Raw genomic sequence first — 71,541 nt, 5'->3', positions numbered from 1 at the left:
ATTGTATTGCTGAGAATAGCAAAGTCATTTATAGCTGATCATCTTATAATATTGCTGTTACTTTGTACACAGTACATTTCACTTTGCATGAGCTCGTGGAAGTTTTCCCAGGTTTTTCTGAGAGCATCCTGTCATCATTTCTTATAGCATAATAGCATTCCATCATAATTATACCACAATTTATTCAGTCATTCCTCAGTTGATGGGCTTCCCTTCAATTTCCAATTCTCTGCCCTAAGTAAAGAGTTGCTGTAAGTAAATTTATGCATAAATCCTTTTCCTTTAAAAAAAAATCTCTTTTGGGATACATGACTAATAGTGATATTATTAGATCAAAGATTACACTTGGTTTTATAGCTTTTTGGGTATAGTTCCAAATTCCTCTAGAGAATGTTTGAATCAGTTCACAGTTCTACCAACAATGCATTATTTGTCTCATTTTCCCCATATTCCCTCCAACATTTGTCATTTTCCTTTTCTGTTCTATTAGCCAATCTAATAAGTATGAGGTAGTACCTCAATTGTTTTAATCAATAGCAAGTTAGAGTATTTTTCTATTTAGTTATAAGTAGCTTGATTACTTCATCTGAAAACTGTTTGTATCTTTTTGATCATTTATTAATTAGAGAATGGCTCTTTTTTATATATAAATTTGATTTAGTTTCCAGATATTTGGGAAATGAGGCTTTTACCAGAGAAATTTGCTTCAAAAATTTTTTCATGTAACTGTATTTCCTTCGTTTATTCTATTCTCTCTCTCTCTCTCTCTCTCTCTCTCTCTCTCTCTCTCTCTCTCTCTCTCTCTCTCCTTTCACTCTATCCCTCCTCAAAGGTGTTTTGCTTGGATGATTTTAGAAAGGCCTGGAGATACTTACATGAACTAATGCTAAGTGAAGTGAATAAAACCAAGAGAACATTGTACACAGCAACAAGATTATATGATGATCAATTCTGATGGACATGACTCTCAACAGTGAAGTGATTCAGGACAGTTCCCATGGTCTTTTAATGAGAGAGCTATCTATACCCAGAGACAGAACTGTGGAGGCCTGAGTCTGAATCACAATATAGTATTCTCCCTTTTTTGTTGTTGTTATTTGTTTGCATTTTGTTTTCTTTCTGTTTTTTTCCCTTTTTGATCAGATTTTTCTTGTGCAGCATAATTATAATTGTGGAAATATGTGTAGAAGAATTGCTGATTTTCTTTACAGTGTTGTCCTTATATAAATTATTCTTTTGGTTTTGCTCATTTCACTAAATATTAGTTCATACTGGGATTCTCTGAAAGGAACTATCAAATTCTTATGGCACAATTATATTCGATGACATCTCTATATCACAATTTATTCAATTATTCCCCATTTGATGGGTACCCTTTTTGTTTTCAAATCTTCTGTCCCTTTCTCCCCCCACCCCTAGCCATTTAATCCCTCCTATTTTCTCCCTGCTATCATCTTTCTTAACTCCCTCTCTTGCTATCTCTCAATTTGTTTCCTTTTTTAGTCTGATATATTTCTTCTTTAAAATTTTATTTTTAACATTCTTTTTTTAAATAATTATAACTTTTTATTGACAGAACCCATGCCTGGGTAATTTTTTTACAACACTATCCCTTGCACTCACTTCTGTGTTCTTTCTTTGAGTATAGCTGCTTCTGTCCATCATTGATCAATTGAAACTGATTAACAGTTTTTTTTTTAATTTTGAGTTCAAAATTCTCCTCTTCTCTCTTATCCCCTCTTATACCCACTAAGGATACAAGTAATATATCTATCATACATGTGAAATTATGCAAAACATATTTTCATATTAGCCATATTTTTTTTTTAAAAAGCAAGAAAAACAAATTCTTTGTTATCACAAAAAGAGCTACTATAAATATTTTGTACAAATAGGTCTGTGGCCTTCTTTAATGAAGTAGATGGACCTCATCTTCCTTAAAGTCTTATAGTGTTTGCCATCCAGATATTCATAAGAGCAAAGTAAAACATATAGTTTATTGGCTGATAGACCTATATCTTAATCTTGCAGGAGAATCTTCAGCTCATGCTTGTGATAGTATTATCTAGCAGAGGATTTCCAAATACGGGCAGAGCTAATGGTCTTTCATTGGTCCCATATTGAGCAATATTTTGGAGAACAGATCCACAGGCATTGCCTATAATGTGATAATAGCCATTGCATTGGTAAAGTATTCATAGGAGTACTTTTGTTTTAGTGCCATAAGGCTGTTTCCTAGCAAAAGGATAACAAGGATGGAGGTACAATTAAAAAGTAGCTGGGGAGTTTTTCATATCATTAAGTCCTCCACCACTCTGGGCTTGGTCCTTTACTTATCAGGGAATAGCAAGTTAAGTTAAGTGGGTTAAGCAAGTAGGTTCATTAGATTGACTAATTGTATATCAATGGACATGTACAATAGTAATAATCACTGCCCTTGTGGAATCAAATTCAACTGACTAATACTGAATAGAAGTCTAAGTCATTTCCCACACACAAATTCATGATTTTTATATATGATTTTTTGAAGTTTTATAAAATACTTTTTTTTTTGGTAATTTGATTGGTATGGCATTGAATAAGTATAACTTAGGTAGAACTGTCATTTTTATTATATTGGCTCACTAACCTATGAGCAATTAATATTTCTCCAACTTTTAGATCTGATTTCATTTAGGCGAAAAGTATTTCATAATTTCATAAAAGTGTTTCTGAGTTTGTCTTGGCAGGTAGACTCCCAAGTATTTCATGTTGTCTGCAATTATTTTAAATAGAATTTCTTTTTCTATCCCTTTCTCCTGGATTTTATTGACAATTTATAGAAATGATGACAATTTGTGTGAATTTATCTTATATCCTTTAACCTTACTAAAGTTGTTAATTATTTCAATTAGTTTTTCAATTTCAGTTTGGTTCTTTAAATATGTCATTAAATTATTTGGAAAGAATTGTTGTTTTTTTTCCTCATTACATATTTTAATTTCTTTAATTCCTTTTTCCCATCTTATTTCTATAGCCAGCATTTCTATAACAATTTTGAATAATAGTGATGTTAATAAACATCCTTGTTTCACTCCTGATCATATTGGAAAGGCATTCTAACTTATCCTCATTTCAGATCATGCTTGCTCATAGGTTTAGATAGATGCTACTTATCATTTTAAGGAAAGCTTTATTTATTTCTATGCTTTCTAGTGTTATTAATAGGAATGGATATTTTGTTTTTTCAAAAAAAACTTTTTCTGTATCTATTGAAATAATAATTAGATTTTTTTTTGGTTTTGTTATTGATACAGTCAATTATGCTGAGAGTCAGTTTTTCTAATGCTGAACCAGCCTTCATAAATCCCACCTGGTCATTGTTTATGATCTTTGTGATATATTGCTGTAATCTTTTTAATAGCATTTTATTTGAAATGTTTACATTAATATTCATTTGGGAACTTATTCTATAGTTTTTTTTCTCTGTTTTTGCATTTTTTGGTTTAGGTATCAGCACCAGATTTGTATTATAAAAGGAATTTGGTTGGAATTATTTTTTGTCTATTTTTTCAAATAATTTATATAGTATTAGAATTAATTGTTCTTCAAATGTTTGGTAAAACACCTCTCAGATTGGCTAAGATGACAGGAAATGATAATGATAAATGTTGGAGAGAATGTGGGAAAACTGGAGCAAGAATACATTGTGGGGGAATTGTGAACTGATTCAACCATTCTGGAGAGCAACTTGGAACTATGCCTAAAGGGCTATCAAATTGTGCATACCCTTTGATCCAGCAGTGTTTCTACTGGGCTTATATCCCAAAGAGATCATAAAAAAGGGAAAGGGACCCACATGTGCAAAAATGTTTATAGCATTCCTTTTTGTAGTGACAAGCAATTGGAAACTGAGTGGATGCCCAGCAGTGGAGAATGACTGTATATGAATGTTATGGACTATTGTTGTTCTATAAGAAATGATTAGTAGGGTGATTTCAGAAAGACCTAATATGAATTGATGCTAAGTGAAGTGAGTAGAACCAAGAAAACATTATGCACAGCAACAACAAAATTATACAAAGATCAATTCTGATGGACGTGGCTTTTTTCAACAGTGAGGTGATTCAGGCCAGTTTCAATGGATTTATGATAGAGGGAGCCATCTGCTTATAGAGAGAGAACTATGGGGACTGAGTTTGCATCACAACATAGTATTTTCACCTTTTTATTGTTTTTCATTTTCTTTCTCCTTTTTTTCTTTTTGATCTGATTTTTCTTGTGTAGCATGATAATTATGGAATTATGTATAGAAGAATTGCACATGCTTAACATAGATTATTTGCTTTTTAAGGGAGGGACGAGAGGAAGAGAGGGAGAAAAAAATTGAAATACAAGATTTTGCAATGGTGAATGTTGAAAACGGTCTATGGATATATTTTGAAAATAAAAAACTTAAAAAATAAATGTTTGGTAGAATTCTCTCGTGAATCCATCTGGTCTTCTTTTCTTTTCTTTTTCTTTTTGTTTTTTTTTCTTTCCAAATTTATTTTATTTGAAGAAACAGAATAAACAAAATGATACAAACCCAAATGAAACAAAACAATGAACATTATCATGTGCCCAGCAGAATATCAGGAAGGATTCAAAATATATAATAACAAATACCAATTTAAGAAAGTATATATATATATATATTTGTAGAAGAAATTATATTCACAAGTGTCCATCTTTTCTTTATTTCTTTGTAAAATGTTCTTTTGTTCTCTGCTGCACACCTTATTTACTTTATTCTTTTCCCCTTTTCATTCCCCTCCCACTTCCAAGCAGTTAAGAAAGGATATATTTATATATACATACGATAACCACTTGCTGGAGATGAGATCACAATGTATGGAATATTCTTCTGTATACACACACACACACACACACACACACACACATACCCCACATACACATCTTTCCCATCCTTGTGGACTCTTTTATTAAATTCTGTCCCATAACTTGGTTTACTATTACTTAACTTCTCCCCATCCAGAGATCCTTCCTTTGTCTCTCCCTTGTCTTCTTTCCTCACCCTTTGCTTTCCCATCCAATTATTCCTCCTCCTTATTTCTTTATAAATTTTGGAGGATGCTATATCCTTTATGATATATGTGTAGTGTTGTCTATTGAACCTATTCCTGATATGAGTATATTTTCAGAGCTACAAACTCCCCTCCTCCCCTCTAATGCCTCTGTGTCTATTCTTCCTCTGCATCTCATTTGTATAATGTGATTACTATTTTTACCTTTACTCTGCCAGTCTTTCTTTTGAGTTTATTGTTGTTGTAAATATTAAACACAAAGTATATATTTCCTATGTAAAAAGAAACATAAACAAATTATTCATGTTTAAATAGTTTGTCAGTGTTGAATTCCTAAAATATTGTTCTTTGATATTGGTTCTTATATGTTAAAATTCTTGCTAAGTTTGGGTGTAGTTGATAGAAAGTCCTGAAAATCTGCAAGTTTCTCTTTGATCTCAAAGTTTTGAAATTTGTCAATAATATTCCTAGTGTTTTCCACAAAGGATATCTTTGAGGTGGTGATCGGTCAATTTTTTCAATTTCTACTTTCTCCTCATGTTTTTATCACTTTAGGACAATTTTCTAGAATTATTTCCTGCATTATTGTGTCAAGGTTCTCTTTTTGATCACAACTTTCTAGCAGTCCAATTATTTTTATATTTTCTCTTTTTGATCTGTTTTCCAGATCTATTGTTTTTCTTATGAGATGTTTCATATTTGGTTCTAGTTTCTTATTCTTTATAATCTGCTTTGTTATTTCTTGGTCTCTCATAGCTTCACTGACTTCCCCTTGTCTATTCTCTGAATCTAATTTTCTTTTCTTTTTTTTTAATTTAATTTTATTTTTTTAAATAACTTAAATGACAGAACCCATGCCAGGGTAATTTTTTTTACAACATTATCCCTTGCACTCACTTCTGTTCCGATTTTTCCCGTCCCTCCCCCAGATGGCAAGCAGTCCTTTACATGTTGAATAGGTTACAGTATATCCTAGATACAATATATGTGTGCAGAACCGAACAGTTCTCTTGTTGCACAGGGAGAATTGGATTCAGAAGGTATAAATAACCCGGGAAGAAAAACAAAAATGTAAGCAGTTTATATTCATTTCCCAATGTTATTTCTTTGGGTGTAGCTACTTCTGTCCATCCTTGATCAATTGAAACTGAATTAGCTCTCTTTACCAAAGAGATCCACTTCCATCAAAATACATCCTCATATAGTATCGTTGTTGAGGTATATAATGATCTCCTGGTTCTGCTCATTTCACTTAGCATCAGTTCATGTAAGTCTCGCCAGACCTCTCTGTATTCATCCTGCTGGTCATTTCTCAATAATATTCCATAACGTTCATTTACCACAATTTACTCTTAGTCTAATTTTCAAAGTTATTTTCATCTTTGAGACTTTGTACCTTCTTTCGTAATTGGTTAAATTTTTTCATAATCTTTTTGTTTTTCTTGGATGGTTTTAATTTTTTTCTTTAGTTTTCCCTCAGTGTCTCTCATCTGATTTTTAAAATTCTTTTTTAAATTCTATAAATTCTCTCTGGGTAGGGAGCCATTTCACATTACTCCCTGGGATAGAAGCTTTTTTTTTTTTTTTCTTTTTCTAAAATGTTCTCCTCTGAAGATGAATCACAGTCTTCCCTGTTCGCATGGTATGTTTCAATGGTAGGGTTCTTTCTTCTTTGCTGATGCATTTTTTTTTAATAAGAGGTATTAGAGAAAGCACCTTTAATCATGGGTTGGAGGAGATGGTGCCTCAAGCTTCCCTTCAGCTCTCCACTCTAACCAGGAACCCCAAACCAAGAGCTCCACCTTCTTGCAAGTGCCCATAGCCAGCAGTGCCCCTGCCTTACTGCTTTTGTACTCACCAGGTGCTATTCCTTCTTGCTCTGGGCTATGGCTCAACAGCCTAGCATTCCCAATAAGCAGAGGTTCACTCTGTTTTCCTGGACTCAAACCCCCACTTGATAAGCAGTCCAGTAAGTAAAAGTTTCTCTGGTTCCTGCCGAGGGATCAGCTACAACCAGCCAGCCCAAGTGATGCCCATTTTGTGTTTCTGCAGTGCTAGCTGGGAGGTGATTGCACTTCAGACAGATTAATTCTGACATGGGGTCTTTCTTCAGATTTTGTTGAGTTGTATTAGGTAGTCCCTTGTTATGCCTCAAATCTTCTTGATTTTTCACCAGTCTTAAGTTCTCCCTGAGGGGAAATTTTTTTCTATTTGTGGAGGAAATTGGGAGAGCTTGAAATTTATCAACCTACTATGCCATCTTCTCAGAATCCTACAGTATTTTATCTTAGGAAGTTCATTTTTGCCTTTTCAATTTCTTTTTTCTAATATAGGGATATTTAAGTATTCTATTTCTTCCATCAATCTGAGTAACTTATTTGTCCATTTCACTTATATTGTCATATTTATTGGCATATAATTGGGCAAAATAGCTTCTAATAATTGCTTTAATTTCATCTCCATTGGTGGCAAATTCACCCTTTTCATTTTTGATACTGGCAATTTGGTTTTCTTCTTTCTTTTATTAAAATCAAATTAGACAATGATTTATCCATTTTATTTTTTCCTCAGTTTTACTTATTAGCTCAGTAATTTATTTTCAGTTTTATTAATCTCTTTGAATTTCAAAATTTCTAATTTAATGTTTGAGGGTTTTAAATTTTTCTAGGTTGCTTTTTTTTTAAAGACCTAATTCATTAAGCTCTTCTTTCTCTATTTTATTGGTACAAGTCTTTAGAGATATAAAATTTCCTTTAAGAACTGCTTTGGCTGTATCCAATAAATTTTGGTATGTTGTCTCATTGTTGTCATTCTCTAATGAAATTATTTACTATTTCTATAATTTATTTTTTGATCCACTCTTTCTTTAGGATTAGGTAATTTAGTTTCCAATTAATTTTTGATCTATGTTTCTGTTGTCCTTTAATGAATATATTTTGTTGAATTGTGATCTGAAAACTATGTATTCAATATTTTGGCTTTATTGCATTTAGTTATAAGGTTTTTAATGCATTAATACATAGTAAATTTTTGTGTAGGTACTATGTTTAGTTGAAAAAAAAAGTCTCATACTCCTTTCTATTCAATTTTCTCCAGAGGGCTATTATATTTAACTGTTCTGAAAATCTATTCATCTCCTTATTATATTCCTATAGTGTGGTTAAATTTATCTGAGAGGAGAAAGTTGAGGTTTCCCATTGGTATAGTTTTACTATTTAATTTAATTTAGTTCATATAGATTCCTATTTCACCCTGTAACGTATTTAAGTTTTCCTTTAAGAATTTGGATGCAATGCCTTTTGATACACATATGTTTAGTAATGATATTACGTCTTTGTCTATGGTATCTTTTAGCAAAATATAGTTTCCCTGGTTATTTCACTTAATCAGATCTATGTTTGCTTTTGCTTTGTTTGAGACCAAGATTGCTACCTCTGCTTTTTATCTTAACCTTAGCTGAAATATATTTGATTCTACTCCAGCCCCTTATTTTTACTTTGTTTGTATCTCTCTGTTTCAACAGTATTTCTTTTAGACACTATACTGTTTGATTCTATTTTTTAATCCATTCTGATATCTGCTTCAGTTTTATTGGTGAATTTATCCCATTCACATTCATAGTTATGATTTTTTTCTATTTTCCCCTTGTTATATTCTTCTCGTTCTATCTCCTCCCCTCAAAAATTTGTTGTGCTTCTAATCACTATATCCCTTAATATACCCTTCATTCTATTAGCCTTCCTCCCCTTTATTTAGTTCCTCCTCCTATTTCCCTGTAGGATTAAATATTTCTATATCTAATTTAGTGTGTATGGTATTTCCTCTTGGAGCCAAATCCAATAAGTATTCAGCTCCCCTCCTATTTTCCCTTTTATTGTAAAAGTTCTTCCTTTTTAATGTGAGAAAATTTCCCCATTCTACTTTTTCCTTCTCCCAATACATCCCTCTTTCTCATCCCATAACTTTTTTTTGAGATGATATGAAAATATGGACTCATGTCTGTGTCTTCTGTTAGCATAAACTCCTTTTAACTGTCCTAATAATGCTAAAATTCTTAAAAGTTACATATATCATCATCCCAAATAGGAATATAAACAGTTTATTGAGTTCCTTATGATTCTTTCATGTTTACCTTTTTATGCTTCTTTCCCTTCCTCCCTCTCGACTTTTCTTCCTCCCTCCTTTCCTTCCTCCTTCTCTCTCTCCTCCATCCTCTCTCTGTGTCTCTGTCTCTGTCTCTGTCTCTGTCTCTGTCTCTTTGTCTCTGTTTCTCTGTCTCTATCTCTGTCTGTCTGTCTATATCTATCTCTGTCTTTGTCTCTGTCTCTCTCTCTATAGCAATGGGATTAACTGAGTTGGCCAAAAAGCTAATAAATGTCTGAAGCTGGAACTGAATTTTATGTTTCTCTTGAATCTTCTGTTTGAATATCAGTTTTTCTATTTAGCTTTGGTCTTTTCTTTAGGAATGCTTGAAAATCTGTTATTTCATCAAATACCCATTTTTCTCCTGAAGGATTACATCCAGTTTTGCTAGATAGGTAATTCTTGATTGTAACCCCAGATACTTTGCCTTCTACATTATCTTATTCCAAGCTCTCTACTTCTTCAATATGGAAGCTACTAAATCTATGGCTCTACGATATTTGAATTGTTTCTTTTTGGATGCTTGAAGTATTTTCTCTTTGACATGGGTACTCTGGAATTTGGTTATAATATTCTTAGGAATTTTCATTTTGGGATTTTCTGTTAGGAGGTGGTTGATAGACTCTTTCTACATCTAATTTATCTTTTGGATTTAAGATAAAACCACATATTTAAGCCTTTTCTTTTTTCATAGATTTCAGGTAATGCAATAAATAATCTCTTTTCAATTTGTTTTCCAGGTCAGTTGTTTTTCTTATGAAATATTTCACATTTTCTTTTATTGTTTCATTCTTTTGACTTGTTTCAGTGTTTCTTGATGTTCTGTGGAGTCATTAGCTCCCAGTTGCCACATGTACCCATTGTCAGAAAAGTGTTCCATGTAATTTCTTTCTGACCAGTTGTCTGACTCCCTGACCATATTTGTCCTAAAAACTTCTAAAACTGCTGCTGCTACAATTGTTGTTGCTATGACTGGGAATGGGGGTGGGAAGACTTTTTGAACAGGCCTCTACCCTGGTGTCATAGACTTTTCCTACCAAACTCTTAAGTTTTCTTAGGCTAGAAAAGTATCTTCTTGCCCTACTCTTTCATTGGCTCTTATACTCCACAATTTGATATGAGTCATAAATTTAAAGTTGTTTAGAAAGGTATGTTGGGAGATTCTAGCTGAGTGGTGGCCCTTAATCTTTGATCTTGACTCTTCCTTGTTTGATATATTTCTATATTACCTTTGTGTGTGTGTGTGTGTGTGTGTGTGTGCGTGTGTCTGTATGTGGGGAGGAGTGTTGCATCTATGTTTGTGTCCATGAAGTAGTGTATCATTTTCACCCTCTCTTATCTTTCACTTTTCAAAATGCTCAGAACATAACTAATTTGCCTTTGTTTTTTTTCTTTAGTTCCCTCAAAATCTTTGAAGATAGATTCCAGAGTTATACTATTTTTATTTTCCTCTTAGAATATTAGGATTACAATTTTATGTAGCTGCTTCTAATTTCTCAAATAAATGTATCTTTCTGGGTTTCTCTTGACACTTGTATTTGCATTTCAAAATTATAATCTAATTCTACTCTTTTCATCAGGAATGCTTTGAAAGTACTTTATTAAAGATTTGTTCTCTCCACCTCCAGTCCCCTCACCCCCATATAATTATGTTCAGCTTTTGGGGGTTATTTTTGATTGAAAGCCCATATCATTTGCCTTTCAGAGTATTATATTCTAATATCTACTTTCAATTATAGTAGAAGTGGCCAGACCTTGTGTATTGCTGACTGTAGTTTTTTGGTAATTCAATCTTTCTTTGGGTTGTTAGTTCTTTCTGCTTTCTATTCTCCTTGATATGGAAGCTCTGGACTTGAGAGTTCTTTGGAATTTTACTTTTGTTGCTTTCAGAAGATGATTGTTGGATTCTTCCTAGCTTCACTATGCCCTTTGGTTCTAAGAGATCTGGAAAGTTTCCATTTATCATTTCTTCAAATACGGTGCCAGGTTTTTTTTTTTTTTTAAAAAAACTGTTTTTGAGAACTACAATAATTCTTACATTATCTCTTCTTGACCTTTTTTTCTAGATGAATGGTTTTAATGCAAGGTATCTTATATTTTTCTCTATTTTTTCCAGTCTTAAGATTTTGTTCTAATATTTTTTACTCTCTTATGGAGCCATTGCTTTCTATTCAACTTAATTCTAATTTTCATAGAGTCCATTGTCTGGAACAGAAAGAGTCAATGACTCATTGAGTATTTAAAAGTTAATGACCCTATCCATATCCGTGGAACAAACACTTCACTTTGTTGGTTTTCCTCTTTTCCTAGAAATGAATCATTGCCAGAAGCAACTGTTACTGGGCACCTGGCACCAACTTAGTACACCAAGAAGTCTTGGACTCATAAGATATCTGTCAAGGTTAATCACAGAGGGGGAAAAAATATACAGGTAGAATAAGGTATCCAGGGATTCAGACATGAGTTTTGAGGACATGAATCTAAAGGACACATCTGATATAGCAACTCCTGATGGTACTTTGATCCCCATAATTGTGGTGATGTCAAATATGACTAGCAACTGAGTCAGAAAAAAACAGTCACTTAGTAGGTTGTAAGAAAATCTGTTTAGAGATTCCATACTCTTGTAAACATGTCACTTTGGGACTCTTCTCACTCCCCTTAGACTTCAAGCAAGGGAGAAAAGAAATTTTTTTCTTTTTCTTCTTATGGCGATCACAGTAGCCCATATTTTGAGCTCATGGCAGTGGGAGCATGTCCTTGTTTATAAATGAAGTTAAATCCCTGGCTGTCTTGTTCTGCCTTTGTATACTTCCCCTCCTCTTACTATCCTCGACAGCTACCTCATAAGTTCAAGAGTTTTTGGGTTCTCCAATTGGTATCATGTGCCCAGTAACAACTGTGTTCTGCAACATTTCATTTCTAGGAAGAGAAAATAACCAACAAAGTAACTAAAGAGTCATGCTTAGCTAGTCTGAAGATTTTTACCTTGTGATCTGCTCACACACTGTAGGTTTCAGGTAAAGTAAAATATCTCTTCAACAAATCCATAGAATCCATTTACTTTTGGAAAAATAATGTTGATGGTGATAGGTTATGACTTTGTGTTTAAAAATATTTATTAATGCATGTTAAATAATCTTTTATGTTTTAAACATTTCTTTTGGTGAATAGGAAATAAATAATTGTTCTATGACTATGATCTCTTTATTATATAATGACTCCTTTTTTAAAGAAGAGATCCTGGTAGAGATGCAGGGCAGGTTCAATATTAGGAAAACTATTAGCATAATTGACCATATCAATAATCAAGCTAACAAAAATCATATGATTATCTCAATAAATGCAGAAAAAGCATCGGATAAAATCCAACACCCATTCCTATTAAAAACACTAGAGAGCATAGGAAAAAATGGAGTCTTCCTTAAAATGATCAGTAGCATTTATTTAAAACCATCGGCAAGCATCATATGTAATGGGGACAAACTTGAACCATTCTCAATAAGATCAGGAGTGAAACAAGGTTGCCCATTATCACCATTAATATTCAATATTGTATTAGAAATGTTAGCTTTGGCAATAAGAGAAGGAAAAGAGATTAAAGGAATTAGAGTAGGTAATGCGGAAACCAAATTATCACTCTTTGCAGATGATATGATAGTATATTTAGAAAATCAACAAAAAAACTACTAGAAATGACTCACAACTTTAGTGAAGTTGCAGGATACACAATAAATCCACATAAATCATCAGCATTTTTATATGTTACCAATGAAATCCAGCAGCAAGAGATACAAAGAGAAATTTCATTTAAAATAACTGTAGATAATATAAAACATTTGGGAGTCTACCTGCCAAGGCAAAAGTCAGGAACTATATGAACACTGGTAAAGACCACATCTAACATTCTTAGAATGTGGGATGAGTATGTCTGGTACACCTGGCCTATGATCTTTGTACACCTATACTCTTAAGAATCTCTTGACAAGTTTGGTTACCATATTTATTTGTGGCATTAGGCATATTCTTTCATTCTGAACCTGATGTTCCAGGTAAACAAAATTCCAAAATAAATTGTAATGGTCATATCAAAATATTAATTTAGTTTCATTGAACATCTTCTCCTCCTACTCCCCTCTGGACCAATTTGTGATAACATTTTATACATAGATACTATGTAGCAACCCTTAGGATTTGCCAAGGAAATATGAACTTTGGAGATGGATTCTTGCTGATCATGAAATAAGCCACCTGATTCTATTTCAGCTTTTCCACTCTTCCAGGACAGGTCATAATCTTTTGATTGCCTGATGCCAGAATTTGGAAATCAAAACTACTATGTCTTTTATAATCTTCTCTATCATTTATTTGATCATTTCTAGTCATGGTTGTGAAAGGTCTCTGATTTCATTCTATTCTAATTGCTTTTAATTGTGTGGCCTTTTGTACTTGGAAAAAAGTATTCATTTTTAATTTATTATGGTATATAACATGTTGAGCTAAAACCTAATTTCTACAAAATTGTTTTCTAATTTTCTCAGTAGTCCTTTGAAAATTTTCTTGGATTTCTTATCCAAGTAAATTATTTTCTTAGATTTGTGAAAGTCTAGGTAAAAACAAAGAAAAGAAAATAACATTATTTTTGTAATACTAACTTTGATTATTCATGATTCTTGCTAATTTAGTCTGTTCTACTTCTCATTAAATAAATAGTATCAAATAATTTTTGATGAGTATTGCTTTATAACATGATTTTAGATCTTCATGCATTATTCTTTCAGTTCTACCTTTTTCTCCAGTAATTTCACTTTAAATACTCAATCTTTAATTCCTCTAAATTGATTTTACTGTTTTTTCTAGCTCTTTAAGATATTCTATTCATAGTTTGATTGGTTTAATACTAAATTTGTACACTGATTAAAATACTATAACTTTTTTTTATCATGTTAGTGTAACACAACCTTGAGTAATGAGTGTCCCTCTAATTATGTCATTATTTCTTTAAAGAGTTATTTTATAATTATATTTTTATGTCTTGGTAGATTGACTCTATAAGTTTATGAATTATTTTGATTGCGATTTCTCTTTTTATTATTTCCTTTTGGATTTTATTATTGCCACATAGAAGTGACAACAATTTTTGTTGATTTATTTTATGTTCTGAAACTATTATCATAATTCATTTCTTTGTTAATTCTAAGATATTTTAAAAAATAAGGCAAACCATCATATTATCTGGAAAAAAAGGACCATGTCTAAGTGTGAAACCCAGAAAGCCTGTAAAAGGTTAAAGGGGACTGTACCATTAAGGGGCTGGTTGGTTTTCCAAAAGCCCCCATAGCTGTGAATCATAACACACTTGAGGGAATTGTAAATCAGCCTTTACTGATGCAGATATTGCTTGTGAATTGGGAATGAAATAAATTGGAGCAAGAGGGAAGAGGAGAGAGGTTAAAGAATGCAACTGCCTCTCAGTCTCCTTATATTGTTATCATCCTCTCACATGAAGGGATCTATTCTGTTGATCAGAATTAAATGCCCAGAAGCCACTAGCAGGTGGCTCCCATAACATGATCCAACCATTCTGGAGAGCAATTTGGAACTATGCCCAAAGGGCTAACCTGTGCATACCTGTTATGGACCAGAACTCTGTATTTGAAACAAGGATTCTTACAAGGTGTTAAGTCAGTGGAACTGATAAGCTACTATACTGATTATCTAGTTTATCATGGTGATTAATAGTTCTCTAGTTCAGTATGATTGATTTAATCTTATAACAAATAATGGTTCCCTAGTGATATAATGACTGGTTTATACTCAGTATACTGTAAATGAACTAATTATAATAGAGCATATAAACGGGGACAAACTCAGCCAGAATGGGACTGAGAGACAGATTCAATCACTTCATCTCACACCACTGTGGTGGCTGGCCTCCTACCCTTCCCCTACTGAGACCAAGTCTGGTCTGAAAGGCTCTTAAGAAAGCTGCCCAGCTCCAGGAAGGAGATAATAAAGGATTTGGACTTGAACACCTGACTATCCTTGTGGTGATTACTCTGCTGAAAGGAAGACTGCTTCCATGACCTCTAGAAAATCAAACAGAACATTATACATACCCTTTGATCCAGCAGTATTTCTAGTGGGCTTATATCCCAAAGAGATCATAAAGGAGGGAAAAGGACCCACATGTGCAAAAATGTTTGTGGCAGCCCTTTTTGTAGTGGCAAGAAACTGGAAATTGAGTGGCTGCCCACCAATTGGAGAATGGCTGAATAAGTTATGGAATATTATTGCTCTACAAGAAAAGATCAGCAGGATGATTTCAGAGAGGCCTGGAGAGACTTACATGAACTGATGCTAGGTGAAATAAACAGAACCAGGAGATCACTGTATATGACAACAACAAAATTATACAAAGATCAATTCTGATGGACTTGGCTCTTTTCAACAATGAGATGATTGAAGCCAGTTCCAATGATCTTGTGATGAAGAGAGCCATCTACCCTGAGAGAGAGGACTGTGGGAACTGAGTGTGGATTACTGTTATCTAGCAGAGGGGGTGGGAAGAAAAGGGAGAAAATTTGGAACACAGGATTTTGCAAAAGTCAATGTTGAAAAATTATCCATGCATATGTATTGAAAATAAAAAGCTTTAAAAAATGTTAGGGAAGGCAAAAAAAAAAAAAAAAGAGAGAGAAAAATTACACATGTTTAACCTATATTGGATTACTTGCTGTTTAGGGGAGGGGAAAGGGGACAGGGAGGAAGAAAAATATGGAACACAAGGTTTTGCAATGGTGAATGTTGAAAACTATCTTTGTATGTATTTTGAAAAATAAAAAGCTATTATTAACAACCACAAAAAAGAAGAGATTCTGGTGACCCTTCCTGGGGATACCCTTAGGTATGAGCCATTTTGAGCCTTTGTCTAATGGATTTTTTCTGAAGTCCTATTCCAAGTCTGAAAGAAGACAAAAATTTGATTTCCTTCTTTACAAAGTCAGGCTGTCACTCTCAGAATTGAACTCAGTTTTTTTTTTAATTAGTCCAGATTTAGAGCTCTGTGAAAGCAACATCTTCTATCCCAGGCTTCAGGTGATATAAAAAAAGTCAGTAAGAAAAAAAAAACCAAGTGAAACATAGGATAATGACTTGTAAATGATTATTTAGTTAGTGAAAACAACTCATGAACATACTCTTATTATGCTTGTTTAAAAAATTCTCCTTGACATATATATGTATTTGTTGCAGAATTATAATTTTTCCTCATTAACAATTAGCTAGAAAGCTACTTTTTTCTGGGGCATGTGTAATTTAATTGAGAGACAGAACATTTCTGTTCTACTCTATGGGATAGAAAGAGATGGATGAACCACAATGAGAAATTCTAGAAGAGCAACAGTGAAGTACAGAGATGCTATCTCAGAGAAGGAGTATGCTGTCCTGCCTTCCCTATTCTACCTCCAAAGTGAGTGCTCTAGGTCAAAAAGGTTAGAACATTACATAAATCTATAGCACATTACTAATGTATCTGTTATAATACAGTTCAGTCATCATTGGATTATATTTGGTTTTTAGTATATTTACCAATTTGATAGGCATAGGGTGAAATCTCAGCATTATTTAAATTTGTATTTCTTTGAGCGTTTCAACCTTTTTTTCTTCATGTGATTCTTGAAAATCTGTGGAGAGTAGTGAGATTTGTTTTGGCAAAAATGCAGCTTAAAAGTCGGAGATTTCTTGGCTAGCAAGAATGCGTAATACAATCATGAATATAGAAGAGGCCGACAGCCCTACCAGTTTCCATTAGCCCTTTTGTTCTTGCCCTTTGCTTCATCTGTATGCCAATCAGGCAGTTTCTTCACCCCAGCCTCCATACAGCTCCTTAGGGGTTTTGTTGTAATCTTTAGAACAGGTTTTTGAGATCCTGGTCGAAAAAGCAGATTTAACAAGATTTTTAAAGGGTTTTCTTTTTCTTTTCTTTTTTTTTAAAGAACATTTTATTGATTTTTTTCTCTACATCAACTATATTTTTTAATGTATAATAGGGAACTGCCAACGAAGGGCTTAGTCCTGGAATAATAGGTTTTACCTGCTACCAACGGATGTAAGGAGGTGGTGCTGGGGAGCCTGCTTCTGGAAGTATGTGATGACAAGTGATGAAGGGGCTATGCTCTCTCTTTCAGAGCATTAACAGCAATCCTGTGACTGTTTTTTAGCTTCATGTCTGCTTACTGAGTTCTGAAGCCTTTTTGATTGGCTGTTGAACTGGAACTGAGAATGCTCCCAAAAGGCACTAATCATCCAACTGATGCTATGTACCTTGAGCACATGATATTCTGGGTTCTTTCTCATGATTGTGTTTTAATCTTTCCTACTCCCATATAAATGAATGTAGGAGATTCTGCTATGACTTCTGAAAAATTAGAAGAGCTAATGGAAGAAGTGGAATCTGTACTATAGTTTGCTGGTTGCCTGGTGAAGAGTAATGTGTCAGTGACTATTGTGATCCAGCCTAGCAATGGATTGACTAAACAGGCAGCTGAGATGCAAATCCTTGCAAGGGAACAATTTGTTCATTGATTATATCACATTTGGAAAAGAATTTAATGGGACAAAGTTTAGTAGCAATCATGTTAAGTTTGAGTCTGCTTTCCCTAGCCACTGAGGTGATAGAACAGTGTGTCTCTAGGGAAAGTGGATTCAAACTCAACATGATTGCTACTACCATATTGGATAGTGGGAGTGGGAAAGAGATATGTTTGTGTTTATATTTCTTACTTCTAAGTAAAAAATAACTTTACAAAAACTAATTGATATTAATTACCTATTGGTGATAGGAGATACCAATGTATCAAATTATATTGGGGTATTCATCACTGATGAATGATATTGGGAAGAGAACATTAGAATGGGGACTTAAGCTATTAGCATTGGAGAAAACCTCAATGACTCTCTGAGATATCATTAGAACCCTACGGGGGAGATGTAACCGATTATGCGTTAAGGACCTGCTAGTATATATGTGGATTAGAAGAGTAAGTTTAGAATTTTGATACATGTTGTATCTTCACTTCCAGAGAGCCATCCCTCATAATAGAGAATAAAAAAAGGAGGAAAATTTTCAGAAAAACTAACCAACACATTTTAAGTTTGATATTGCCTAGGTAATGTGTTCTATATCCATAGTCCCTTACATAGTCCACCTCTATAAAGAAGCAGGGGAAAAACCTAGTCTTATTTCTTTTTTGGAGCCAAGTTCAGTCTTCATATTGCAGCAGTTTCTTAATAAATTCTTTTAATTAATATCTTTTGCATTTATACAATTCATATTTGCAAATTTAGTTTTCTGTACACCCTTTCAAAGAACCATACCTTATAATAAAGAACAAAAACAAAAAGTAAGCAAAAATAATTTAATAAAATGAAACTATATATATAAAAGTCTGATATTAAATGTTGTGTGGAACATGGTCCCTACCCTTGAAAGAAACAAGGAAACAAGGACTCTTCTTTGGAATCAAGTTCAATTGTTATAATTGCCCAGCATTCAGTTTCAATTTCCATTTTCACATTGTAGTTATTGGATGTGTGTGTATGTGGTTTTTCTGGGTTCTGCTAACTTCACTTTGAATTATTTTATATTGTTTTCCCATGCTTCTCTACAGTTATATTTATTGTATCTTGCAGAAAATCAATATTCTATTCCATTTGTGTGCCCCAATTTGTTTAACAATACATTGAGGATTATGCATTTTGTTTCCAGTTCTTTGCCTCCTCTAAAAGTGCAACCATACATGATTTGGATCATCTGAATCCTTCTTTTTCCTTTTTTAAAATCATTAATCTCTATAAATAAATTAGAAGAACATAAGATAGTTTACCTCTCAGACCTGTGGAGGAGGAAGGAATTTGTGACCAAAGAAGAACTAGAAATCATTATTGATCACAAATAGAAAATTTTGATTGTATCAAATTAAAAAGCTTTTGTACAAACAAAACTAATGCAGACAAGATTAGAAGGGGAGCAATAAACTGGGAAAACATTTTCACAGTCAAAGGTTCTGATGAAGGTATCATTTCCAAAATATATAGAGAATTGACTCTATAAGAAATCAAGCCACTCTCCAATTGATAAATGGTCAAAGGGTATGAACAGATAATTTTCAGATGAAGAAATTGAAACTACTTCTAGCCATATGAAAAGATGCTCCAAGTCATTATTAATCAGAGAAATGCAAATTAAGACAACTCTGAGATACCCCTACACACCTGTCAGATTGGCTAAGATGACAGGAAAAGATAATGCTGAATGTTGGACGGGATGTGGGAAAACTGGAACACTGATACATTGTTGGTGGAATTGTGAACATATCCAGCCATTCTGGAGAGCGATTTGGAACTATGCTCAAAAATCAAACTGTGTATATCCTTTGATCCAGCAGTATTTTTATTGGGCTTATACCCCAAAGAGATACTAAAGAAAGGAAAGGGACCCTGTATGTGCCAAAATGTTTGTGGCAGCCCTGTTTGTAGTGGCTAGAAACTGGAAAATGAATGGTGCCCATCAATTGGAGAATGGTTGAATAAGTATATGAATGTTATGGAATATTATTGTTCTGTAAGAAATGACAAGCAGAAGGATTTCAGAAAGGCCTGAAGAGACTTATATGAACTGAGGCTGAGTGAAATGAGCAGAATCAGGAGATCATTATACACTTCAACAACAATACTATATGAGGATCCATTCTGATGGAAGTGGCTCTCTTCAACAATAAGATGAACCAAATCATTTCCATTTGTTCAATAATGAAGAAAAGTAGCTACACCCAGGAAAAGAATTCTGGGAAACGAGTGTGAACCACAACATGGCATTTTCACTCCTTCTGTTTTGTTTCTAGGCTTGTTAGTTATTGTGCTTATTGTTTTCTTGGCCCTCTTTATTTCATTCTGAATCAGTTCATGTAACTTTTCATGCTTCCCTATATTCATGATATTAGTTATCCCACTAACATTATTACATTCATGCAAGGAACTATACTTTAACAGATGGTAGTAAAAAGTGCATTTTTGATTTCCTTCTCAGGTTATTTTTACCTTATTTCTAAGTCCAGTTTTTCTTGTGCAGCAAAATAACTGTATGGATATGTATACATATAACATATTTAACATATACTTTAACATATTTAACATGTATTAGTTTACCTACCATCTGGGGAAGGAGGTGAGGGGAAGAAGGGGAAAAGTTGGAACAGAAGGTTTTGCAAGGTTCAATGCTGAAAAATTATCCATGCATATATCTTGAAAATAAAAAGCTATAATAAAAAAATCATTAATCTTCTTGGGGCATATGCTTAATAATGGAATCTCTGCGTCAAATAGTATGGACAGTTCAATGACTTTATTTGCCAAATTTCAAATAGTTTTCTAGAATGATACATCTCTACCAATAATGGGAAATTAGTGTGCCCTTTTTTCACAGCCTTCCAACATGGACTATTCCTATCTTTTATCACTTTTGTCATTTTGCTAGATGTGAGGTAGAGACTTCCTATAATTTTGCTATGCATTTTTATTATCATTAATGATTTGATGAATTTTTTCATATAGTTGTTAATAGTTTGCAATTCCTCTTTTGAGAACTATTCGTCTATATCCTTTGACCTTATATCTTTGGGGGAATGGGTTTTGATTTTACATATTTCTATTAGTTGCTCGTGCAAATACACATACATTATATATATACACATCTAATCTATGTTATCTTTTGTATTTGCTTCTCTCCTTTGTTTGACTAGGAATCTGCCTCCTAGTCATAACAGTGAAAAGTATCTGACCTGGTTTTCTCCTACTTGTTTTTTGAATGGTACAACCACTGATATTCAGGGTAAAATGATTAGGTTCAGACTGACATCTTACACCACATTCCACAATAAATTTAAAATGATCATGTGAGTTAAATATAAAACATTATAACATTAAAAAATTAGAGGAGAAATAGATCATATGTCTTTTATAGATGAATTAACCAAAGGCAATTACAAAAGATAAAATAATTTTGATTATTTTCAAATTCAAATTTGAAAAGCTCTTAAATGAATGGAATTAATCTAGGAAAAAATGGGGTAAGTAGTTGTTTGGGGAAAATTCTTGTATCAAAAATGTATGATGATGGTTTGATATCAAACATACAAGCAACTAATAAAAATATATATGATTAAAAGTCAATCTCTAATATACAAATGGTCAAAGAATATGAACAAACAACTTCCAATGAAGAATTTAAAGTATTATAAACCACATAAAATAATGCTACAAATAAATAATTATAAAATAAATTTAAACAAAACAAGTCTGTGGCTTCAATTCACATCAAGCAAATTTCCAAGATTAGAAAAGATGGAATAATTATAGTTAGAGATGATGTAGACAGATATATGTACAATGCTGGTGAATTGTTGGAGAAGCTGTGAAATTGATACTACTAGTCAATTTGGAATTATGCAAATAAAAATGATTGAAATGCCCATGACTATCTGCCCCAGAGATTTCATTATTAAGCACATACCTCAACACAATCAATAATAAAAAAAAGAAAAACCCTACATGCACCAAAATATTTATGGCAAACTTTTAGAGAAGGCAAAGAATTAGGGGGAAAAAAAACAAACAAAACCAGATGCCCCTTAATAGTCAACAGGTAAATAGCCAAACAAATTGTGGTACATCAATGTAATGAAATATTATTGTCCTATAAGAAACAACAAATACGGTGAACACAGCAATGAAGCAATGAAAGATGTACTGAAATGGAGCAAAATGAAGCAAGCGAAGCTAGGAAAACAACACACACAAAGACCTCAACAATATAAATGGAAAAAACAACCAAACCAATAAAAATTGCTAGGAAAAATAAAGAATAAGCTTTGTCCCAAAGAAGACATATAAAAAGAGTTTCCCAACTCCTTTGAAGGGGTGGGATCCACAAGAGTGGAATATTGCATATATCAAAATTTTCTAATATGTTGCTTGATTTTGCTGAATTTTTTCTTTTGTTCAACCTTGGTTCTTTGTTGGGGTAGAGAGAAATGTGGATGATACAGAATGAAGAATAGCAATAAAAATCTATTTTAAAAAGTATTCAGGTAAAATAAAATATCTAGCCTTAAATTAGATAATTTCTGGAATCCATGACTTGGATTTAACACCAGGAGAAAACTGATCAAAAGAATAGACTAAATTTTGACCTAGAGGCATATGCTAGCTTTTGCTGGTTGCTTTATAATGGCTCACCACCCTTTACTATTTAAATGTGTCAGTTTGCCCTTGGCAAATAGGCTCCTACTAGCCACTAGACGTTAACAGATGGCAGTAGAAAGTAGCAGATGGCCCTTAAGATGCTAAGTAGCTAAATTCTGGCAGATAGTAAATAGCTGACACCCAGTGGCTAGTAGCAGAGTGCAGCTCTGAAACCCCTATGCCAGCCGAGAGGCACGGCACTAATAACAGAAAAGAAAAAACAAAACATGACTATTGATGCCCACTAGAGAGCAGAAAAGAGCAACTTAAATAATATTTATATAGGCAGTGTTTCTCATACTCTAGGGTCTCAGGACCTTTTACACTCTTAAAAAATTATTGAGTTCCCCCTCACAATAACTTTTACTCATGTGAGTTATGCATATCTCTATTTATTTCATTAAATATCTAAAAGCTCTAAGGATTATAGAAATAATTTTGATCTTGTAGACCCTCTTGAAAGTGTCTCTGAACCACACTGAGAATCAGTGATATAGTGAATCTATAGCTGACAAACATGAGACAGATGTGAATTGTTCTGACTATTCATGCATCCTGGGCACAAACCACATGCATGCGCTTTCATAATGTACTTTACACGTGTGTTCCATTTATGTTTGCTTCTTGATCACATGTGCTTTGTACCTGAGATTATGTGGGCATCGGGAAATTTTGTTCTCTTTATTTGCCATGCTTTTTGATTAAATGTTTGTTGGTGGTAGAGGTGATGGAGATGATGGTGGTGGTGATGGTGGTTTGCATCGAATTAACCAGCCCTCTCGGTGGCAGGTAAAAGCAAACATATTGATGAATATTCTTGAGTTATTATTTTGATACACGCACAGTGATCCAGACTTGTTTAATTATAGTGAGCAGTATCAGATTAGCCATCTTTTTTTCTTTTTCTTTTGAGAATGGGAGAACAGTTTGAGTAACAGTGAATATTATAGCTAACATCTAAATGTATACATATTTATCATATCTAGCCACTTGGGGGAGTGCTTGAGCAAAGCAAGACGTCCCATGATAGCAAAACAAGCTTCCTAACCAACTAGTATATTGAAAGCTCATACATGCACAGTCGCTCTATTTCTTCTTATCAGGCTCAGCAACCACAGAACAGAAATAGCAGCGCAAGGTGTCCTCAGCAAAATAATTGCTTGCTCCCCGCAATAGTGTTTATTCATTGGCTTGTGATCTTTTGGGGTTTCTATGAAGCTCTCGGGACTCATATGCCCCCCGGAAGCTAATTAATTAGAATTTACAGTCTCCAATTAACTCACCCCTATCTTAGCCGGAGGCTAAAGAAAACAATCAAAATCTCCTTTCCTCCTAAGGTTCCTCTCTCTTGTCCCCTCCCCCATCCTTTTTGGTGCCTTCATCCCATAGTCTCAGAGTAGATGGCCATCTAGTTTCTTTAATAACAATTTAAATAACTGGAACTGAAGGTAAAGGAAGGGGACTTCAACATGCAGATTGCTTTAACTACAAAGGCTTATAATCAGTGCCTTTCCTCTCATTTTCTTAACTAGTCTGACTTCCCACCTCAACATTAAACAGAAACTGCTCTTTCCAAAGTTACCAAAGATTTTCTCCCATCACATCACCCCCCAACCCCAGCTCCGAATTTTATTGTTTTTTTTTTGTTTTAAACATTTTTAATGTTTTTAAATAAAATAGTTTTTATTTTTAAATGTTTTATAGATAATTTTTTTATATCACTATCGTGTTGTTCTTTATGTTCCTATTCTTGTAGTTACTGTGCTTTTTGTTTTCTTGGCCCTGCTTATTTCACTCTGAATCAGTTCATGTAGCTCTTTTCATGTTTCCCTATATTCATCACATTAGTTATTTCTAACATCCCACTAATATTATTACATTCGTGCATCACAATTTGTTTAGCCATTCCCTGGACAATTTTTTTGTTTTCTACTCTTTGCTATCACAAAAAGTGTAACTGTAAATATTTATGACCAAATAGGTTGTGAAATGGATTTGGAATCTTGAAGATTTATCTTCATAGTTCAAATCTATCCTCAGAAACATACTTAGCTGTGTGATCCTAAGCAAGTCACTTAACCCCCCTATCTTTGTCAAGAAAACACCAAATTGGATCATTCATCAAGAGTCAGACAACTGAAATGACAAAACAAGACCATAAGTATTTTGTATTATGAGAGTTTCTTCCTTATAAACTATTATGGAATCTTTTCGTCAAAGAATATAGACATTTTAGTCTATTTGCATGATTCCAAATTGTTTTCCAAGGTGGTTGTACTGATTTACAGCTCCATAATGCACCAATATTATGATCTTGCCATAACTCTTCCAACATTGATGATTTCTATCTTTTAAGATTTTTTTTTTTTGCCAATTTTGAGGGAGAGGGTTATTTTGATTTGCATTTCTCCTATTATTAGTGATTTGGAGCAGTTTGCAATTCTTCTTTCAAGAACTGTTTGTTCTATTATTTGATCTATTATTGTGACATATATCTAATCGTCTTTTCTCAGTCCTCATCCTTTGTGACTTCTCTGCAGTCTTTAGCATTGTCAAACTCCCTCTTTTCCTTGATATTCTTTTCATGACACTACATTATTCTGATTTTTTTTTTTTTTACCTATCTAGTTACCCTTTCTTAGTCTCCTTTACTGGATATTTATCCACATCATGTCCACTAATTTGACATCTCCAAAACAAAACTAATTCTCTTTCCCCACAGGCCTCTTCTCTTCCTCTTTCCTTTTTTTGTGGAGAGCACCATCATCATCTCATTCACTCAAACTCAGAGCCCATCCTTCACTCTTTATTTTCTCTTATCCTTCTCCCTATCCATATTCAGTCTGTATTTTTATAACATATATCCCTCCTTCCATCCTTTAATACTGCCATTCTGTTTCAAATCTTTCCCTGTTCCAGGCCATTGAACTCAAGGGCAGATCTGACTATTACACACCCAGTCGCATTCAATAACCAGTGGTTCTCTATTTATTCCAATATCAAAGCTCTTTATAATCCTTCTCCCTCTTGCACTCCAGTCTTCCTATACTTCATCCCTCATTTCTGTATATACTCTTGAATCTAATGACACTGGTCATTGCCGTTTCTACTTGCTGTTTCTAGAACAACACCTTCTCTCCTGACTCTGGGCATTTTCTCTGGCCATCTTTCAGGTATAGAATCACCTGCCTCCTTATCTCCACCACCTGCCTTCCCTGGCTTCCTTCAAATCTTAACTGAAATCCCACTTTCTACAAGAAGTTTTTCCCAATCCCCCTCACTGTTAGTGTATCCTCTCTGTTGGTTATTACCATTTTATCTTCTATATAGATCGTTTGCACAACAATATTTGCATATTGTCTCCCCCATGAAACTATGAGCTACTGGAGAATAAGTGTTGGTTTTGGTTTTTTTATTTTTAATTTTATCTTTCTTTGTATTCTCAGCATTTGGCATAGTACTTAACTGACAACTTTAGCAGGGTCATTTTAAAAAAAGTTCTCTTCCATTCTCTCTCCTTATGAGGGGATAAATAGGAAATAAGTTGGACAGCTGGGAGCTGAAGGGGTCCAGGTTGCCTGGGAAATTTATATTCATTGCCTTACCTTGAAATTGTCTCTAGTTTGCATCTGGACAAAAACTACCCTCACATAATGACATAGTTCTTTCTTTACTACTTTCTTCTTTAACTCAAAACCAGCTTTAAAGCTTAGAGATAGTTTAGATCTTGATCCTGGGTCAGTGCTTCAAGGTAGCTCCTGCAGCATAATTATAATGACTTGTATTTTTGTTTTTATTAATTAATTTTTTTGGGCAAAAGTTGGGGTTTAGTGACTTGCCCAAGGTCACACAGCTAGGAAGTGTGAAGTGTTAAGTATCTGAGATTGCATTTCTTCCAGACTCCAATGAGCCATCTTGAGCAATAAATATCTGTTCCCTCCTTTTTTCTATTACCTTCTTTCTTCCATGGCCACTCTTGCAAGGGTGTGCTGGAGCCAGCTTGAATTGGAGTTGATTATTAAATTTTCAGTTTGAATATCTGTTCCTCAGAAATTGTCAAAGGCTACACATTAGGCCTTGATTTTTTAAAATTTCTGGATTTTCAAAAGTTTTAGTAATTCAGTTTAATCTTTAAATATGCATCCAGAAATAACTGTTTGGACATTTATATTTATATTGTATTTAATTTATACTTTAACGTATTTAACATGTATTGGTCAACCTGCCATTTAGGGGAGGAGATAGGGGGAAGGAGGGGAAATAATGGAACAAAAGGTTTGGCAATTGTCAATGCTGTGAAATTACCCATGCATATAATTTGTAAATAAAAAGCTATAATAAATAAATAAATGTGCATGCAGGCATTTTTTTTTTATATTTGGAGAGATCAGTTAATTAACATTTATCAGCATACTCCTGTATTGCTCTATAAACATAGCTGGAGCTAAGCCGGAATGGAGCAGAAGGCTCGAAAATAAAATTATCATCAGACTAGAGGCCTAATAATGATGATGATAATAATCATCATTATATAGTGCCTTAAGATTGGTAAGAATGTTTTATATCCATTATCTTATTTGAGCCTCACAAATACCCTTGGCTCAAGGTCTATCGAAATAACCATGGCAACTAAGTTAGTATTTAGGTGATGTTGGCCTTGTAGGAGAGAACAGATCTCCATTGTCGTTGTTCATCTTCCCTTTTCCGAAGAGGATCCATGACATCACAACATGGTGAGTGATATCTTGACTTGCTAGTAGACTGGATTTTAGTTGAGAAATGTCGTCAGCCTCACTCTGTCTTCCAGAGTCATCGAAGTCCGATGGCGGAACAAAAATCGAGATGGTTGGCGATGGTCCGGGGTGCAGTTGGTGTCCATTTTGAAGACTTTGGAAAGAAGGGTGCTCCCAGGGTTACAAATTAAATAGGCATTGTTAATTATTAGTACTAGCGTTTAGCTTTGCAAAGCGTTTTATATGTGCTATCTTATTTTCACAACCCCATGAGACAGGTGCTATTATATCTCCGTTTTACAAGTGAGGAAACTGAGGATGAGATAGGTCAAGCGACGTGCCCAGGGTTACCCAGCACTTTGTGGTTAATAGAATAACAATTAGAAATCATTACAGCTATCCCTGCCTAGGTTTCATTCCATCACAGTGCAGGGCAGCCAGAGGTTCGTTTTTATCTTTATTATTCCCAGCACCTAGTAGATGCTTCAAAAATGTTGATTTCCTACCCTTCTTTTAATGAGACATTCAGAATCGGAGAACCGGGCCCTATTCCCTCGGCAGCAGGTGGCCCGCCCAGCGGCGGAGGGGCTGATCTTCCTTGCCCCGCCCAACCGCAGAGGTAAAGTTGCCCGATTAGATTTGACAGCTAGTCGGGTCCAAGAAGATACCTCGGCCTCCGGCGTCCTCCGCTCAGACACGCCCCTACTAGAGGAGAGCTACTGACCTAGCTGCTTATTGGCTGATTCAGCGCTGACTCCAGCCAATCCATTCATGGCAGGTAAGAAGCCTTAGAAATAACAGAACCGAAGCTCACCTCTTTCCATTCCCCCCGCCTCCACAAACACCCCCGCTCTCTTTAGTCAGTCAGCCTGTCTCTTTGCCCCTCCCTCCGTCCATCTTTCTGTCAGTCCTCCCGCCTGTCCGTCATTCCGTCGCTCTCATACATACTGCCTAACATCACATAGACCAATAGGAACCCGAGATGCTATGACAGGCAGAAGGGAGAACCAATGAAATTTGTATGCGTAAGGAGGCGAGGCGAGGTGGCTGCCCGGTTCAGGGCGGAAGCGGCTGCTCTCGGGTTAGGGCCGAGGGACGAAAGATGGCGGCGACGTCGCTGCTCTTTCAGCTGCTATGGCCTCTGTTCCTGGGGTCGCTGTTGTCCGACTTGCCGGCCTGTGTTGTCGGGAGCTTGAACCTGGAGGAGCTGAATGAGATGCGGTATGGCATCGAGATCCTGCCGCGGCCTGTCATCGGGGGTCAGGTGAGCCTCGGGGAAGCAGGAGCAGAAGCGGGAGTGGAGGGGGTGGGGTGGATAGGGCAGGGGCTGGGATGCAGAGATCAGGGAGGGGAAGAAAGGACGCTGAGGACCCCGAGAGCGGAGAGGGAGGGGACAGGGAGGAGGACCCTGGAAGATGTCACTCCATCTCTCTCTTTGGATGTTGAAGACTTCAGACCCTCCATTTTACAGATGGGGAAACTGAGTCCCGAAAGGGGGACTTAAGATTCCTCCCTCCCGGTGTGAGTCGGAGGCAGGAAGTTAGCCTGGCCTCTGCACAAGATGCATGGAGCACACCCCGTGTGCACGCTGTCCTTGCCTTCTCTTCCCTCCCACGGGCAGCTGCAGATCTAGTTAACCATTTTCCTCCTTGACTGCGTTCTCTTCCAGGCTTGGCTAGGCTATTACTGTTGTCGTCATTGATCTCTGTCATCCGCTGTTCCTCTATTCCACCCCCCAAAACCTATGCTTTCCTCTTCCAGAGCCAGTCTTCAGAGGTCGTGATTGTTTCCTCCAAGTACAAACAGCGATACGAATGCAGGTTGCCAGCGGGAGCCATTCACTTCCAGCGGGAACATGAGGAGGAGGCCCCTCCTTATAAAGGGCCCGGAGTCCCCGAGCTGCTGAACCCCATGAGAGATGCGCCCTGCCTAGTGAAAGTGAATGGGGCTGGAGGAGGGAGCAGGAGGGCCCCAGATTAAATAAAATGACTGTTGGAGTGGAGAGCCTGGAGGGTTGGCTGTTGAGGAAGGAGGTTTGAGAGACTAGGGCATAGACTGACTAACCAAGAGTAAATAATGCTCTACTCAGACCTTAAACACAACCTAATAAAGTGTTGGGTTATGAGAAGTTAAGAGTATTAGACTGTGGATGGAGAGTTTGGGAGGAGGAGTTCACCTGGAGGAGATGGAAAGATTTGGGGCTTCGGATAGAATTAAAAGCTTTTTCATGAAAGTCAGAATGATAGGGGAGGGCTAAAATGGCAGCTGGAGGAAGCATTGAAGGAAGACCTCCAGACAAAGGAGGGGTAGTAAGGGATTTCCTTCCAGAGAGAAGGATTTCCTGCTGAGGAAGGTATAAAGGTGGACAAAAGGATCTTAGGAGATGGACAGACCCTTCCCCACTCCCCACAGCCTTACTGACTGTTAACTTTGTCATTGTTAGACCAAGGACTGGTGGACATATGAATTTTGTTATGGACGCCACATACAACAATACCACATGGAAGGTGATTCCTCTAATTCCTTAACTCTCCCACTAAGTTCTCTATAATACTATATGAAGGATAGTTCACCTTATTCTGACCTCTTCTTTCAGAAAGTAACAATTCTATCCTTTGGTATTTCTTGTAGATTCAGAGATCAAAGGTTCTGTTCTCTATCTTGGATATTACCAATCTTCCTTCAACTGGGATGATGAGACTGCCAAGGTAGTGGTGTTTGGCAGATTGTGAGGGAAAGTAAAGACTGGGTGGGAGTCCTGAGAACTCTGGGGAACAGGGAATGGACTTGGGTTAGGCAAACTAGCTTCTTAGGGTTGAATGACCATTCAGACTTAGTTCCTAAGACCTTTTTCAAGTATTATGGCATTCTCAGAGCTGCCCCTCCCACTTTACAGCATTTCCCCCTTCTCTTAGTCTCTCTTGCCTCCTCTGTACATTAGGCCTCCAAGCAACACCGCTTGAAACGCTACCACAGTCAGAATTATGGAAATGGTTCCAAATGTGATCTGAATGGTCGACCCAGGGAGACTGAAGTCCGGGTGAGTTTGGGAAAATGGAAGCTATCTCTCTTTTTGACAAACCATTTGAACCTTGAAGAGAGAGAGCAGAATTGTCTTCTAAGGGCCAGTTCTCCTACATTTAATGATCCTCTGGCTTGTCACTCTAGTTAGTTCTCTGTATAATGAAGGTTTTTATTCCCCTTTTCAAATCTCCCTCTCCTTTTATCCCTCCCTAATAGCAACGATAAACCCCACATTGTCTCATTCCCTATCTTTATCCCTTTTGAATCCCTACTCTCTCCTGGTCAGTTTCTGTGTGATGAAGGTTCAGATGCTTCAGGTGACTACATTGATCGGGTGGACGAGCCTCAATCATGTTCTTATGTGCTGACTATTCGGACCCCCCGACTCTGCTCTCATCCTCTTCTTCGACCTCCTCCAAGTGCTGCCCCCCAGGCTATCCGATGCCACCCTACCTTACAGCCAGAGCAGTATGGAGCATATATCCAGGGACAAGTGTGTAAGTCTCAGGGGGTCTGGGATATAATTAGGGGAGAGGAATGGGGGAAAGAGATATTTTGAATACCTAGTCTCTTAGGCTCTCCAATTAATTTCCTTTTTATTTTTTCCCCAGTAGATGCAAAGCAGAAAATCGAAGAAATTTCTGAGAAGCTTCACAACCCAGACCTTGAAATGTGGAGTGAGACAAAGTTTGGTGTCCTCAATACAAAGGGAACAGGTCATATTTCCTCTCAGTTATCCTGTGAGATGGCTCTTTCCTGCCAGTTATAGAAGCCCCTGGGAAGGGAAGGGGGTGCCACATATCTTGACCCCTTTATTTCACTGATTTAGATCTGTATAGAGGAGGTACTGTCCCTCCACTTCCTTTTTCTCTTCAGACCTTGCCTTATCCCATTCCCCACTCCCAGGTATGACCCCACCCAAAGGTGACCCTGGAGAATCAGATATCTGGAACAAGCCTCTTGAGACTGAAGAACAGAATCCCCAAAAGCAAGAGGCTGAGGTGGAGGTAAGAACCAACTTCTTGGTAGTCCATTCTGAATTAGGGAGTAGTGAGGATCATTTGTGATGTCACCATAATGAGACACCTGAAGTTTACTTGAAGTGGAGGGATATACTTGGATGGGGGCAGGAAATAAAGAGCCATGTACCTTTTCTTCCTAATTAGGAGCAGGACTCCAATCTGGAGAAAGAAGGTCCAGCAGCAGATCCTGTAGATGGTGAGTTAGTTCTATTCACACTGTAAGTGGAAACTGGGGGAAACCAGAAGAGGAAGGTTGTGGACAGCCTTCATGACAAGTTTGGGTTTTTACACAAACTCCCAATTCTATAGGAATGACTTGTGGACAATCATTTAATTCTTTGGTGTAATAAGGAACATAGAACTTTAAAAAACCCAACCTCTACCTCTGAGAACATCCCCTTTAGTCTTCCAAAGTCCAAAACTCTTCCAAAGAGTTTGAGTAGTCTAAGTGGAGGCATAACAGGGCCTTGTAGCTTTGTAGCTGTGGGATACTTTCTACTTCCATTGGTTTGTCTCCCTTTTGGTTTCTCTTTCTCCTTCACCTACACATCCAATCAATTGCTAAATCTTGCATTTTCTACATGTGTCCCTTACAATTGACTGCTCCTTTATGCTCACTTACATCATCACCATAAGTTTAGGTCCTCAGCACTTTTTACTTAGACCTTTGCCCTTCTAATTATTGCCCTTCTAATCAGTCTTCTTGTCTCAAGCCTCTCCCTACCACAATGCTTCTCCTATATAACTGCTTATAGGATGTTCCTTAAGCACAGACCTGACCATAGCACTTGCCCGCTTAGCAATTGCCAGTGGCTCCCTATTGCCTCTAGATAAAATATATTTTTCCTTTGACTTTTAAAGTGCTTTACAACTTGATCCTTTCCAGATTCATTATTACTTTTCTTCTAGAACCCTTTCATCCAGCCTACTTGGTCTACTTCTGTTCTTTTCCCTTCTGAGCTCTGAACTGCTAATTAATCTCTCTTGTCATCTGTATCATAGAGAATCCCTCAAGATTGGCTCAAGAATCACTTTTTATATAAACCCTTTTTCTGATTCTCTCCCCACTCCCCACCTGCTAGACTCTTCTTTCCTTCCTTTCTTATATATAAATACTTGGTACTGATATTTATTCTGTAGGCACTTATACATATTACATCTTGTCTTATCTTTTAGAATGTAAGCTCTTTGAGGTAGAAGTTTTTATTCTTTGTGTTTGTATTCCCAATGCTTAGTATAGTACCTTGCAGATAGTATGCATAAGTCTTGTTCATTTAATTTTGCTATATCAGTAATATGTATCTTAAATTTGTATAGGACTTTTCAATTTGCTTTCATTTTATTTAATTTGATCTTCACATGACATAGTTCAGGTATTAAATTACTCCCATTTTAGAGATGATAAAACTGAGCCTAAGAGATCTGGCTTGACAAATCCCATAGCTAGTATGTGGTTATATTGGCATCAAAATCCATGGCCTTATTTCTCATAAGAGCCTTTAACATTCCAGCTACTTATGTTTTGTATGTGAATGTTTGTTTCTTTCCCCCATAGCCTGTCTTTATTTGTTAAGTGAGAATAGGTCAAAAAAAATGTTAAACTTTCAACATTAGCCAGCATGAGATTTTTCAGGTAGAGATGATCCCATTTGTGGATTATTCAGGCTCTTGGGGGCTTCTTTTAGGTCCTGCTGCTTGCTTTGGGGCCATCTCATGGCATGTTAGCACTTCATACAAATAGCTGGATGATGAACATGGAAAGGTGATCACAGTTAAAGCAACTGACTTATTAGCAGTTCTAGAAAGAGGGTTTGTTGAGGGTAAAATACTGGAACAAAGTGAGTATCTATGGATGTCCTTTACTCATTATCTTTTGATTTCACTCCATTTAGTACTGGAAGAAAATAAAAGCTAACTGTTTTCTATTGCAGTGCACCCATATTTAGGAGCCATTATTCCCATCAGTCCACTGATGCTCTCCTCTTCTTTAGTCTCTTTTGCTGCCTAAATTGTGTCAGATTATGCTTTAAGACTGATCAGAATACACTACTATAGCTCCACTCCCCACCTTCCAAAAATTTTGTCACAAATTCTACATACAGGCAAAATAGGTTTATTGGAATATTTTTAATCATGGTTGAAAGTAGCGATATTGAAAATATTAATTTCTCCATAAATATATGGAAACCATTTCCAAAACCTATTTTTTTAAATGTAAGAAAAATTATACATCTGTAACCATTAACTGTATGGTTACCATCCCTTTTTAAACATAATATTTGATTTCTTACCTCCCACCCTATCCCTGAACTTGATGAAATAAATCACAACTTCTCTAGTTCACCAAAGGAAATTGTGTTAAATTATAAATATCATCAGTGTTTAACTTTATATAAGTAATGTGTTGACAAGTATCTACTTTCAAATTAGGACCCTATAGCATGGTAAAGTAGATGTTTCTGTTTTAAAAATAAATTATTGAGAGCATATTTTGGTGAAGGAGAAGAGGCCAATCCAATTACTTAATGCTCTAGTTTGAACTGAAAATGTTTCTTTTTACTTCTTGAGAAAAAAACTTTTGAAAGTTACATACATATTTCATTAAATTATGCAGCAACATTCTTTTTTTTTAATTGCCCAGAACTATCTTATAGGAGACCCATGTTTCCTGAATGAAGTCTGATATTTCAGGACAAATTGAATGATAATCACCAGTAAAAGATAACAGTGACCAGAGCAATGGTGCCATTCATTTTTCATCCTTGCCCCCCACATTTATCTTTGAAGCTTTTTAGATCTTTTGCTAAAAGCTGTTGCATTATCTAATAAGCTTTCTAATTTGTCTTGTAGCTCACCCAGTGTTTCCTCTTTCAATCATTTTTGCAGTATTCTCTGGCATGATATCAATAACTTCATTTACCTGATTCTGTACATGCCTAATTTTGTCATCCTGAAGTCCAAATTTTGGTCCAGATGAGCCCCTTGGGAAAAAAAATCTTCATCTGAATCTTCTTCCAAAAGATTTTTCCTTTCACCTTTCATAACATCATCATCATTTAAGTAGGATTTGAATTTAGTAAGCATCTTTATTACTCAATATGTTGTTTTCCTTTTCCCAGCTGCCCTATATTCCAGGCAGATATTTATTATCTGGGTGTCCACTGGGAGGCTTTTGGTTGTTCCTAAGATCGAGGCCTGACTGAGCTGAGATAGGATGGGAAGAGGGAAAGTGGGAATGCAAGAGGAGGAGGAAGAAATGGCCTCAGACTAGTATCTGGCATCAGCTGATGGGCTTTTTCATCATCTGTTCTAATCCTTTGGGTCTTTATTTTACCCACTAGCCTGGCAATAGAGAGGGCATGGACCTGTCTCCTCTATTTTGCTCTCTCTGTTTCTCTTCACCTCATCCCCAAAAATCTGTAAGGGGTTTTGCACATAGTGAGTTGTCAACTGTCATTTTTCTCCAGGTTTTCATGACAATGTGCAAGTCAAGGTCATTCGGAACCCAGGGGACTTGGTTCGATTCATAGAAGAACTGAAAGGTGGGACAAAAAAGGTATGGCTCTTGAGTTTGATGATAGTTATGTCTCTGATGTATATTTATTCTGGTGGTAGTACCTTAATTTATTCTGATGGTGATATCTTTATTTATTCTGGGCTTCTCATGTATTTTCCAGTTTTGAGTCTTTTTCTTCTAGTTGTCCTTTCCCAAGTCCATAAAGACCCCCTCCTTTCTTTCATTTCTCCTGAGAGCTCCTCAGAACCACTCTGAGAAACAGCTGTCTCTTATTTATTTCCTTCTGGACCTTACTTCCTCAGTCTTCACCCTTCAGCTTTTCTTTCTCCCCAATCTTTTCCTTGTGACAGGGGAAACTAAACCCAGTCCAGGAAGGAGATGCAGAGACCACCACAGAAGTCACCCAGGAGGGACCAGAGGTCAAAGCTGATGGTGGTGAAGAAGAGAGGAGTGAGGAAGAAGAAGATGATGAAGAAGAACAACTCTTGGGGGAATTTGAAAAGGAGCTAGAAGGAATGCTACTACCTTCAGACCGAGGCCGACTCCGGTTTGAGGTGAAGACTGGGATGGAGAAGGAGTTGGATAACATCATACAGGAGGTGAGATGCATTACCAGTCTGATCCCCTCTTGGGAGACAGAGGGAAGCACGTGGGATCACAAAGGAGGAAATATGGGAAAGGAGCAGAGGGGTAAATAATTATGATAGCTGATATTTTCTTACTATTTCAGTGGTTTACTAAATGCATTTCATTCTCATTTGATCTTCACAAAAATCCTGTGAGATATTAACCCCATTTTACAGATCAGAAGATTGAGGTTCAGGGATTTAAGGCACACACCAGGTGAATAAGATAAGACTCAAACCAGGGTCCTCTGGATCTAAATCTCATAATCTTCATATTATAGTCCAGCTACCTTCTTCAGCTATGAAATGAAAGTTATAAGGTTTGGGAGACAAAGGAGTTGGAGCCGTAATTAGACTCCCAAGCCATGAGCAGAGGATTTGGATTCTCTTAAATCCCTACAGCTGCCCCTAATTCTTCCTCTATTCCCCTGTCCCCCACTTTTGTTGTGTGTTTCTAGGCAGAATCAGAGCTGGATCCAGAGGAGCCAAGGAGTGCAACAGAACGTAGTCAAGCCTCCCAGGCCTTGGCATCCACTCTCAACAAGCTCATTCAGAGGATGGATGGAAGGCAGGGACCTGACCAGGGGGAAGGGCCCATGGAAGGTGGTACTGCCCCTCCAACTAGCCCTCCCCCACCTCAGTCCACAGGTAAAAGCAGTCATTCAGGAGCAGGAAATTCAGTTGTTGAGGCCTATATGCCAAAACTAAAAAAACCCAAACAAATAGCTTCAAATGAGCCTGCCCATCCAGCATTGGAATTCTGCACTTGGTTGCTGCCATTTTGCAAAAATGGTTAAGTTTCCCTGCTGATGGATGGATTTCATTCATGGCATTCACAGTTATTATTCTCTTATACTCCTCGGTGTTTATTCTCCAAAATCCCATGGATAATGGGCAATATAAAGGAGAGTTTAGTTTGGGATAGGGAATGATTCTGGGAGGGAAACCCATTGAATTTGGTGAAGGGCTTACTGGCCTAAATTTTTGGGAATTATTATGTATATATCAGGGCTGTTATGTTCAACATAAGGTTGAAAAGTAGGTGGGGCTTGGTAATAAGAATGGCTCCTTTATCTCTGACTTAATGACTTATGACTCTGTCTTCTCTGTTCCTCTATGTTTCCTTGTATGCTATTCTCCTTCTCCCTGCTTCCCTTACCACTGCTGTGTCCTCCAAAAGATGAGGAAACTGAGCGCCGGGTCAGAGTTCGGGTCACCAGACTCCGTGCTGGAGGCCCAAACCAGGATCTGTCTGTCTTTGAGATGAAGCGGGAAAATCCACAAGTGAAACATATAGAGGGACTGGTGAAGGACCTGCTTGAGAGGGAGGGGCTCACAGCTGAAGGTGGGAAAGAGAGACTTGGGGGACTGGGAGGGCTGGAGTTGGGGAGGGCTGCCCAAGGAGAGGGTGGAACACACAACAGAACATTTATTAAGCATTTGCAGGGCCCAGTGATAAGCTTCTAGAATGCCAAGAGAGTCCCTGTTGTTAAGGAGCAAACATTCCAACTGGGAGAGACAATTCTAAGCGGAGATGAAAGGATGAAAGGAGAGGTTGTGGGTGGACCACTGGGGAGGGGATCCATCTCATGGAAACTCTGTTGAGATTCCTAATTCTCATCTCTCCTTTTGGCCCCTCCCTTAGGTAAAGTTGAGATCAAGATTGTTCGGCCAGGAGCTGGAGAGACTGAGGAGGAGGATGGACATTGGCTGTCTGATGAGGACACCAAGAACCTAAAGGAGATTTTCTTCAACATCCTGGTGAGTCACCTCTCTCCTGATTATGCCCTTCACCTCTCATCAGATGTTTACTTTCTTTAAGTCCTCGGTGCTTTCTCTGGTTCTTTAATCAATATCTCCCATTTCATCCTCCCTTCCTTTTATACTTCAGATCCAGGGAGCAGAGGAGGCGCAGAAAGAGCGACAAAGACAGCGTCAGTTGGAGAGTAATTACCGACGAGTATGGGGGCCCCAAGGGGAGGAGGGAACTGGGGACCACGAGGAGTTTGACTTCTGAGATGCCTTCTCCCCACAGTCACTCTGAAGAGTCCTTCTGAACCTCTCTAACCTGTCACCTGCACCGAACCCCCATTTTAGTGTCCCCAGAAAAGGAACAACAGACTGGAGCCGAGCTGTGGAGTCCAGGGAACTCGGGAGGGGTTTTTTCATCGGGGGTATTGGGGCTGGGTGGGATTTAGCATGCTATTGCTACAAGATGTTTGTAACAATAATAGAGTTCCCCTCAAGATTAGTCTAGCCTTCTCCCTCTCCTGTAATTTCCCAACTTTAGCTTTTTCTCCTAGATTTCCACTTATCCTTTCCTAGCTCTTTATCTCACTCTCTATCCTGAGGTACTATGGCCTATTAAAAAAACAAAAAACAAAAATTAGAGGGGATGCTAAGGGGGGTGGGGTGGAGAATGGTGGCCATTAATAGGGCTTGAACTTCCTTGATTGCTCTATCCTGGGAATTGAGTGTTTACTCATTTAAAAATATTCCCAGTAGCATGTCTGCCCCACTTCTCTTGTCCTTAGAGAGTTTCCCACCTCCTACTATTTGGAGTCACTTTGCTCCTTTGCTTAGGATGGGATGATGTCTAATTGGAATTCTCCCAGTAATTTCCCCTGTATGATTTGGAGGGTGGGGGTGAGAGGCAACTTCTTCCTCTGGTTGTGATGCCATAGGAGTTGGGAAGTGCCTTCACCACTAGGATTTGGGGGTTTCCCTGTCCCTTCCTTTTGAATAATCAGGTTTCTTAATAAAGTGAACTGGACCCTGAAACTGTCTGTCTATTAGAGATAGGCTTTCTTGTTCTCATTACACTGTCTAGAGAAGAGTTTTCCTGTCCAGAGGAAAGGAAAGAACTCTTCTCTAGCCTCTATCCTGCTCAGCTTCTTGCTTGGGGGTACATTCTTCAGGCTCTGCTATCTTTCGACCTTCAAACTACTACACTTTTTCGGGGGATGGGAGGCAGAGGGGTGGGGAGAGTGACATGTTCACACCTATTCATGGCAGAAAGCAGTCAGGCCTAAGAAGGCTCAGACAATTTCTGCTTTCTCTTTTCTTTCTTACTGTCCCTATTGTGGCTGTTCTTATCTCCTGCTTCCTTGACACTGGTTTCTCTTCTCCTTTCACCTTATGTCTAAAATCTGAAACCTGGGTAGTTAATGCTTGCCTTATACATAGCCAGTCTAAGAAAGGGATTTCCCTCCCATTTCCCATTTTTTATTCCTAATTTTTTTAGGGTTATCTTTCCATCTCACACACAATTTAAGGCCACCAACGGAATCTGCCCCTATCCTCATCTCTATCCTTCTGTCTTCCTTGCACACCTGATGTTTTCTTCTTCCCAGTGGAAATTAGGTTATTATTATCCATTTAAAACATTGAAATATTTTTAAATTTTGGAATATATAATTTAAAGAAAATTTAGTAGAGTTGGAAGGTAGGGAAAGAATCAATCTTCAATAACAGAGCTTATAGCTGGGCAGAGATTAATATGAAATGTTCATTGGACCCATCTGCTGTCAGTCTTTCAGCCAATTGGAACCTGGTGGTAGGTGCCAGAAGGAATCAGTTTTAATGCTTGAAAAGATAGATCTGAACACTGGGAGAGTTGTGATAAGGCAAGCTTTGAGGACCTGGAAAAGATGAAGTCTGAGCCACATGAGATGGGCCTTTGATAGACTGAGATAATAGCTACAGGACAATGAACTGTTTCACTTAAAAGGGTAAGACTAGGGAAATTAGAAGAATATGTTCAACTGATTGAAGGTTTGTCGCAGAGAGGTTGAAGGGGAAAGTAAAACCAGGGTGAGAAAGGGTTAAAGTGAAAAGTTTTCCTATTATTTTGGGAAGTGATGGTTCAATATGACATGTTGCTTCAATTTATTTCTTGCCTTAATTATCTTGTAAAATTTTTTTAACCCTTACTTTGTACTGGTTGAATGGAAGTTATACTTGCAAACAGCTGACCTCAAGGATAGGAGAAACCTTCAGATTTCCTTGGAAGTCAGGTGTGAACTGGTGACTGCAAGAGAGAGAAAGAGAGAAGGAAGAAACCCTGGGGAAAGGGCTTTGGGATTCAGTTGCAGAAATCATACTCATCCTCCAAGGAGCCAGTGGTGGAATGCAAAACCTCTGAGCCTGCTTCACATATGTGAGGTTGTTTTTGAAGGACACATCACAGACAAACTACTGGGATAGATGATACAAACTGAGATTGACCTCATAAGGAAGTAAAGGCTCATGATGAACAGGTGTGTTATCCCAGGGAGTCTCTGAACTTGAAGGAGGTGGCTGCTGTAACAAATATAATAGATACCTGTGGATAGTTGGGCTATTCATCACCATTTTTCCAATCAAAAGTTGCAATAGCAAACTGCTTTCAGAATTTTTTTCTTTTGGAAGGATTGTCAATTCCCCCTCCCCCTCCCCCCAGGAGCTGTTTGCAGAAAGCAGCCTTGCTTCAATTCATGAACCACACCTTCAGTTAAAGAATTATGAAGAAAGAGAAGACTCAAACTAGATGTGTTAACCAAAACCACTTCTATAATTGGAAAATAGCTGTAAATGGAAAAGATTTGTCCTCTTTTTTTTTTTTTGTAAATTTTGGAAGAGGGAATTGTAAAAAAAAACAAAAAACAAAAAAAACCAAAACAAAACCCCTTTTTGGATTGGAAATTGTGTTATTACTGTGGGTTGAAACAGTATAAAACTTTAAGATAACATTTGAGGAAAAACTCATTGTGGGGAAGAGTGAGGCAAGAGTCAGCCTGACAATGACCAGTCACCTTTGTCTTAAGATACCAGTAAAGATGTGGAGCAGATCCAGGTAGGTGTGCAATTAAATATTGATTGCATAGTATTGTCCTAATTCTATGACAGAAGTGGTAACTAAGGGAAAACAAAGCTTAGTTGAATGAGCCAGATGAGCTACCACTTGTGGGCTGAGATGTACAGGACCTCAGAAGTTATCTAGTGCTTCCACTCTTGGAAGGAGACTACAGAATATTTGATAAGTGTTTGTATAGCCCTTGCTTGAAGACCTCGAGAAAATAAGGATCTACTTTTGCCTTGAGCCATCCATTCCTCTTTTGGATAGCTCTGATATGTATTGAGTTTTTTCTTAGCTTACCCCTAAACTTGCCTCTTGCCAACTTTACATATTCCTCCTGATTGTGTCCTTTGGGTCTAAGTAGAACATACAATCAGTTCTTCATATCCTTAAAGACAGCTATTAGCTATCTCCACCTATTCTCTTAGCTAAACATCTTTTAACTTCATTTGATTTAAGTATATCATGATATTCAAGTACTTCACTGACCTGGTTCCTTTGGATGCTCTTTAGTTAATAATCTTTCTAAAATATGGTATACTGAGCTGGCTATAATAGTGAAGATGTAGACTCTGCCTTCCTATTTCAAGTTCAAGATTTCCTATGATGACCTTTCTGGAATTAGTCTTGTTCCATTTATTTAAATATAATAGCTGTCTTTGGTGAGGTAAGCAGGAAGAGAGAATGCTTGAACACAGATATTCAAGACTCCATCTCCATCTTTTCTCTACTAGTGATATTTGAGTAGACATTCTAGAAAGCCAGCCTTACCTTCTAGCTTATAGGGAGACATAGCTGGTAGTATTCTGTCCTGGGGGAAGATCACAGGACTGAGGAACTTCTGTGACTAAGGAAGACCTTGTCTCTGCAGTAGTAGTACTGGGTGGTGTTATTAGTCTTAATTACTAGGCATTATTTCAAACAGACCTTTTAAACATTTTAGCTTAAAAAGACAAAAGTCTCCAGGGCCATCTCTAGTCATCCTGATCTATATTTTGCCACTGGCCATCCAGATGACTCCAGAGGAGAAAGTGGGGCTGGTGATTTTGCATAGCCCTCCTCACTTAAATCCAATTCACTTGCATGTCATGGCATCACCTCTCTAATGTCATGGTCCTCTTCAAGAATGAAGAGCAAACAACAGTAGGGGATGGTATCTACTATATTTGGTGTATTATTTTTCCTTCTGATATCCATAGGAAAAGGGAAAAGGAATGGTGGTGGTGAAAAGAATTAGGTTTAAAAATAATACTGTTGTATAGAACTATGGTGTGAATCTGGATTAGGGTTGAGACATATCTAGAAATAAAGGGACATGGTTCACCTAAGGAGCAACACATCCTCATCAGTTCCTAGAAAGCATAGTTGCTATATGTTCCTTTAAGTGAAAGCAACATTTTGAGATTGATCATCTTGTATCCAGATTGAAAAATAATCAAAAAATATATATTGCCTAGCTTCTCATTCACTTGGACAAGTAACCTAATGAATTTGGGTATTCATCTATAAATGGTGAAGTAGTGTCCCTGGTCTGAAAAGAAAATTGGAGTTCATGTCCAACCTCAGACACTTACTAGCTATGTGATCTAAGTAAGTTTCTTAACTTTTTCTTTGCCTCTTCATTGGTAAAATGGGAATAATAATAATACACACCTCTCAGAGTGGTTGTGCAGACAATATGAGAATGTTAGTATAACACTTCGCAAACCTTAAAATGCTTTAGGAATACTAGTTAATGCTGTTCTCTACTTCAGTGGACCTGTGGTCTTAAACATATGGTTACTTCATCCAGATTTCAACTTATCTATCCCTTATCATATAAAACTTATTACTGCTCTCCCATAAATCTTTTATAAAGGATATAACAAATGTACTGAAAGCCCTTCTCTGTCTAGGTCTTGTTATGTTCTGGAGGTACTGGTGAAGCTCTTTGATACTCCATGATCTTTCATGTTGTTAGTTAAACAGTCTATTTCCTTCTTAGATTTACATTTGCTAGATATAATTTTAGGAGAAATTGCCTCAAAATCAAGGTCAGGAAGTTCTGAGTCTTGCCTCTAACACATACTGGCTGTGATGCAGATTAAATCATTTAACTTCTTGGTTTTGAAAGCAACTTTAAAACTTTTAAAGACTTTAAAATAGTCTATACTAATGAAATCAAAAGTAAAAAAAAAATCTTAAATGACATTTCTTGCCACCAAGCCACCAGAAGTTACTTCTTATACTCACTATTTCTAAATTGTCCTTTGCATCACTTGAAATCTTGAAAATCATAGTGTTCCATGATTGGCGGTCATTTGTCATCAGCAGGAGGCTATTAGTGGCTTTTAGCAGAAAACACTTGTATGGGAGAAAAACCATAAGAGGAGAAGAAATTGTGAAGATTTTGAGGGCTTTAGAATTGTGGAAAAGGCCAGAGATTTTTTGGGAGGAAGAGACATTGGGAGGACTTGAGAAATTGCAGAAAAATTAAGATTCAAGCTGAAGGAGAGTAAGTTGAAAACTTGAGCAGAAGGAATTTAAGGTCCTAAGGAGATGAAAAGAATTTCATTTGAAGGAAATGGGAAAAACCTAGAATCAAAGAGATTCAAGAAGACCAAGAAGAGAAGTTGGTAATTGTTGCCACAGTTTTCCAAGATGGTTAACAGCAAAAACAACAGAACTGAGGGCTTCACTTCAAGCAAGATTGGAGCTCAGAGCAATTTATTGAAACTGTGTAGACCTTGAGATATTTGATTTGTCATGGGCAAATCAAGTACTCAAAATTCAAGTAGATCTGCCTCCTGGAAGAAAAAAACAAAAGAGCTCAAGGAACACTCTTCCATTATGATATCAAGGATAATGAAGTTTTCTTTTTAAATGTGCAAGAGTATCTTCAATGTGAAAACAAAAAGGCAGAAGGAAATTTTGATCTATATCAGAAGGTTGGAACAGAGAAGTTATGATATAGAAAAAAGGAGAAAGGTATCGCTAAACCCTTGGAGCAAAGAAACAGTTGCTCTTCTCATTTTGGAGGGAACCAGCATTCTTTGACAGGGAAATAACTATTTGTCTCCTGGAAAATGATAATCTGTATCTCTTGAGTGGGAGGTCATCCAGTAGTGGTTAAAAGAAGAAAGGAAGCAAAATGGGGGTTGGTGACTACATTGAGAGTTCTAGTCAAGATAGCTACCTGAATGAAATCAAGCAGACCAACACTCTCATTTTCCAACAAAACCTAAAAGTGTCACTAGACCTAATAATGGTCAAGAAAACCACTAAGAAATTATAGTGGATAACTTCTTAAACTGAAGAAATGAAAGAAAAAAGTCAGCTAGAAGTATATACAGGAAAGATCCACCGGAAAAATTAGTGCCAGAACTGGCAAACAAGACCAAGGCAATCCAACACAACCAGAAATCCAGCAGACATGAGGCTGTGTCCAAGGGCATATGAGCAGAGGAACTCTACAAGAAAGTGTCAAGGTGATTAGTATACACTGTAAATCTGAGAAATCAAAGAGTAGCAGAAATCAATTGACTGTGCTTGCTATTGACACAGCACTCAGACTAAGACACCAAAAGCCCAAAGATTCTGGTCCCTAGCACTCAGTCCTAAAACACTCTATAAGGCCCAGAGATCCAGTGCTCTGAACCTCAAAAAATCCAGAAGAGTCAAATCTGGGGAGAGGAGTTAGCACAGGAACCCAAGTTGAAACAAGTTGAAAAAAAGTAGGGCTAACCACCTCACCCAAAAGTACAAAAGGAGGTAAATCCAGGTATTGGTACAAAGTCCTAACTTTTGAATTAAGGTGATATAGAATACTATAGGGAATTATATTAAATCCAAAGATCACCCCATAACTACAAATAGAGATTCAAAAGAAAAAAAGGGATTTTTTTTTCCCCAGAAGGACAACATGAATACCTGAAAGAAATTAAGAGACAAAAAAATGAAATAGGTGATCTGGAGGAAAGAATGGGGAAAAGAATATGTAGCTCTTAATAGAAACCTTACCTAAATAATTTCTTGAAAATTAAAATCGACCAAACATAAATCAGTGGCTTCATGGGGAGAACAAATAATAAAAATCAAAAGATTGGAAAATAGAAGAGGATATTAAATATCTAATGCCCAAAACAACTGACCTGGAAAATAGGACGAGGAGAGATAGTTGAGATAGGTGGTACCGAGGCAGCTATCTGTGGACCTGAGAACAAAAGGTTTTTTGTTTTCCCAAGGCATGTATCCAAGATTTGACATAGAATTCCCAAGACTTGTCAAACTGGATAAGCTACTACCCACTTCTGGTGATTCACAGGAGCACAAATGATGCTTCTAGGAGGATCTAAGAAGCATTATTAAAGATTACAGAGTTTGAAGACAAGAAATAGAAGACTTTAGGGAAACAACTGGTATTTTCATCACCGTGGCTAATAAAAGGTGAGAATGTCAGAAGAGAAAGCTGGATTCAAGAAGGGAACACCTGACAAGGTAGTTTAGTGAAGAGTGCTGGATTTGGAATCTGAGGACCTGGGTTCAAATTTTGGATTCCACTTGAATAAGCAAATGACTTAGTATATTTAAACTGTAGTTACCTCATAAATTGAGGACATTGATCTGAATGTCTGAGGTCCCTTTTGACACCAAATCCATGATTCAGTAAATGGGATTTGGACTTGTAGATCACATTAAAATATTTGAAAATCCCCTGGCCAGGGAGTTCACCTAATAAAAGCTAGTAAAAATATATTTGAAGTCCTTTGAATCTAATCAAAGGGGTTTTAAGCTGAAAAGGGGGAGAAAAAAAAGTCTTGCTAATATATTGACCAAACTAAATATTATAAAGAGTAGATAAAATATAAGGGGAAGAATATCAATAGAGAAACATTTTAGGGATGTGCAGTATTAGTTGGTTTCCCTGTCTATTTCCTTAGTTCATATCTATTATCTCCAAATGTTCAATGCTCTTGCCTATCTCCTATTTCATATGTACCATATACATCCTTAACATCTAATACAGGTCAGGATTTTTCTCTCTGCCTTTTCAGAGCCTTTCTGTTATTTTCACATTAAAAATTAACAAGAGATGAAATCTAAGGGAGGCGCCAACAATTGAACTTTAAGGTCCCAGATGGCTGGATCTATATAAATACTCTAAGAAATGGTTAGTAAGGCCCAATGTTAAAGAGTGGGTGAGTGGGACAGGAAAAGAAGGCATGCTAATGCTTTTTAGGAGTTATAAATTAGTATAAGCATTCTTGATTTAGAATAGTATAAGTAAAGCATCTAAAATATAAACCCTTTAACCCAGGGATTCCATTGCTAGTAATATATTCCTGGGAAGTTACTGTAAAAAGAAAGGCCTTATAAACAACAAAATATTTATAGCATTTTGTGTGATAGCAAAGAATTGGGAAGAAAAAAAAAGTAAATGCCCACCAACTGGGGAATGGCTAAACAAGTTTGTGTTATGTAAATAATGGATTTTACTGTGCTATTAAGTAACAATACAATGGATAAAAAATATGAAAAGACTTGAACTGATATGAAAAGACATGAATTAAACAAAGCCAAGAAATACACATTCGTATATATGTGTATATACATACATGCATGGATATGGCATACAACAATGTAAATGGAAAGAACATAAGACAATTGAAAATAAAGATTGCAAAATTACAAAGAACAGGCTTGTCCCCAAAAAAGAGATATGAGAAGATACTTCCCCTACTTTGCGGAGATGTAGAATACTGCATAAAGTCATATTTTCTAAATGTATTCTTTTTTGCTGATATTTTTTCTTTTTAAAAAATTCTTTGTTGTATAGGATGGCTTTCTGGGAGAGTGATACAGGAAGAACTTTGGACAATGTAAAGACAAAAAATACCAATAAAATTTATTTAAAAAACAAAAGAAAAACATGGAAGAGGAATTGGAAATACTAATGCAAGAAAACAAGCAGCAAATTAATTGAATCACTCTTATATTGTGTTTAGGGGATCAGATCTATTAGAAACAGATTTATTAATGTATTGAGCAATTGCTAGAAGGAATTTTGGCTGGTATGGATTCTGTCTTATCAGCCAAGAATTCCAACTAAACAGTGAAGTCTAGTGATTCATATACCATTTCAATGGACTTCTAAAGAATCAAAGCAGTTATCTCTGACTGCATCATCTGACTGCATTATAGTTGCAATTCAAGAACAGAGCAGAAACAGAAACAAGTTAAAAAGATATATTTATCGTGTTAACATATATCCTCAAGGATGTAGGATTAAATAAAAGCAATTCATGAAATGAAGGGCCAAACAATATTAGAACAAGAAGCCTTTGTATCTGAAATATTCTAGAATTTCTAGAATTTTCTGGTATTCGATGATGAGTGGCTTAATTAAATGGCTGCTTCTTAAGAATATTTTGAAATTAGTAACATTCTAGTTTTATTTTTGAAACAATCTGCTTTTACTTTAATTAATGAGATCCAGGACAAGAGTATACTCAGAGAAAGCTAAACTTTTTTCAGAAGGCACAGAATGAGTCAAAAGGAAGAGCAAATGGTGGGGGGAGGGAAAGAGATATATTCTAATGATAAAATTTGGAAACCAAAAGAGGAAAGCATGATGAAAAGCACTGGATTGGATATCTATGGAGGCAGAAACAAAAGCAATCTTCTAGTTTTTCCATTTCCTTCAGGACTTAAGACTAACTTTTGTTTTCCTTACTAAAACATAGCTTTTTTGAAGTAGAATGACATTCAGACACTGTTACATTTGGCCCCCTATCTCCATACATCTGTACTATGGGGTTTGGTATTATGGTCCTGGGATTGTCTTTCTGGTAGTGTTATATAATGGGAAGAGTGCTGATTTTTGGAGGAAAAGTGAAACCTGTATTCAAAACTTGCTTCTAATAGTACTTAGTTGTATGTGCAAGTAAGCCACTTAATCTCTCTGAATCTCATTTTACTGTAAAATAGGAATCAAGATACCATAGTACCTATCTCATAATTTTTTTTGCGTTGTCTTAAGTGAGAATGAGGAACTAAAAGGGTAGGTAAAAAACAAAAAACGTGAGGGTAGGGATCAGTGGAAACAGAAACTGAAATGATAATGCATTCGGATTATGTTCTGGAAAAAAATAGATGAGAAGTTAGGGAAAGAGATCACAAGCCTGACACAAAGGCATGATATATTTTATCATAATGGGAGGGGAAATAATTACCCATAATTCTACTGGAATTTTCTCCTGACACACAAAATTAATTTTTAAAATTTCCAATTCCCTCAAACATTTTAACTAGAGGCTGCGTGTGTGCGTGCATGCGCACTCATATGAGAGCAAGCGCATGTGTATGTGTATAAAATAGGGGTCAGGAGGACATGAGTTTGATTTCTACCTTAGCCATTTACTAATTCAAAGATTCTGGGTAGTTTTTCGGTCTTAGTTTCCTTTTCTATATAGTTACAATAAGAGTACCTAGTTCCTAGCATTGTTGTGAAATCACATGAGAAAATATATAGAAAGCATTTTGCAAACCTTAAAACACTATATGATTATCACCTAGTAAGCTTCTGTTCCCTCAATTTACCCAGGATGCAGGACGGGAGCAGAGGGTAGTTAAAGGAGTGAAAACAGCTTATCCTTACTTTCAAATTTATTTTAAAATCCTCTTTAAAATTTTCAGGGATGAGCATTTACACCCTAGAAAATGGCAAATGCTAAAAATCAAGGCTTGATTAATCATCTTGCTGATTGTCTAGATGTAAGAAAGTGATGGAGATATTAATAATGCAAATTAAAGTTTTGTGTCATACATTTTTTTTCAGAGAGCAGATTGTTAAAATTTACCAATAAAACTTTGTCCAGTTTCCATGACTTACTAACCTACATTTCAGTTACATTTTGCCATTGCCCACAGTGTTCGACTTCCATAATGAAAAATTTGGGAAAATCTATTATCCAGTCATAATCTATCATTCCATATCTCCCTACACCTTTCTCTGAAACCACCTTTGTCTTTATTGTGACATCTTTCTACCTCTTAGTGCTTTTCCAAGCCATCACTTTGGCTTTTACTTTTGCTCCATTTTCCTCCCTTATTTTTTTCCCTTTAGTTAACCAGCTCAATTCCTTTTTTTTTCTTGAATTTACCCCTTGCCAAACCCCAACCCTAGTTTACTCCCTCCATCTGGCTCAGAAGTCATAACTGTGCTGACTGGATCTGCTATATATGTTATCTAAACAAATAGCTACACTGAGACTGGACTCATTTTCCTGAATTCAAATCCTCTCTTAGACACAAGCTGTGACCCTGGGCAAGTTATTTAACCCCATTTGCTTCAGTTTCCTTATCTGTTAAATGAGCTGGAGAAGGAAAAGCCAAAACATTTCAGTATCTTTGCCAAGAAAATCCCAAATAGAATCACAGAGTTGAATACAACTGAAAAAAATGACTGAGCTTAACAAAAGTAAACACTCAAATAGGCCTTCATTGTAGCAAGGCAATAGTTTTCCTCCAAATTAATTTTAATATCCCCATTTTTTGTAGTGTCTCTTCCAAACTTTTCCTTCTCTTCTTAAACCTCCCATACTATCTTTCCCCTTCACTCTTTCAGTTGAGGACTTAATAACTTTACTGGGAAAATCAGTGCCATTTGCTATGAATTTTCCCACTATGATCCACCTTCTCTCATCTTTCTCCATGTTACTTCTTCACTCTTTTAGTTGAGGACCTCAACTTCATACTTTACTGAGAAAATCAATGCCATTTGCTAGACTTCCTCTTTTCTCTTTTTATCTTACAATTCCTTGACACCATCTCCAACTATCTACTATGCTCCAGTCTCTGAGAAAAAGGCAGCTTTTCTCTTCACTAAGGCCAAGCTTTCTTTATATATCCTTGATCCCCTTCTTTCCCTTTTCTCCAGCTGATTGTCTCACTATAATCCATCTTCTTTCTCCATGTTACTTCTTCACTTTTTCAGTTGAGGACCTCAAATTCATACTTTGCCGAATGCCATTTGCTGTGAATTTCCTCTTTTCCCTATCTTTATATTTTACAAATCCTTGACATCATCCCCAACTATCTACTATGCGCCAGTCTTTGAGAAAAAAACAGCTTTTCTCACTAAGACCAAGCTCTCTTTATATATCCTTGATCCCCTTCTTTCCCTTTTCTCCAGCTGATTGCCCCAATATGATCTTCCTTCTCTGTATTGCTTCTTTTCCTGATAACTATATGCATGCTCATCCCTTCCACCCTGAAAAAATCCTTACCAGATGCAACCATCCAATATCTTTTCTTTTTCTTAACCAGAATCCCTGAAATGGTGATCTATAGTCACTGTCTCCAATTCTCCTCTCTCTTCCAAACCATCTGAAATCTAACTTCCATCCTTATTACTTAAATAAAATTATTCTTTTCAAAGTCACCAATGATCTCTTCATTGCCCAATCCAATGACCTTTTCTCAATCTTTATCTTTCTTGACCTCTCTGCAGCATTTGGTGCTACTGACCAATCTTTCTTCCTGAGTTTTTGTGATGCAGCTGTCTCTTAGTTTTCCTCTTTCTCTTTAACCATTCCTTTAGAGTCTCTTTGGTCACATCAATATCATAAGAACTAGCAATTATATAATACTTTAAGATTTTCAAAGTGCTTGACAAATATGATCTCATTTTATTCCCACAACAACCCTGGGAAGTTTGTGTCATCATTCTCATTTTATATATGAGGAAACTGAGGCAGTTTAAGAAATTTATAGTTATACAGTAATTGAGTCAACATTTGAACTTAGGTCATTACTTAAGCACTATCTACTGATACCTAGATGCCTTTCTCTTTTGTCTGATCATCCATATCACATTTCCCATCTATAGTCTACATTTCCCCCTAGATTCTCCCCTTCCTTTTTCTCTCCTCCCCTTCTTTTTTCTTCCTTCTTTTCCCCTCCATTCTCCTCTCCTTTCCTTGTCTTCTTCTGTCCTCCCCTTTCCTTTCTTCTCCTCTCTCTTCAATCGCTCTTGGTTGCCTCATCAGTTTATGTTATATATAGTTATGTATATCTAGTTCTAGTGTCTCTCCTGAACTTCGACATCTCCAACTGTTCATTGAACATTTTAAATTGGATTTCCAATAAGCATCTCAAATTTAACATGTCTAAAGCAGAACTCACTAGTTTTCCCCAAGATCCACTACTCTCCTGAACTTCTCTGTTTCTGTGGAGGGCACCATCATCCTCCCTGTCACCCAGGTTTGCAGCTTCAACTCTCTACTCTCACATCACTTACACCAACAGTGCTTATTTTTGTTTAAACCTTGTTTATACCTTATAGAACATCTCTAGCATCTGTTTCCTTCTCACAGAACCAGCAACCTAGTTCAAGCCACTTTCGTTTCTAGCTATCTTTCGCTTCTATTTATATCGATCTTCTATGAGATCTATTGACCTTAAGTCTCTTCCCACTCCATGTAGGAAGGTCTGACCATGTAATTCCTCTACTCAAGCAACTCCTGTGATTTTCTATTCTTTCAAGATCAAATGTAAACTCTTTGACCATTTAAAGCCCTTTCCAACTTTGTCTTAGCATAATTTCCCACCCCTTTATATGCATAACTTTATTAATTAGCCATAGTGTTCTTCATACAAGATATCCTATTTTTTCCTTTTCATGCTTTTATCCCTCTATCTATCACCTCTTTCTCTTCCCTGGAATGTACTTCCTTCTCATTAACTCTTGAAATTCCTAATTTCCTTCAAGTTAAGTTCCACTCAAGTGCCCCCTTCTTTCTACATGTTTTCCCCTGATTCTCCTGATATATGCTAGGGCCTTATTCCCTCCTCCCACTATTTATCCTTTTTATTTTTCATAAATATTTTTATATACACATGTTGTTTACTTGGCAAGCTTATAGGCTCTTTCAGCCAGAAACCATTTCTCTTTGTCCTTTGTCAACTGCTTAATAAACTGCTGAGCATATAATGCATGCTTAATAAATGCTTATTCTTTCATCACTTCCCCAATGCCTAGTATAATTCTTGATACATAGTAGGTACTTAATAAATGCTTATTTCTTTCTTATTCCCCCAGTACCTAGTATAGTACCTGATACATAGTAGGTACTTAAAATACTTGTTCATTGATTGATGAATTAAATAATAGGAGCTGTCCATACATGGAATGGGCTGCTTCAGTAGATAGTGTGTTTCCCATCAATAGAGATCTTCCTTAGAGGAGGGATGTTTAATCCTTGGGAATGCTGTGCAGATGATATCATCTCATAGGACCCCCAACTCTCAGATTCAGTGATTCTAGGTATAGTTCATACTCCTTTGCCTAATTATTTAAGGACTTTTCCAATTTGGTATCACCTTTCCAAAATTGTTCCATGTATTCCCTTACATTTATGAAACATTTGAGTCAAAATGGACCTACTTGCTTTTGCCCATATTCACCCCGTACTTTCCTTGTTTTATGCATTTACTTATGTTACCCCTATCTTTAGAATTCCCTCTACTTGTTGAAAGAGGCTGAATAGTACAGTGCAAAGAACACTGGTTCTGGAATGAAAAAATCTGGGTCAAAGTCTACCTTTAGTACTTACTTACATGTGTGACTTTTGTTGAATCACTCAGTCTCAGTTTCCTTCCGTGTAAAATGAAGGGATTGGGCTAAATTATCTATTAGATCCTCTTCAACTTTATACCTATGATCTCATCAACCTCTATTCATTGTTTGAAAGTACAAGAGAGCTTCCTTCTTCCAGAGATCTTCCTGATCTTCCCCCTTTTCGGGAACCTTTACTCATGGACTTTACATGACATTTATTTGCTCTTATGAATTAATCATGTGCTATTTTATATAATAGTGATATATTTCTATATTATATTTGCTTCTGAATTGTAAATTCTATGATGGCAGAGATAATGTCTTATCTCACTCAGGCCTATGTTTATTACATTGAACTGTGCTCAAACTCTTTATTTGAACTAAGAGTCAAGAATAGTATGTAGTATGTACCCATTAGAAGCAAAGATTTACCTAAAGTGTGGTGATAGAACTCAATTGTCTCCTGTCTCCAGTGTAGGTTGTAAGATAGAAACTGAAGAAGCTCTTCAAATCCTTTCTCTAGACAGCTTGCTTCATTTTATCCCTATTGACCAGTCTTTAACCTAGTATGTGCCTCATCACCCCCTTCCCCTTGCCAATACCCATTTCTCTTGGCAGACTCAGCTATTCCTTAAGGCTAGAAGGATTTCGAGATAAGCCAAGGGGAAATTAACTTTGCCTTTTAGGTGGTAGATGGTGCAAGAGTCAAAAGACATGTTGCATGTAGCAGTATTTGGAAGGTGGATTGAGACATGGAGGTGTCCACTCCTGCCCTCTCCTTTCTCACCTTCCTTCCAGCATATACATTTCATTTCCCTACCTCTTGCCAAAAACACCTTCATTTTTAGTGGCATATTCTCAGGCACAATAATGTTCCTGTAATGGATTAGTCAGCCTAGAACTCTGCAGAGCTGGGCCCTCAATAAGCTGCTAGAAGATACTGTTCAAGCTTGGTTGAGGATCCAGACCTGAGATATTTGGAGCTGGTCTTGAGAAAGGCCAAGAGAAATTTTACCTTGAGGCCAGGAGCTCAGCATCACTGATCCAAAAAGAGAGTGAAGGTGAATGATGACCAGATCTTGTGTTACCTTGCCTGCAGGTTCCTTCCTCCCTAACAACCTTTCATCTGGGTGCGAATCACTGATCCTCAATAGAGCTGGAACTCATCAGGTGCTAATACCGGAGGTATTAAACTACCATGATCTATGGAGGGGCTGGAAAAGGGACATTTCAGCTCCCTTTGCTGCATGAAGTAGATGAATGTGTAGTCCCTCTACACAGTCAGGACACCTAAGAGTGTGTGACCTCCCATCCCTTTTTACTCTAGCTCTATCATTGAGCAAGAGGATTGGAATTGTACCCTCTGTGTTCTCCATATTCTAAGTAAGCAAATGGGAGGTGAGAGGGGAAGGACTAAGGAAAGAACCAAAGAAGACTAGGGGAGATAGATCTCATGCTCAGTCTCCCAGAAACTTAATTGGTTCTCTTCATTTCCCTGATTGGTACCCCTCATTCTGCATAGTTACTAATTTTAATGCAGCCCCTCATGACTCTTTAATTAGACTCTCTCGATATTCTCCCCAAATCCCTGGAGCAGTTCTGAGACTCACTACTCAGGACCTATCCTGCCATACCCACTCTATTCGATATAGTCTGTTTTTTAATGCTTACCTTCCAACCTCCACTTCATAGTCCCTACCTTTCTAAAACTTGGAAGAGTCAAACTGGACAGAACTCTCACCTTGAATATCTCCCCCCTTTCAGCTCCTACCCAGCACCTGACCAGTTTCTTCATCTCTAACTCTCAGCTTCCTCATCTGTTTAATGGAGTTTATGATGCTCCTACTTAATCTTCCTCACAATATCATTGTGAGGATCAAATGAGATAACAAGATAAGAAAGTATTTTGTAAATGTAAAATGTTATGAAAATGTGAGGTTGGTATTTTTAAAAACTATTAATTTAAGTATCTGTCAGACTCTTTCTCTGTGTTGGGGATTCCTGCTCCTATATGGGTTAGTCTAAATGATCACTGAAGTCCCTCCAACTTTCAGATTCTATGCTTTATATGAAAATTCCAGCCCTCAGCCCTTAGACAGACCAGAGCTACACTCCCTCAGTCAAAATCACTGCCTTTTTAATTGTTTGAAGAAGACTCATACCACCTGATTCAGGGGAGGCAAATGGTGGGGGGATCATTACCATTGCCCCTTTCTTCCACCCTCTCCCCAAACACACTAGTCCTCTCCAAAATATTTTAGCCAAAAAACCCCCAAAACAACCCAAACAACCAAAAAACCAAAGAACCCAAAACAAAACAAAAGGAAACAAAGCAAACAAAACAAACAAAACAAAACAAAAAATACCTAAAACACTTACACCAACTGGCCTCTGGGGCTATGGTGAGTAAGGGGGTGAGGGTGGGGGCAAGGAAATCCCGACCTGCTTGAGGAAGGGAAGGGGGGGCAGGCCAATGGGGGACCTATCCCAGCCGGTTTAACTTCTTTACCTGGCTGGAAAGTTTCAGGGAGTCTGGTGGGGGAAGGGGCGGGAGGCTGGATCTAGAGCTTCTCCTGCAAGAGGGAGGGGAAGGTGAAACTTGGGGGAGAAGGGAGTCCCGTGGTTGGGGTGTCCTCTGGCTCAGGACACCACGGGGCTCTGGACAGTCACAGTTAGGCAGTCACAGTCACAGACACTCACAACCCAAGAGCACCCCCCACCCCCCAAGTTTCCCCCAACCCACCCCCCCTCCCCACGGCCCAGCCCTCCCCCCTCCCCAGCCCCCTCTCCCAAGGGGGCACAAAGCAATAAATTACAATTTCCTCCCCAGTTCCATGAGCCCCCATCTCATTCATCACCCCTCTCTAGCTGTTGTGGAGAGAGGAAGCCAGGCCTCTGGCTCCCCAGCCCTAGTCCATCCTTTGGTGGATGTGAGCGTGGCTGTGGGTGTGTAGGGAGGGAATCTTTATTTTAGCCTCCCCCCCATTGGTCCCTTTCACGGAAAGGGTTGGGGTCCCCACCCCCATGGGTAGCCGGGGTCCTGCCCCTCGCTGCCCACTTCCCCTGTTGTTGGGCAGTGAAGTCAGGTATGGAGGGAGTGGGAAGGGCCCGTGAACAAGCCTTCTATCCCCCAGAATTACCCTCAGCTCCCATGACCAGCGCCCCCTCCCCCACCCCAACACCTTGATACCTTCCCCTCTCCCCAGGAGCCAGCCTGGGCATAGGACTCTGGGGGCCGAACTGTCCAACGAATGGGGGCGGGGAGGAAGCGTGAGTCATCCTGGATCTGAAGCGCAAACTTCTTTTTCCCCCTTTCCCAGGAGCCAGCAGAGGGTAGGTCCAAGAGCCCAGTGTTAAAGTAGCAAAGGTCAATCTCCCTTCCCAAACGCTAGCAGGAACACGGAGAGTTCCCGAGGTGGAGAGAGAGAAATCGGTCGTGTCCGGCTGGGGAACCCGGGCTGTTAATGCGCACAAAAGGGTCTCCGTGCCTCGGCTAGGGAGAGTGCGGGAGACTGTATCCCTTGGAGAGGGGAAGGTTGGGAGGGAACAGATAAGGGAAAGAGAGGGTGCCGTAGGGGGTGAGGGTTCAGTGTCCGTTGTGTGTGCGTGGTGGGATACGTGCCCGTGGAGAAGGGAGGAGGGAATCTGTGTCCAACAGTCCACAAGGAGGGTGTCCGTGCTGGTCGGTGGTGGTGGCGTGGGGGGTGTGGGGGGCAGGTAGGGTCCCTTCCCGGAGCACAGAAGTTGGGGCAGGCTGTAGGGGAGTGTGGGTGTGTCTGTCCGCGTGGTGCCGCTATACCAGCGCGACGGGAGCATCGGCGCGGCCCACGCTTGCGGCGCTGCTCCTCCGCCGGGGACTGGGGGTGGTGGCCCCGCTGCCTCCTTCCCCGGGGCAGCCGTGCTGCAGCAGGATGTCCGCACAGAGCTGGCTCCCGGCTCGCCGAGCGTAGAACAATGCGGTGCGGCCCTGGGCATCCCGAGCGGATACGTCGGCGCCGTACTGGGAAGAAGAGGAGACAGGTTTTGGAAGAAGGGCAACAAAACAACCACTCACCGGGAAATAGAAACTATTGTGAAAACCGGGGCAGTGTATCAGCGAAACGGATACATTTTAAAAGGATTTCAAGATGAGTAGTTATGTCTCAGAGGTCCTTCTCCCTGTCCCTCCTCAGCACTGACACTGATCCTTGTGGATCTCCCCTACCCCCAGTCTGATTCTAGTTCTAAAGTGGACAGAGAAGAGACAGATTGGAAAGCCGCTTTTCTGTCCTCGGTATTCTGAGCGCTTTCCTCTTTGACCTTCCTCGATTATCTAAGAAGGCTTCCTGATCCGTTCTCCCTTCCACGTACCCAGACTAGCAGCTGCGTGATGACCACGTGAGCGAGTTCTGCCGCGAGGTGGAGCGGGGAACGGAGCTGTGGGTCCCCCACGTCGCTGTCCAGCGGTCCATGCCGCGCGTGGGCCAGGAGCAATAGCACCCCAGCAACATCCTGAGCCTGCACTGCGGCCCAGAGGCGGCGGCCCAGGGGCTCTTCCGGGCCTCCCAGCGGGGCCAGGAACAGCAGTTGCTCATACTTGGCCCGGATCCACGACTCTCGCTCCTCCCTGAGAAGACGTGAACATTGATAGAGGTTCGGGAGAGGGCAATAAGAAGGTCCCCTTCTTCCTCAAAAATTGCCTTTCCCATTCGCAAACCTACTCCCCACCGCTTTTCCACCCTTTCTTCTCCCTGACTGCTTGCACCTGGAGGATTCCCGCGTGGGCTTGGCTCGGCCTCTAGTGTCGCTCTCCCATATGAGATTGGCCGTCTCGTTGCCGATTGCTGTCAGCACCAGGGTCAGCTCCCGCGGCCAGTCATCCAAATCCAGAGATCTAACGCGCGACAGGTGAGTGCCCAGATTTCGATGGATTCCCGAACACTCAATGCAGATTAGCGCGCCCAGGTTCAGACTTGCCCAGGTGGGATCTGGGGGTAGCACAAAGTCCATGGGTAATTGTCACAATGTTGGTCAGATACCCCCTTCCTCAAACTTTCCGGACCTCGGTCTCTTTTCTTCCTCACCTCGTGAAGAGATTAGATTCTCTTTTCCTTTCCTGCCTTTCCCCGAATCCTAGCCCCATTCCTCTTCCAGGTCCCTTTGTTTCCCTACATAAACATACCCACCAACCCAGCCAAATGTCCTAACCCGAGCCTCCCCGACCCCCACCTTTCACTCATATGTTCCACCCTCACTCACTGGGAGCTCCGCAGTCCACACACAACGAGTTTCCCTTTGCATTCCTAATCGCCTGGATTGCCACAGCCTCGCTCTGACTGTCAGTGCGTAGCTAAGGGAAAAAGGAAACGTGGGGTTACCAGTTAACCTAGTAGGAAACTCCCTTTAAGCCTGAGGCTGGAGGGGTTCTATCGGGCTCAGTGCATATTTAGAGGGAGGCAGGACCTTAGAGATCATTTAGTCTACCCTCACTATGTTACAGGAGAGGAAACAGATTCACGTTTAAGCTATATCCAAATTTATATGACCGTAAGAGGCAAGAGTGTATATCGAAGACTGGATTTTGTTGTTGTTGTTGTTAACCACAAACCCAAAACTCTTTTCTTAATAGTTCTTTCTGTGAGATATGTTCCTCAACCCTTACCCACAATTTAAGTATCCCTCCTCAGGCTCTGACTCCTCTATTTTACCTTTCCTCTCCTGTCCTCACCTTGACCTTGCTGCTTTCACAGCATTGCAGACTGGCCAATATTTGGCTCTCGATAGCCTGAACCCAGGAGTCTCGCTCTTCGAAGCTCCCAGCTTCGAAATGCCAGGTCTGTCCAGTGCTTGATACAATCAGGAATTCGAAGTTTTCCTCTGAGAGGGAGGGTAGAACAGGATGATATAATTCTTAACACATTATTCTCCCCAAACCCTCTCCCCACCTCCCTAGACGGTCATCCCAGGACCCCTGCAGGGTGGGGATGGGAGCAGTATGGGAGAGGGGAAGAAGAATGGGGTAGCAGGAAGCCCACGCACATGCAGGGGAAGCAAGTGCAACCCAACCCCTACACCCCATCTGAATGCCCTTCCCAATTTCCCCACTTTATTACCTGCTTTATAAATATTTCTTAAACTACCAAAGGATTTTAGTTTCCACATTTTGCGCTTGGCTGGTTTCCCGAAGCGAAGGAGACAGACAAGAGAAATAGAGATAGAAGAGACAGAGAAAAAGAGACAGGGGGAAAAGGGGAGGGGGGAGAGACAGAGATAAATACAGAGAGACAGAGACATCGAGAGAGGCAGATTTAGACACACAGAGAAAATAAGAGTAACAAAGAGTAAGAAGAAAAGAGAGAAGAGAAGAGGAAAGGAAAGGAAAGGAGAGGGTAAACAAAGGTGATGGGAAAAATAAAGACAGACAGATAGGGAGAAAAAGCAGAACTAAAGGTCAGTGGCCCCAGAGCAGAGTGGAGAAAAAGCAGAGAGCAGTGAAAGTAGGGAGATCTGGAATCCAGGCCCTGAGCAACAGGGGCTGAAAATAAGGTGTGCGTGTGAGGGGGAGTATGAGGTAATGAATTGAGAGGAACAGATACTAAGGGGAGCAGGAAGGAAGGGTTAAGATCTCAGTGAGCTTTGGGGAGAGAAGGACTGAGGTTGGAGGGCTGGGAAGAGAAAGATGGGGGTCATTTGGAGAGAAAGGGGCAGGAGCTGTGGGTTCACTACGGAGAAGGGCAGGGGCTGAGGGATGCCCGTTTTTCTTTTAAACAAAATGCTCATATTGATATAAAAATATGCAAAAGAAAACACAAGTCAGGCTCTTTTTCTGCACCACCCCAGGACCTCCAATCAGGTGGGAGTAAAAATTAAGACTGCCTGACCATGGCCTCACCTTCAGCCTGCCCAGCAGAGCCTTCTGTCTTTGATGGTGTGGTCAGTTTTTTCCGTCTCTGTTTCTTTACCATGGGAGAAGGTGGAGGTTCTCTACTCAGAGGGCTTAAATCTCCAGATGGTGTACAATCTTTGGGAGGATACATAATTGACTCAGTTTCCCTTGAGTTAGCTTTGCCCACTTCATAATGAAAAAAATCCTTTTCCATAAAAGACACCCTTCCTCCCCCCTTTTCTCAGATAAATAAATATGTATCTCTCTCATCTATATTCCTCCCTCTTCTCAAGGATGCTCCACTACAGCAACTTCCATTCTTATCCCCATTTTGGCCAGAAGTGAGTATTTAGTTTTGGAAAGAGGCAAGACTGACCAGTACTGAGGGCTCGGGCCAGGTTCCGATCTGGCTTCAGTAGATTCTTTGTTGTCTGGTCCTGGGGTAGCTGCAGGGAACTGGGGCTGGGAGTAGGGGTAGGAGTGGGAATGTCTGCTAATTGGAAAGAATTTGAGGAAAGAAAGGGAAATTTGCAATTAAGATTCCTTCATTCTTTGGTCCCCCCTTCCCCAGTCTCCTGCTTTTACCACCTCTCTTTCTCATCCCTCCCCAGCCTATATCTCCTCATTTACCTGCCCCTCTACTTCATTTATCCCTCCTACTTCCCCTACCTTACTTCCCTACTGATCTATTCCCAAGATCTTTTCCCTTTCCCTTTCTTCCCTGACCCTACCCTCCTTACCTGTGCCTTCAGCCATCTGGACGGTGCTCATATCCTTGACAAGCCCATTGATGCTGGCAGAGGGACCAAAGGCTGAGATGGCCCGAGGAGGTCGTTTGCCTGGTACCTTTACTGTTGTCCGAAGCAAATCCATTTCCTTTCCATGGGTGCTGTGGATGTAATCCTGAGAGACAGAAGATTCCCACAAGGGACAAGAGAAAATGTCAGCATCACTGTAAACTTCCAGGGTGCTGGAAAACATTTAAATAAGGGTAATCTGATATTTAACTAGCACCTGAAAGATCGAAAAGATTGAACATCATCTCATTTGATTCTCCCCAAACCCCATGAAAGGTAAACACTACAGGTATCCCATTTTATGAATAGAGAAAATAAAGATTCCAGTTGATAATAACTGATGGCATTTAAAGGCAAATTTTTCCTGACTATAAATTTTCCCTGACTCCAAGTTGCCAATTCTTTCCTTCAAACATAAGCATTTCTGTACTACACATTGGAGATTAGTTAGAGGATGGAACAGAAGCTAATGAAAACCATGGGGTTTGGAGAGGGGAGATTTTATAGAGAGAGGTAACTGCAATTGACTGAGATTGTCCAGGTAATTCTAAAAGATTATAGAGGAGAAATTATCATTGCAGAGTGGGGGGGGCACTCACATTAATGCTGGGGTGGTAGAGTAAGAAGCCATTGCTTGATAGTGTCACATATTTTTTCTTCCATTCCTTGTTCAGAGAATTTCCACTTCGTTTCAGCAGGAAACTCTGGGGCAAGAATGAAAATGGGCCAAAAGAAAAGTTAAGATGCAATCTAGTGTAGGTCAGGTGCTCCCTCAAATTCAGTCACAGGATCCTTCCTAATCTGCCCACCTGCTTGATTGGAATTGCTCTGCCACTTCCTGCAGTCTCCCCTCGGCTGTCCAGGCTTCGCTTTTCAGAGTCACTGCCCCTGCGATTCTAGAATGGTTTACTATTATTAGACAGAGTAGACTGAGACAAAAAGTGGCAGATATCAGGAGAAGAAAGGAGGATGGGATGGAGAGAATGAGTGAACTGAGAAAGAGAGGTCAAAAGGACTGGTGGCCTATAGGAATTGGTGGAACAGGAAAGGGAGACACTAATGGAAGGACTGTTAGTGTAGACGGGTAGATCAGTGTATGCACTACCGCAAAGAGACTTGTCCGGCGTTTGGCTGCTCGGTGCAAAGATCCTGGCGTGCTCAGGCCAGCCACAGCAGCTGCCTCAGCTCGAAGCTCCCGATGACCAACATTGGGTGAGGAAGGGAGGGAGGAAGAATAGTCACTGGTATGCCCCCCGTTACTGGCCTGGAGAAAAGATATTTGAGTCAAAAGAAGAGTATCCTGAATTCCCTCAAACCCATATACATATAAAAATGGTAAACTGACTGGGAATTTCACCTGGGAGATGCAGTGTTACCTAGAATCAACATCACTTCCACCCCTCCTCATCATTTCCAAAACCCTACCCTTTACATGTTCTCCAGCATCTCTTGAACCCAACACAGTATTGTCACAGCCTCCTTTCTCCTGTCCCCTGTCATTTTCCCCAACTCATCCCTCTCACCTGCCCTGCTACAGGGGTGGAGGCGGCTGAGTGGCTGGGGGAGCTGGGCAGGGATTTGCAGGCAGCCAGGAGTTGTTGCTGTTTTCGCAAGGTCACAACCTTCTGGGCCACTATAGGAGGTTGGAGGAAAGCATAATAGTGCTTGACACTTGTTTACAATGCCTCTTCACATTCTCAGGTGCTGTCTCTGTCTCTGTCTTTGTCTCTTTCTATCTCTGTTTCTGTCTCTGTCTCTGTCTCTGTCTCTGTTTCTGTCTTTGTTTATGTCTTTGTCTCTGTCTCTTTCTATCTCTGTTTCTGTCTCTGTCTCTGTCTCTGTTTCTGTCTTTGTTTCTGTCTTTGTCTCTGTCTCTTTCTATCTCTGTTTCTGTCTCTGTCTGTCTCTCTCTCTGTCTCTCTCTCTCTCTCTCTCTCTCTCTCTCTCTCTCTCTCTCTCACACACACACACACACACACACACACACACACACATCCCTTGGACTTGTTAAAAAAAAAAACCCATACTGATGTCCCAATTCTCCACTCATCAACATATACTCTTATCCTTGTTCCCACATTAGCCCCATCAATTTCCCCAAGCTCCCTTTGCCTTCTATAATAAACAAGACTCTAAGAAGTTATCTTCATTTCCTTCAATCTCCCTTTTTCATTGTCACTCCTTTACTTTTTCCTCATCCCCACATCTTCAAGAATCTTATCCATGCAATAGTCCCACTCCCAAGGTAGCCATGCATCATTCTCACCCTCCTGGAAGACCCTGTCCACATTGAGCCCATAGGTGGCACAAGTCTCATAGTAGCTGCAGCGCTTCATTTCCCCACATAGAGCTCGGGCACGAGCATCCCCCACAACCCGGGGGGAGGAAGCACTAATCCTGTCTGGTGGGGAGAGAAGATATGTGAGCAAATAATACATTCCTACTTTCACTCTGCCTTTACTGCTTTTTGTCCCATAAAGACTTTCACAGAATTACCATATCTTAGAGTAATAAAGAAACTAAGGTCATGTGGTCCCACCTTGCCTTGAATAGAAATCCTCTCTATATTGGTCCCAACAAGTGTCCTCCAGCCTTTCATTTTGGTGATGGGAAACCCACTGACTCTTTAGTCAGCTCATTTCCTGTGTAATGGCTCTGAATGTTACTTTTTTCTTTCTATTGAGTTAAATTCTACCTTCTTGTTACTTTCATTGCCCCCAGTTTTGACCTCTAGAGCCATTCCAAGCAAGTCTAATATCTAATATCTCTTTTACATGACAGCCTTTTAAATACTTGAACACATCAACCATTTTCTCCTAGGTTTTCTAGATGGCTACACATCTCTCAATATTGAGCAACTACTTGGGACTCCTCTGGATTTTTCAGTTCCTTTCCTATAGGTCTGCCCTTTCCCCAGAATCTTTTTACCTTGTGTCCCCACCAGTGCTAGAGCCAGGCCTCCCCGACTCTCCCCACGTAGGGAGTTTAGCTGTACATGGAGACGACTCACAGCCTGGAAACTGTTCTCATCCTCCAAGCTGAAGACAAAAATGACAGCATCTGCCCAGCCTGAAAACTGGATAAGAGACAAACGAGGGGTCAGGTAAAAAGAGGAATCCTTCCTCATAATTCCCAAGACTCTACCAAAAGTGAGAACTAAGAAGGGCTGAAGCAAGAAAAAGATCACCGCCATTCTCTGATTCTACCTCAAATTTGCTTCCTCAGAAGTCTATTACCCAGTCTCCTCTCTGTTTTCTCATCTCTATTCACCTTGGCATCTGGTGCCCCTGCTTCCTCTCGGATCAGCAACAGGTGACTTTGTCCATCCACTAACATCTCCTTCTTATGCTGCTCACCTGTCAAAGATTATTAGGGTGATAGCAGGGAAGGTTGTATAGTTTGGCCCTTTATTCAAAGATTTCTTGACCCCTTTCTCCCACCCATTTCTTTTTAATTCCCAAGGACTCACTCTCTGTCTTCTCTAGCACCTGGTAAGAACCAGTCAGGAATCTGTGAATGAGCGATGACTTCCCACTCCGGGCATCACCCAGTACCCCCTGTGGATAAGGGAATGATATAAAGTCACAGGTGGAACAAAGATCTCAAGAACGAAGTCTGGGGTCTGGGATGGTGGGAAAATGTTATCCTTGTTGAATCTGAAATGACTGACAGTGGACAATCATCCAAGGAGACATAATGTGGAGACTGGATAAGAGCCTGGGAGAAGGCACGAGAAGATAAGAGAGCATCATAATGTATTGGAAGGACCCCTGGACACTGGACTTCAAGTCAAAAAGCTTGAGGATTAGTCCCGGCTTGCTATCTATGTGATCTTGGACAAATTACTCCATCTTTATGGACCTCAGTCTTTTCATTGGTAGAATGAGCTTATTGAATTAGAATCTTCAGGGGTCCTCAAACTACGGCTCGTGGGCCAGATGCAGCAGCTGAGGACATTTATCCCCCTCACCCAGGGCCATGAAGTTTCTTTATTTGAAGGCCCACAGAACAAAGTTTTTGTTTTTACTATAGTCCGGACCTCCAACAGTCTGAGAGACAGTGAACTAGTCCTCTATTTAAAAAGTTTGAGGACCCCTGATTTTATGTCTAAACTTTCTTAGAACTTTGATGTGGCATAATTCTATAGTGGGAGTGTTATAAAGGGGATTTCTATTCAGATATGGGTTGAACTAGATAAGATTCTTTTCAGCTCTGAGATTTTCTGATTCTAAAATGAGAAAATTACCCAAGGATCAGCGTGAACCTCAATAAACACCCACAAAATGGAGTCTCTTATTCAAAGGGACAGAGAGTAAGAAATAACCACTCTCAAATCAGTTACAATGTTGTTTCAAGTTTTTGGACTACAGAAGACCTTATTTAAGGAAATGGCTGAAGGAGATACTAAAATAAGGAGAAGCCGGAAGGTGAGAAGAGAAAAGCATAGGAAGAACAGAAAGAGAAACTAAATGGGGATAAGATAGAAAAAAAAAGAGGAGTTGATATGGAATGATAGTATATAGGACTATGAAAAGAAAGATTTTGAAGAATGACAATCCACCATTCCTTTTCTACCTAGAAAGAGAGGTGAGGGATTGGTTGAGATGTGGGAAAGAGTAAAACTTGGAAGGATTTTTCCCATAATCAATGATACTGGCTCACATACCAGACGAAGTTCAGGGATGGATCGGCTCAAAGTCCATTCCTGGCTGTTGACCACAGCTTCTGAAAGAAGAGAGTAAATGGGAGATGTTTAGATCTGGCCTTTCAGACCTGATGGACAAAGCCCACATGGAAATGAAAAGAGAGCACTTCAGCAACACACACACACACACACACACACACACACACACACACACACGCAGGTAAACTCCTATACCTTTCTGCCTGTTTATTCTTCCTTCTGACCTTTACCCCCCCCCAAAAAAAAAAAGATAGGTCACTTCCCTTGGGTTGAAAAAGCTAGGGAATAAGATGCTAAGACAGTGGTCCACACTCCGCCCCCATGAAGCTTGCTTTCCCCACAGCTGTTGCTGCCGCTCAGAGGTTGCTTAGCAACAGAACCAGAGAGACAAAAATACTTCACATTGGCATCTCCCTTAAAGCACATCCCCAAATGCGTGTCCCCCCACATCCCAGCCCAAAAGAACTGGTGTCTGCTAAGGGCAGGATAGCCCTTTCTCTAAGAAGAGGGCCAGGAGAATCCAGCCGGTTTACAATGTGAGGGGGTGGGGTTGATTCCAAGGGAAGACCAAGCATGAAGTTAGGTGAAGGATTTGAGTAGAAGATGGAAGCAAGAGAAAAAAGAGAACCTCTCAACCTCTATTTCTTTGAGAAAGGAAACTGAGACTTTCAATAGCGGTGATAAGGATGACCCCTTTCAAGGTCACATGTACATATCAGACCCCACACTTTCCAAACTTAATTGAAAGGAAAGAACCAAGATTCTTTAAAAAGTCACCTGCTTTTTCATCCCTCTAGGATTTTTCCAGGTCAGAACCTCAGTAGCAAATCAGAAAGAGGAAATTCAAGGGGGTTTGGGGAGCATCATCTTCCTAAAATTTGCTCTCTTCCTCATTCCTCTATGGGCAGGTCACAAATCCAATAACAAATCGGGAAAGCGAAGTTCAGAGGGAACAGAGAACATCAACCCTTTCTAATTATGAGCTACAACAAGATGCTGTTGGGAAAGTGCTTTGGGAAGCTTCTTCCATCCCTGTCCCCTCAGATCCCTTGTTCCTGCCTTGTTCCAGTCCGCCTGGTCCCCTGTGTCTGACAGCCTGACACTGGAGGCCCGGACGTTCCCAGGGTGGAGCAGCTGCAGTGGGAGCAAGCGGATCTGAAGCCATCTGCTCCTGACAGCTCCAGAGCCAAACTCTGGGCCACTACCCCCGCTCCCTGACAGCTTCCCAGGAGAGGGAACAGACCCACCCCGCCCCTATCCCCATCTCAAGTCCAATAAAGCCAAAGCCCCCAATCCAAAAAATACAACCCGAGCATGAACTTCTGTGCAGACCCCAGCTGATCTGAACTTGCCTCTTCATGGGAGAGGGGAGGGTAAGTGGGAAGTGAGGTTCCCCCTATCATATTCCTCCCCCATCTCCAGCTCTCTACCCCCTACAACTTTGCAGTTTCAGTTTCCAGTAGTTTCAGCCCACACATTTCCATTCCATTCCACTCCTTCTGCTTCCAGGACATTGAGCAAAAGACAAAATCCCTGCCATATCACTCGACAGCTCCTCAGGAGGACTTGTACAGGTGAGTGGCTGCCTGCAAACTAGTTATTATGGAGTCTCCTGGCACCAAGTACACAGAATCACAGATTTCCTCCCAAGTACACAGGATCACAGACTTTCTCCCAGTTCTCTTAATCCTCATTTTTTCACCAAATTCCCTTGGGGGGGGGGGTTTCAGACATAATACATATAGTCCCATTTCTCTGTTGTAAGTACCAGGCAAAAGCTGAAATCAGGGATACCTGGTTACCTGGGGGGAATCTGCAAAAAATGGTTAATTCTCACCCTGACCAAGGACACATTTTCCCAGAGGGCTTGATTCTTCCTCCTTGGGACCTATAGTCAGACACACAAATTAGCCACTCCCCCTTAATCAAACTCTGGCTCTCATTCCCTCTAGTCTTCAAAGGACACCCAATAGTTCCTGTTGCATCCTTCCACACATGGTCAAACACTGAGAGGTCATCAAGAGGTGAGCAAGAGCCCAGATGTCCTTAAAGTCCAATTTCTTTCCTTCAGGCCTATACTCTCAATCAAGCTTCTCTTACAGGTTGTACTGTTAGAGTTAGAATAATAATAACTGACATTTATATAAGTCTTTTGGGCTTGCAAAGCTTTTAAATTGAGGTCCTAGCCTTGACATATTTCATGCCCTATGATTCAATTTTTTCCCTCCCCCTTCCCTTTCCTTAGCCTTACTCACTCGGGGAGGCACGAAGCTCTACAGCCAGCAGCTCACGGGACCCACTGCTGGAGGTGAGGCCTGGGGGTCCAGGAGATGGCCCTGGACCTGGAGGTCCCCCGGTACTCTTGGTGAAGATGCCACTGATGAATTTGAGCATCTTCCGGTCGCGGGTGGAGGCACGACCCCCCTCCCGGCCCCGTTTCAGCCCAGGTGCAGGTGGCTCCAGAGTGATAGGAGGTGCAGGCCCTGGGGGAAGCCCGGGAGAGGTGGCAGAGGCAGCTGGAGAGGCAGCTGGAGTTGCTGGGGTCGCTTGAGGAGGAGGAGAGCCAGCGGGTTGCCCAGGGTGCAAGTCACTGTTGTCCAGCGTCTTACTCTTGCCTTTTCGTGGAGACAACTTTCCTCGGGCTCCAGCCCCCTGGACGGCTGCAGCACCTGCCCCGACGGCAGTACCAACTCCGGCTGGGGCTCCGGCCCCAGCACTGCTTTTTGACCCCTTGACCCGCGGCTTGCCCTCGCTCTCTGGCCATGATAGGCGACTCCCTGCAGTCTTTCCCCCTCCAGCTTTGCCCCCACTTGTGGTTACCGTCTTGCAAGGCTTTGGGGCAGGTGGGGGGGGCGCCACTTTGAGTCGGCGGTTGCCGGTGCCGGGGTGGGGGGAAGAAGAACCTGGGACGCCTCCCCCACCCCGGCTCTCTGGCTCTGGTCCCCCCCAGCTTGGGCTGCTGAGTAGAGGGCGCCGGGAGGAAGTGGAGCCCCCCCCAGGTTTGGGGTCCGGGCTCAGTCCCCCGGAGACTGGGGGTACTGGGGGGGCGGCCCAAAGAGAGAGGCGGCGACCCGGAGCAGGGGAAACAGGACAGGCTGGGCTAGCTGGAGCAGGGGACAGGGAAAGGGTCTCCGTCCCTGTCCCCGCGCTGCTGGTGCTGATCCACAGAGCATCTTGCCGGTGGAAGAGACGTTCTTGCCGCTTCTTGCCGGCCTCATCTGCGCCCCGAGGGCTTCCAGGTTCTCCCCCCTCTGGTGCCCTGACTATCGGGGCCCCAGCCCCTGATGGTGAGGGAGGCGGTGGAGGCACAGACTCAAGCTTGACCAGGGTCAGCGAGATGAGGTAGGTCGTTGTCCGGCGCTGAAGCGCGCCCGCACCCCGGCTCATGGGGCCCCGAAACCCCCGGGCTGGGGTGGGAAGGGGGCTTCCCCCAAATTGGCTCAGGGAGGCCCGGCCATGGGGTAGCTCTGCGTGCTTGCCGCTGGACTCAGTCCCCTGTTCAACCCCCGCCCAGGCTCCTAGGTCCCCGCCGCCTCCGCCTATTCGGAGAGCGCCCCCCTCCCATCACACAGGGCTCCTCCTCTCCATGCCCCCCACCCTGCACCCCCAACCCTTTCCGAGGCCCGGGACCTTTAGTGCGGCTCTCAGGAGGCGAGGGCGTAACCTCGCATCCCCCAAGGATAGAAGCAGAGATAGAGTCTTGAAGGGGAAGGCTTGAGAGAGTAGGAGGGGGTGGACAGGGCAAATAGGCGACGTGGGGGAAACAGAGATGCCAGGGAAGGGGGCAGGCAGAAGAGACAGAGTGCGGGGGCGATGAGGTTTGGCGGGTTGGGGGTGTGCTTAGGAGAAGGGTGGAGGATGGAGATCAGGGGAAAGGGACTGGGGGTGGGGTCCAGATGAAGGGGATGTAAGGGGTGAGGGAAATGCGGTGGATACGCGGGGGCGCAGGGAGGATAGGATGCAGGATGGAGATGTAATGAGAAGGCGGTGGGGGGAAGGATGCAGGAGGATGCGGGAGGATGATGGGGGCCGGAGGGTCTAGGGGAGGGAGGGGTTTGGGGTCTAGGCGAGGGTCCAGGGATTCGCGGGGGTTCACCGGGACTCGGCTTGGTCCGGATGCGCGATGTATCCGGGTGCTCCCCTCACACTGAGGAGGAGGCGGCCCCCTGCCGCCCCCCCCTCCCAACCAAATCTCCCCCCTACCTCCCCACCACACACATACACACACACACCAGCCCGGCTGTCTAAATGGAAGGTGCGAAATCCAGAACTGGATTTCCCTCCTAAGCCCCGGACTGGATTCCTCCCCAAATCTCGGACTGGATTTAAACAGACTAAGTCATGCCCCTCTCCTCCCCCGCTCCCCCCGCATTCCACTCCCCGCTTTTGCCCTTCTTGGAGCAGCTGGACGTGATGATGAAAGGGGGTCCGTGAATGTAGATGGAAGGTCAGTAACTATAACCGCGAAAAGCATCAGTTCTGCCCCTTTGCCAATTCGGGGGGGAAGAGACGTTTTTTGAAGAACGAAGTTCGGAAGCCTCTCGACCCTGCTCTCCTAAGAGACCTAAGAGACCTAAGGGGTGAGGACCTCGAGCCGAACTAGGACTTCGGCTATTCTCCTTCAGTAAAGCGAGTGCATGGGAACGATTCCTACGGTAAATCCTTAGTTCCCTTTCACCCTCGCGGGGATGTAGGCTACTACTACCCAATCCTAAACCTGTCCTGGAGTGAATTTGGCATTCCAAGTTCCCAGCTACCCCCGAGGACACGGAACAGGGCACCAAGTTGTTTGGCGGAAGGTAGGGAGCCTTCCCTACCAGGGCACAGTAAATCAAAGACTCCCCAGCGGAGAGGAGGATGTAAATCTGTGGCATTACACCCCTCCACTCTCACAAAAATGCATTCTGTAGCCATGGCAACCATGGCTCGGAAAGTACCCGGGAAACTGCGGGAATAATGGGTAGAGGGATCAGTGGAAGGAAGGGAAATCAAAGAGGGTCTCTGGAGAAAGGGAAAGGAACAGGTTGTTGATGAAAAAGTTGGGGTGAAGAAAACCCCACTTTGGTATTACTCCCCAACAACGTAGGCGTGTACATTAGTGTGTTTGTCAGGAAGATGGCGGTTCACCTAGGGAGTGGGAGCCGAAAACTCCCAGGTTCCCATTTTCCTTAGGTTTGTAGACTTTTTTGGAAGGGGAATAGAATGGGAGTAGAGTAGAGGGGGGGGGTCTATAAATCTCCTAGTACTCTAAATCAGAGGATTCATATTCTTCCTAGAAAAGGGACAAAGTGAATAACCCTGGGTCCTGCGCACTAGTGTAGGCACCTCGGAATTAGGGGGAAAGGCACTGGCTTCGGGACAGGATGCAGCAGGGACTGTACATAGCCTCTCCAGACCCCTCCTTCGAACCCTGGGGACCAAACATCCTCCCCATCTTCCTTTTCTTTCTTTTCCTCCCCCTGACGCAGCCTAGGCTATAATAAGAGTTGCCGTGGGCGGCTCTTGGAGGCAGGAGCCGCCGGCGAGCGGGGCCCGTATTGGGAACTAAACGGGGACCAGGTTGGGGAGGAGGAGGGAATCTGTTCTCTGAGCGGCTCTTGTACCCTACCTCCCTCAGCGCCCAACCTAGGGGTCGGCTTTCCCAGCTTTGCAAAATGACTTGGAGAAGCCGAGATGTCGCCCTCTCCTGGACACGGGCGCCTGTACACCTGGTTCTCTGTGATCCGTAGGGAATGAGGGTAGAGGAGTTGTCACCTCTAATTTTATTTTCCTATCCCTGGTCTTCGGTTTCTCTTTCTGTATAATAGGTACAACTATATCTGTAAGGAATTGTCACATCCCAGCCATCGCCAAGGAATTTCGGAGAAGGGAGCCTCCTCAGAGATAGATGCCTTTCCTCTTTCTCTTGGACAGAGCCTGGATATTGCCATCACAACCCACTCAAAACCTCTCCCTTCTCTGCTGAAAGGGGCAGAGCTTATGCTTGACCAGGCATATGTCCTCATCAGGCAGAGTTTCCAGAATGTCCCTGGGGGAATATATCTACTCTTACCACTCTAATTGAAGTTCCTACACCTGTCACTGAAATGCAATAAGTGCCCCGAGATAATGTAGAGAGGGAGAGGGAAAATGACCAGCATCCTCACCACCCAGGGGCCAACAGGACTAGTAACAGAATCGAAATAGCAATCTCTCAGTGGGAAACATGTGGATGGTAGCTTTTCCTCCTACTTTTTCCTCATTCTCTATAAAATAAGCTCTAGAAAAAATGGTCTTGGGCAAAGACCAAGATCTTGAGTAGCCCTCATCTCCTTTAGGCGACAGAAAACCACAAAGGCAGACAGTTGAGAGTAGAAAAAAATGAAGTAAATTGGAGGTGGGCTGAAGTTTATGCTGATTTTCACTTTACTCCCCTCTCTAATCCTGTCCCCACCTCCATCCTAAATTAAACTTGATTTGTTCTTGGTTAGTTCATTGACCTTTCAAATGTGGAGGCCGGAGAACTTTGAATCCAAAAGTCCAAACTGTTGATGGAAGCAGTGTGGAGTTCTGTAGTTGACTTGCTACTGCTTATGTCTTTCTCCCATCGTAGGCCCCCACCACAGGATTTGGGGGGTGAAAAGGCCCAGAAGGATGTGGCAGATGGTATTGCTATGGCAACACTTCCTCCCTATGTTGTCACTGCTTGCTGTAATAGTGCTAATGAGGTGAAGCGGAAGCTGGGGTGGGGAGACAGGAACAAGACAATATTGAGGAAAAGTGACAGAAGACAAGAGGGGGGGTTCTAGATTGGTGAGCTTGTATGTCCATAACTAGTGTGTTTCTGCATGTCTGACATTCTATCACTGTCTAAATATATAATATACATGTCTAAGAATCTGTGTGTGTATGTACACATATATTTGTCTCCTTGATGGTGGAAGCAAGTTCAGCAAGTGGGTACTAGGAATAAATCTGGGAATCAAATTATCTTGCCCCAGAATTCTTCTCACCTTAAGCCTCTTCCTATCCCTATCTCTCTAGATAAGGAAATAGGTCACTTAAAGCTACTAACTACCAGCAACTGTTCATGTTTTCCCATTCCTGAAAGTCACCTCATTAGTGACTTCTTATTAGAGACAGAGAGACAAGTGGGTCTTTTCCTGTCTCATCCCCCAACCTTAATAGTACTCTTTCCCCCAGAGTCCTTTTTGCCTTGGGAGATGAGGAGTTTGTGAAATTTGAGTTTGTGAAAACTCATTTGTGAAATCTGAATAGGTCAAAGCCCCCCTCCTCAGATCCTCAAATATACCCTCAGATTGGACATAAGGTCCACTCTCACCTCTA

General features: G+C 40.1%; 2 protein-coding genes across 12 annotated transcripts; one reads left to right on the top strand and one right to left on the bottom strand.

The window, feature by feature from the left end:
* The first annotated feature begins 28,250 nt into the window (after positions 1–28,250).
* On the top strand, positions 28,251–40,101 carry OS9 (OS9 endoplasmic reticulum lectin). Of its 9 annotated transcripts, none has more exons than XM_051962675.1 (16): positions 28,295–28,508; positions 29,006–29,182; positions 29,688–29,751; positions 29,876–29,955; positions 30,186–30,284; positions 30,555–30,765; positions 30,880–30,984; positions 31,175–31,275; positions 31,435–31,486; positions 34,758–34,846; positions 35,158–35,406; positions 35,892–36,081; positions 36,614–36,778; positions 37,079–37,194; positions 37,325–37,393; positions 37,469–40,101. In XM_051962675.1, exons 1-16 carry the CDS (start codon positions 28,347–28,349, stop codon positions 37,475–37,477), a joined length of 1,938 nt encoding a protein of 645 aa, XP_051818635.1. In that variant the 5' UTR covers positions 28,295–28,346; the 3' UTR covers positions 37,478–40,101. The 9 variants fall into 9 exon arrangements, with proteins under 9 accessions (XP_051818627.1, XP_051818634.1, XP_051818633.1 ...); XM_051962676.1 differs by having other exon boundaries at positions 28,296–28,508; positions 37,325–37,367; XM_051962672.1 differs by having other exon boundaries at positions 28,298–28,508; positions 37,325–37,379.
* Positions 40,102–55,150: 15,049 nt separating this feature from the next.
* AGAP2 (ArfGAP with GTPase domain, ankyrin repeat and PH domain 2) lies at positions 55,151–67,752 on the bottom strand. Of its 3 annotated transcripts, none has more exons than XM_051961865.1 (19): positions 66,471–67,752; positions 64,198–64,256; positions 63,001–63,088; positions 62,802–62,887; positions 62,460–62,607; positions 61,798–61,932; positions 61,055–61,164; positions 60,637–60,795; positions 60,341–60,427; positions 60,131–60,235; positions 59,475–59,637; positions 59,111–59,227; positions 58,741–58,869; positions 57,962–58,021; positions 57,577–57,725; positions 57,108–57,198; positions 56,614–56,836; positions 56,220–56,475; positions 55,151–55,869 (listed from the first exon to the last, which is right to left on the bottom strand). In XM_051961865.1, exons 1-19 carry the CDS (start codon positions 67,600–67,602, stop codon positions 55,663–55,665), a joined length of 3,504 nt encoding a protein of 1,167 aa, XP_051817825.1. In that variant the 5' UTR covers positions 67,603–67,752; the 3' UTR covers positions 55,151–55,662. The 3 variants fall into 3 exon arrangements, with proteins under 3 accessions (XP_051817825.1, XP_051817826.1, XP_051817827.1); XM_051961866.1 differs by having other exon boundaries at positions 59,111–59,224; positions 66,471–67,751; XM_051961867.1 differs by lacking the exon at positions 57,962–58,021.
* Positions 67,753–71,541: the final 3,789 nt, after the last annotated feature.

The sequence above is a fragment of the Antechinus flavipes genome, chromosome 5 (assembly GCF_016432865.1).
Source record: "Antechinus flavipes isolate AdamAnt ecotype Samford, QLD, Australia chromosome 5, AdamAnt_v2, whole genome shotgun sequence".
NCBI classification, from domain to species: domain Eukaryota; kingdom Metazoa; phylum Chordata; class Mammalia; order Dasyuromorphia; family Dasyuridae; genus Antechinus; species Antechinus flavipes.
The sequence above is the reverse complement of the archived record's forward strand: the minus strand, read 5'-3'. Positions and strand labels throughout refer to the sequence as shown.

Excerpts from the sequence above, each read along its gene's own strand:
- AGAP2 (XM_051961865.1), bottom strand. The coding sequence starts at position 67,602 with ATGAGCCGGGGTGCGGGCGCGCTTCAGCGCCGGACAACGACCTACCTC. Across the intron at positions 64,257-66,470 it reads AGAGCTTCGTGCCTCCCCGA|AAGCTGTGGTCAACAGCCAG; the intron begins GTGAGTAAGGCT and ends CTCTTCTTTCAG. Across the intron at positions 57,199-57,576 it reads GTGAAAGCAGCAAGGTCAAG|CTACGCACTGACAGTCAGAG; the intron begins GTGAGGACAGGA and ends TTTTTCCCTTAG.
- OS9 (XM_051962667.1), top strand. The coding sequence starts at position 28,266 with ATGCGTAAGGAGGCGAGGCGAGGTGGCTGCCCGGTTCAGGGCGGAAGC. Across the intron at positions 34,847-35,157 it reads TGAAAGGTGGGACAAAAAAG|GGGAAACTAAACCCAGTCCA; the intron begins GTATGGCTCTTG and ends TCCTTGTGACAG. Across the intron at positions 35,407-35,891 it reads TGGATAACATCATACAGGAG|GCAGAATCAGAGCTGGATCC; the intron begins GTGAGATGCATT and ends GTGTGTTTCTAG.